Source organism: Helianthus annuus, chromosome 17 (assembly GCF_002127325.2).
Source record: "Helianthus annuus cultivar XRQ/B chromosome 17, HanXRQr2.0-SUNRISE, whole genome shotgun sequence".
Taxonomy (NCBI): domain Eukaryota; kingdom Viridiplantae; phylum Streptophyta; class Magnoliopsida; order Asterales; family Asteraceae; genus Helianthus; species Helianthus annuus.
Genome location: NC_035449.2, coordinates 6342173 through 6414261, shown reverse-complemented (window position 1 = coordinate 6414261; position 72089 = coordinate 6342173). Strand labels below are relative to the sequence as shown.

General features: G+C 36.2%; 2 long non-coding RNA genes across 2 annotated transcripts; both read right to left on the bottom strand.

The window, feature by feature from the left end:
- Nucleotides 1-57199: 57199 nt before the first annotated feature.
- On the bottom strand, nt 57200-61713 carry LOC110921233. The gene is made up of 2 exons (XR_002582269.2): nt 60226-61713; nt 57200-58507 (listed from the first exon to the last, which is right to left on the bottom strand). It is a non-coding gene; the product is annotated as an uncharacterized LOC110921233 (long non-coding RNA).
- Nucleotides 61714-63143: 1430 nt separating this feature from the next.
- On the bottom strand, nt 63144-66342 carry LOC110921232. Its single transcript, XR_002582268.2, has 2 exons — nt 66012-66342; nt 63144-64293 (listed from the first exon to the last, which is right to left on the bottom strand). It is a non-coding gene; the product is annotated as an uncharacterized LOC110921232 (long non-coding RNA).
- Between the last annotated feature and the right edge of the window lie 5747 nt (nt 66343-72089).

Below are 72089 nucleotides of genomic sequence, written 5' to 3'. Positions count from 1 at the left end.
GTCACTTTTAGTCCCTCTAAAGTTTGTTTTCACAAACCGGAACCTTATGACACGTGTCAAGACATTATTGGACGAAATTTTTCGAGGTGTTACAGCTGCTGCGGCTGAGGCTGGAGAGGTGGTGGGTATTGATACCCATAAGCTGGGTATCCAGTCTGGTAGGAAGCTTTGTAGGGCCCTTCAGGATGAAGAGCATTGTAATTTGCCGCTACGAGATACGGGTCAACATCAGGGGCATTGTAGTAATTGTAGCCAGAATGGCCTAGCTGCTTAAAAGGGTTATACGTTGCTGCACCAGCGTAAGAAGGTATTGGGTTATCAAAACCCACATGTGGTGGTGGTGGTGTGACTGGCGCAGAGTCCACCTCAGAAACCGGGTTTGAAGGCCCTCCCATCTGCGGGTCTTCATACAGTGGCGGGTAGTGACTGCCACTAGAGGGTTGGGGGTGCTGAAACGGAATCCCCCTTGCACGGACATTCGTGTGTTTTATTTTCTCCGCCTCGGTGGTTCTGGAGGCGGCTGCTGCTCTGGCGGCAGTGGCGGTGGTGTAACAGCCTCAAAATGTGGGTTCTCAGAGGGGACCTGCTGGTGTGGTGAAGAATGGTGGGAAGGTGTAAACTCCCAGGGGTAGGTGGTCCATCTTTCTGCAAAGCTGTCTGGACCTCTGTATGGAGAACCGTGAAAGGACGATCCATATGAAATCTCTATGGGATGCGTGGGCGTCCCAGTAGGTGGCTCGGCAGGTTCTGGATCTGGATCCTCATCCATATCCATACCCTGGGCTTCAGGGAAGTGGTCCTCTGGTCCCAATGGGTTGTGGCCCATTGGTTCTTCAATCATGTTTGCCGGATTAAACCGGCTCTGAAAGTACGGGGTCGGGTCCTGAAAGGCGCAGTGAGAACCCGACCGCTGCAACAGCAAGTAGGAATGGTGGGAATGATCGGACTCATTGCCTTGATGGAGCCCAAAAGAATCGTGGTACGAAGGTGACGAGCTAAGCGAGACAGAACGCCTCGCAGGCTCAAAGTAGGTCCTCCAATCTTCTTGGGGACTAGTGCTCATCGTCACTGAATGAGTTCGCCGGTGTGATGGCCCGGCCTCATGGTCATTGTAGGACCGGTTTTGACACCGTCCGATTGCGTAACGAACGTTCAGCGGAATCCGTGAACGTACTTGATCGAACACACAATAACGTACAAGAAAACGTGATTCTATTAAAGAGACGTCGTGTACAATGCCGGGAATCACGTAGAGAGACTTTCTCTCTCTAGACTTTCTCACTCTAAGCTCTAAGCTCCTAAATCTCCAAATGAGCTCCAAGTCTTCCAAAAAGTCTTAACCTTTACAACTAAATGAGCTATTTATAGGCACAAGGGATATAATGAGAAATCTCATTATTTACAAAATCGCCACCTTGCCTTTCTAACTAGTTGTAACCTAAAAGCTTAAAATCCTTCGGTTTCTGCTGCGGAATAGATTGACGGAGGCGATAGACAGATATTGCACTAACAGACTCCCCCTTGGATATTGCCGTAGTCAATCTCGTAGCGCCTTGTCTTTCTTTATCTCGAACAAAATCCCCGTGGATCTGTCTTCGAACTTTCGTTGCTCTGCCTCTCTTTAGACTCTTACTTCAGGCTCCCCCTTTCGTCAAGCTTCCGTGCTTTTGGGATCGACACCTGAATTTCCGTATACAAGCTCCTCCAAAATATTTATCTGGCGCTTTGAATCCACGCTTCCTCTTGCATTGAGCTCGTCTTCAGACTCCCCCTTAGACTCAGCTGTCGGGATCGTAGTCTGGCTTTCATCTTTTCACAAGTTCAGGATCAATTCCTGGCTTTGTTCTGCATCTGCTCAGGACTTGAAACCTGGTTAACCTGCATATCCTCTACCTCACCATAAGTTTCACAAATTTATAACAATTGAATTTAAGAAACTTACTAGTAGAAATCATTTTCAACAAACACATTAGTTACACCAAGTTCAAATGAATGACCTTGATTAACCAAAAACACAATCTTTCAAACCATTTATATATGTCATTCAAAGATTTCAACATATTCTCCCAAACCTGTTCATCATGTTTAGCACTCGAATTTTGAATATCAGCTCTTCAACATCAGCTGTCGAAAATCTTTTTGACTTTTTCAAAAAATTTTATGCTAAAACACTCCGAAAATCTTTTTGGATTTTTGTTTTTGAATAAAATGCAGTAAACAAATATATACAGATAATATTTTTGTGAGTTTGTGTAAGAGGATCATATCAGATCATGAGACAAATCACTAGCACCGTTAAGCTTTAATCATTTTAAGTTCTAAACGATTCACGTAGATTGACGATATAGTTGTCCTCTTAAATTTTCACACAATTTTCAATCAATTCAGGATACGATTTAGATATTTTAGAAACTTAGCTCAATTCATGTGTCCCACCTCTTGAATATACTCCCGTATCCAGAATCTCAATATTCAGTCTTACAGGTGATTGTACTAAAATGATGTCTGTACATAAATTAGGACATGCGAGAACTGAGGGATCTCAGGTCGATACTTCCATATGCGCAGAGAGATATCAGTTTCGACTTTGGTATGTCCCCTTTAGAGGATCTTTTAGCTACAACAGATGATTATCAATTTTATTGTCTAATCAATCTGAGGGCTATAATGCTATGTTTCAAGCATTTCAGGCAAAGCATTATCCAAGGACTAGGTTAGAACTTCCGTTCAGCAGAAGTCCCGGAATAATACCCCAGACACCAAATAGTATAAACACCTAGTATATCAGAATACAAAACCTTTCAAACGAGATTTCAGGGGTTACCTATATATCCAAGTAGTGTTCCCCACAAATTTCACAAGTTTGAAATTTTAGGTTTATATCCCGAATAAATCTACTAAATGTACGAAAACCTATCGTCACATCATCAGTGAGACCGTTTATAACTTTTGACAATTCATTTCCTTAGCATGCTGTGATAGTCCACTGACGTACTATCATTTCCTCTTTTCTCAACAAAACTCATTTTTGTTTTTTCAATGTTTTTGGTATTTTCAAATTTTCTAATTTTTTTTTTTAAATTTTTCTCCCCCTAAAATCAAAATATGTTTCAATTTTGATTTTCAAGGAAAATTTGAAAACAAACTGAACAAATAAAATGACAAACTGATATCGAATTACTTCAATTCGCCATCTTTGTAACATAAACAATCAGAACTCCCCCTGACAACAAACTATTTTCCCATTTAGATTTCAAAACACTTAAGTTTTTTTAATCAAAATGGTTTTTCCGGAAAATTAGTTTTGTGTGTCATTTCACAAATTCAGGGTTCTTTCATCATATTGTTTTTCCTTTAATCACTTGTCGGAAAGAGAAATCAAGTACAACTTAATGTCCTTGATTAGTCTTTTATAATTCGAAATATCACAGTTACCAACCTGTGAATTTCTCAAGAAAGATGCCGATACCTGTTCCACACTTACCAACCTGGGAACTCCGGCAAGTCAGGATTTTTCATTTGAAAAGATCCACCCAAGCCTGACCAGCCTTGGGTTTGACAGTTTTTACCTCAACAAAAGGCTCTTCTGGTTTTGACGAACCAGAATCATTGCCTGAATGTGGCTCCTTTGTTTCCGAAGAAACAGAGTCATTGCCACCAAATTTTACCTTCTTCTTTATCTCCTCTTTTGTCCTCAGATTTGCATCTGACGGATTCGGCTTGCTTGACTTTCCAGTCGAGGGAAGCGATTCATCAGTACTCTTATTCGATCTGTCCGGTGAACCCGAGGACAAAATCTTCTCGAGATACTCTCGTGCTTTCTTCCTCTTCTTCCTCAGTTTGTCTTTCTGCCCTTGTGAAAGCTTTACTTTCTTTTCTTGAACTTTCTGTTCTTGAACTTTTGGTTCTTGAACTTTCTGTCCTTTGGGCTTGACACTGATGTATTTCTTTGCCATTCTTTGAGATTCAACCCTTGATCTTCCCATCGATCTCCTCGGGCAGTCTCTGGCAATGTGACCTCGAATTTGGCATTCATAACACCTTCTCGTTTCAAATCTCTGACTTTGGCAGTTAACAGCTATGTGCCCTTGATAGCCACAAGAGTAACACACTCTGTTATCATACCTCTTCTTTCTTTCATATCGTACACCATTTTCATACCACACACTTAAATCATAGCATTGAGTTGCCTTGTGGTAGTCATTTCTCTTCTTGTATCCTTGATTTGGCATTTGAGCACTGTGGTCAGACCTGCACCACTTATTACCAACATTTTGTGAGTTTTCATTTTTAAATTTTTGTGATTTTTGAAAATGATTGGATGACTTATCTGATGAGCTTTTATTTTCTTTTTTAGGATTTTTCAATTTTTTATCTTTTTGTTTCTGTTCCACACTCTTCTTTACAGGTTTTTGCGTTGAGCATTCACCTTTCTCAGTAGAATGTAAAACAGTATTTTTAAACATTTCATTTAATTTCAAAAATGTTTTTCTTTTTTCTTCTTTTACGTTTTCATCATCAGATATTTCATCACAATCTTTAATTTTGACTTTGTCAAAATTTGTGACATTGTCACTTATTGGAACAGAATTGATTGGTTTTGGACAGGGAAAATTCAAACTATCTGATGCAGTCACAAAACCTTTCAATTTCTTTTCAAGTTCATCAATCTTGTTTCTTGAATTCTCAGCTTCATTTTCAAGCTGAGATATTCTTTCAAGATGAGACTTAATAGAATTTTCATTTTCAATTTTAAGATTTTCAAGAACAGATTTTTCATTTTCCAAACCTTTTAACTGTTCTTGAAATCTTGTTTCATTTTCTTTCAGATTTTTGTTTTCCAGTTTTATCCAGAAATCTTCATCTTCTGAAGATTTTCTTTTGCTTTCAAAATCTTTTTCTTTTTCTTTCAAAATTTTGTTTTCAGATGTTAAACTGTTCAAATCATTTAACAGTTTATCATTCTCAGATTTCAGTTTTTCACAGTTCAAGCGTAACTCCAGAATCTGTTCATTATCAGCCTTTTTCTCGTTCTTCAGAGTATTGTTTTCCAATGTCAAACTCTCCAAATCCTTCAAGAGTTTCACACTGTCTGCTTCTGATTTTTTGCATTTCGAGCATACAACTTCACATTTTGAAGTTTCATCCTTCTTAGATTCTTCAATCTTTGTTATTCCTTCTCTAACCCTTTTGATTAATTCAATAAACTCATCCAAACTTATATTTTCTAACACTTGTAGGACCGGTTTTGACACCGTTCGATTGCGTAACGAACGTTCAACGTGCGGAATCCGTGAACGTACTTGATCGAACACACAATAACGTACAAGAAAACGTGATTCTATTAAAGAGACGTCGTGTACAATGCCGGGAATCACGTAGAGAGACTTTCTCTCTCTAGACTTTCTCACTCTAAGCTCTAAGCTCCTAAATCTCCAAATGAGCTCCAAGTCTTCCAAAAAGTCTTAACCTTTACAACTAAATGAGCTATTTATAGGCACAAGGGATATAATGAGAAATCTCATTATTTACAAAATCGCCACCTTGCCTTTCTAACTAGTTGTAACCTAAAAGCTTAAAATCCTTCGGTTTCTGCTACGGAATAGATTGACGGAGGCGATAGACAGATATTGCACTAACAGTCATGACTGGTGAAGATTGGGACTTTACCGCCTCTTCCTCTTCCTCTAATACGCGGTGGCATCTTCTGTTCCTGTCAAAACAAACAAAAGAAACAACCAAGAAAACAATAAAGGACTAAATGAAAGATTAGGATTAGTCCTAAGTCCTTTGCCTAGACTCGGAAGTCAAGGAATGTGCAACTGTGTTATTGAGATTAAACGCAAAAGGCTAGTGTTTAATTCACTCAATGTTGGCTCTGATACCAACCTATCACACCCCGATATTTTCACGTATTACCGGTGGGCCCGGTGGGGAGTATCGTGACGTAGTTGATATCATCATAGTCAATTTATCACATTTCAATGCACAGCGAAAGTCTAAAGTAATAATATTACAAACCGAATGAAAGTAACATGAGTATTATAAACGGAATGCAAAGGATCCACAGGCGGATCAAAACAATAGAGGTATTGTTCAACAGATTTAAAGTGATAAAGCTTGCAAGACTTTTTATTTTCACTCAGGAGTTCCAGCCCATTACGCTTAGTACCTGCACTTAACCTTTTTGAAAAATACGTCAGTTTATACTGGTAAATACAATTAACCCACTCTTTTGAAAAGTGTTTAAGAAAATCGATTTAAATGCACAGTCACAAATAATCTTTTATAACTTGGTATAATTATTTAAAAATAATCTTGTAAAAAGAATTATATGTTTGTTATATGTTCAGTAGCCCGGGTTAAAAATACCAGGTTATAAATTAATAGACACACCACATAATATAACCCACGGCGAGTTATTCTCGAACAAGCGAGTACATTATTTTATATACGCATCAGCAGGTGTAACACCTCGAATTTTTGTGTCCAATGATGTGTTAACACGTGTCATTTGTTTACACGTGGCATCTATAATAAATAAAGGACTAATTTTGACAAACCTTGAAAGTATATAAATTCGAGGGTTATAAATGTCAACAAGGGTAAATATACTGTATAGTATCCCTAAATAATGCTTAAACCTTCAAACGAATAAATTATAGATCGTACAAAAACAAAACGCGGAAGAAAGTGAGAGATTACAAACTACAGGGGTTAACTGTGTCAACATGTTTAATAATACCTCTGAGTGACCCTTTTAACGTTCCAAAGACTTTGTAACGGTATTATGCACTCACTAAAATAATATATATGAATTTCGCGAAGTTTCGATATGAAACGAGAAAGTTACGATCGAATTCGTAGAAGAAGGGTTAAAAGCGTCAACAGTGAAAGTTAAGGCTTTCCAATATAATTAATAAATAAACCGGGGACTTAATAATGCGGGTAAATAACACGAGGCCCCTATCGGTAAATAACCGAGGGCCAAACCGCAAAGTTACCCCTTCAAAACCGAAAGGTCAGGTAAATCATTACGAAAGATTTTGTTATTAATTATAAGATTCTGGTAATCATTTCAAAAGAATTAAAAAATCAGGAAAATAAGCCTCTCGCGACCCGCGTTGAATAACTGGTTAAGTGTAGGCGGGCCGCGAGCCTCCTGTAAATTCGTTTCTGACATTTAGATTTAGGCGACCCGCGTAAAGGGAAGCCTGAGTCCCCATGCGGGCCGCGTCAGGCGCCCAGATGCAGAAACATGCTTAAGTTGGCTGTTCAGCCTTCCAAGAGCCATGATCTGCATTTAAACACCTCCAAATGACCCCTAAACGACCCCTAACACTAAGGACAAGTGTTGATCAGTTGTGGTGTGTGCTAGACTTTGTTGTCAATCAATTGTGGTGCTTGAAACCACTATATAAAGCCTAAGTTGCAACCATAAGTTCACACCCCATCATCTGCATCATTTGGTCATTTCTGGAGCTCCAACTTCCTCTCAAGTGGTCACATTTGGTGCATAGGACCTCAGTAAGTGTTCCACTCCTTTCCCATTTGAGCTTTAACTTAGTTTTAGCTTAAAAGTCGATCCGTCGTAACTAACGGTCGACTTAGCGATAACTCACAATTGATTCAGTGAATTATCGAATCAAAAGTGGTTATGAGTTGGTATTTATGTGGGTAATAAACCCCTAAAATGGTTCCCCCTGATCACCACTCTAACTATGTCAAATGTCGAGTCAAACGTGCGGTTAAAAAGTCAACAGAAAGCTATTTTAGCGATTTATGCATAATCTGTAATGTATATGTTATGGAACCTGTTTTGACAATCATAAAATATGATAATAAGTAAATAAACCTGTTTGCGCTCGTTTGAATCGATCATTTGCTATATTGACCCGGCTCGGAGCCGAATGTCGCAAAAGTTTGACTTTTGCTTTGACTTCAGTTCTGACCCGTTTTAGTGAGGTATAAATATACCTTAGGACTCTCTTAGGACCAGGTCACATGTTGGTATAAACCTCTGTGGTCGGTTCATGAGTTAGCCGAGTCTTTTGCGCAATTCCGTCATTCGCCTAAAAGTTGACCGTAACGGCCTTTCAAAATTAAAACGAGTATTTCGGACGCGTGAACGGACCAAAACCTTGCTTATTAAATTATAAGCATGTCCTTAAAGTTTCACGTCAATCCGAGGTCTAGAATGAGAGTTATGCTAAAAGGCGCACTTTTAAGAAAGTTTTGTAATTAACGGCGCGATTAGCATAACGCCCATCTAACCCAAGTTTTCGTCACCAAACTTTTACCCACTGTGGTAAAATAATATTTTGGGAATTTTAAAGATTTTTAATAATTTTTACCTTGCTCATAACCTGCGGTTATGGCTATGGTTCGGTAAATACCGAATACGCCCTTTTTGGCAAAACGGGAGTTCTACAAGGTCTTTTGACCCGATTCCAGTTGCCACTGATTTTAAATAATAAATAAAGTATTTTAAGCTTTATAAGCTGGTCGGGAAACTCAGATTTCCTGTAGAACTCGAAAAAGCCCTTTTAAAGTCTTTAAAATGACCGAAAAGCCCCTACGGGGCATAATATAAACATAAACTCGTTACGGGCATTACGGAAGGTATCCTACTGATACCAAAATACTTTTAAGGCATATTGACGAAGGAAATAAGCGTAGGACACTTATGGCTAACCGTTTCGCCTATTTGCGCACACGGTACGGCTCATGAAACTAGTTTTCGTGCAATAGCCGATATGGGTCAAATTATATTATTTGAACCCCAAAATCCAGAGTATGAACTATAAACCCATATAAAACAAGTCACTGAACTTGTTGGGTCCAAATCATACTCCATTCTCGGTTTTCGCCTTTTCGAGCGAATTAACCATATCTATGTATCGGAATCAACCGGTTTAAGCTACGGCTAATATAAGGACCGTTAGGATTCTAAGAGGTTAATTAAAACCTTCGTTCCAGATTAGGAGCCCCAGTAAAAGCTATCGGTGACTTGATCTAAATTAAGGATTTATACTTGCAAAGGTAAATACTTTAACTTATTTCCCCTATATGGGCTTGGGTTACGGTATATTAATACCGCTTGATTGAGCATTATATAATTCCATCGCTTAGGTGGTTAATTGATTAAATATGATCAGCTCATTTAAACAGTTTTGTTGCTTATAAGCCTTTGGGGGGTTTAATGACCGTTGTCCCGGATATCCTTGGCATCATTTTACGAAATGGCCACGACCATCGACATCCCGGTGTAGGCGTACACCCGGTATAAAGTGTCGACATTAAAATTAAAAGACATAGCCGTTGGTTTTTATACTACGGTTTTACGCAAACGTGGTGTGTCTATAAATCTTTAACCCGGCACGACCCGTGCTACTGAACGCATAAAAGAACATGTAAAACGTTCACAAGATCATTATGAATTTTCCCAAGTTATAAAAGAGTTTGTGCCTTGTGCAATCAAATCAATTTTAATAAACATTTTCAAATGTGTCAGTTGAATGTATTTACCAGTGTAAACTGACGTATTTTCCCCAAAAGATTAAGTGCAGGTACCTAAACGTAAATTGGCTGGTATTAGCTCCCTAGCGTCGTGATAAGTCTCGCAAGCTTGATTGCAGTATCTGATGGAACAATACTTTATCTGTATTTACGATCCACTGTGGATATTCAACTTCTGTAATACATTGATATTATCACCAGAGGTTGAAATATATATTTATCTTATGCTTCCGCTGTGCATTATATAATTGTGTGGTTTGACTATATTGTTGCCAACATCGTCACGGTAATCCCCCACCGGGCCCACCGGTGAGATACGTGGAAATCGGGGTGTGACAGGTTGGTATCAGAGCCAACATTGAGTGAATTAAACACTATCCTATTGTGTTTAATCTCAATGACACAATTGCACATATTCGAGTCTAGACTTAACATAGGAATAATCTCAATCCCAATCTGGAAAAGTACTGCTTCCAATTATTTTTATATTGGATACGTCGCCAAGCGAAGAAGCCATAATAGGAGTTCTCCACACCGGAGCCTGAGATGCTGAGCTTCGTACCGCGACTAGAATGAAACGAACATCCGAGGAGAAGGCAGTCAGAAATAAAATAAAGAAGAAACTCCTTTTTCTGAAGATCGTTTCCTTATTAGTCCTTATAAGGACATAATTATCTTTCAGTCCTTACGAGGACAACATTATTCCTTTCAAGTCCCGCTTAGGGCAACTTTATACTTTCACTTTTATATAATGGAATGATTAAGTCAGACTTTCATTCTGAATAAGAAATATTAAATAAATCAAAACCATTCCTTTTTATTGATCTGCCTAAATAAAGAATCTTAAGGGGGTGAAACCTAGCTTGGGGTCTCTTAAGATCTAGTCAAGATGGTACGACCTAACTGAAAAGATTCCGATTCCCGGTTAACCTCTGTACGCATGTTAACATTCATGGCAGATGTGATTCGTTAAAATCACGCACGTCATTCTTATACAATAATCCTTTAAGGATTTCAAAACCCAACTAAATGATATATAAATCGTGGGTTAAATCACCAATGAAGGTGATCAATATTATAAAGACATCCATTAGTGATGCAATGCCTACGGGCCAGTATTATAAAGACATCCATTAGTGATGCAATGCCTACGGGCCAGTATTATTAAAACATCCATTAGTGATGCAGTGCCTACGGGCCAGAATTATTAAAACATCCATTAGTGATGCAGTGCCTACAGGCCAGAATTATTAAAACATCCATTAGTGATGTAGTGCCTACGGGCCAAACTTATTAAACATCCATTAGTGATGTAGTGCCTACGGGCCAAACTTATTAAACATCCATTGGTGATGTAGTGCCTACGGGCCAAACTTATTAAACATCCATTAGTGATGTAGTGCCTACGGGCCAAACTTATTAAAACATCCATTAGTGATGTGGTGCCTACGGGCCAAACTTATTAAAACATCCATTAGTGGTGTAGAGCCTACAGGCCATACAAATTGTCATATAAAACAAAAAGGGCAGTGGTAGTCTATGACTCCCTGTCAGAAAAAGGTAATGAACTAAGTTCAAACCTCAAGGCTTTGATTCTCTGAAATCCTAGCTTATAAATTATAAATGTCCTAGTGACTAGGCCTATTGTGCCAGAATACCTTCATGCTGTGATTCTCTGAAATCATAGCTTATAAATTAAACTTGTCCACGTGACTAAGCCTTTTGTGCTATTACTAAATGCCTCGATCCCAGACGATCATGGCTTATAAATTAAACTTGTCTACGCGACTAGGCCAATTGTGCTATTATTAACTTATAAATTAGGATTTATGATAAGATCCTAAATAAAATAAATATCCTTCCTTCCCTGCCAGTAGGCATTTTTAAAAAGAAATCTCAAGGGTAAACCTAGCCTATATGACGAGGCCAAGATGGTAAGACCTATTCAAGAGATTCAAATCCTTGTTAACATCCGTAAAATGTTAACACTCCTGGCAAACGTGGTTCGATAAAAATCACGTAAGTCATCCCTAGATTGGGTTATTCCAAACCTTCCTTATTAAAATAATCATCCCTTAAGGAGGAAGTGCCGTGGGCTATAATACACTGTCCGATTGCGACATCGACAATTGTGATCTTTTGAGATTCCCCATCCTAAGGGGATGAGCTATGCTCAAAGCCCTCTAGACGATAATCCTGTCGTCATGTCATTATTATGACCACTGAATGACAATTGATTTAAATTAAAGTACTAATCCTGTCGTCATGTCATTATTATGACCACTGAACGACAGTTGATCAAATTAAGTGTTAATCTTGTCGTCATGTCATTATTATGACCACTGAACGACAGTTGATCAAATTAAGTGCTAATCCTGTCGTCATGTCATTATTATGACCACTGAATGACAATTGATTTAAATTAAAGTACTAATCCTGTCGTCATGTCATTATTATGACCACTGAACGACAGTTGATCAAATTAAGTGTTAATCCTGTCGTCATGTCATTATTATGACCACTGAACGACAGTTGATCAAATTAAGTGCTAATCCTGTCGTCATGTCATTATTATGACCACTGAACGTCAGTTGATTAAATTAAGTGCTAATCCTGCCGTCATGTCATTATTATGACCACTGAACGACAGTTGATTAAATTAATGGCACTGATCATGTCGTCATGTCATTACTGTGACCGCTGAACGTATCATCAGTGCAATGACTATATGTCTTAACATCTTACGAGATGTTAATTGATAGGCCCCCAGGCCAGAAATTTTAATAAAGACAGTCGTAACTTACAACTCCCTGTCAAGAAAAGGCGAGAACACGTTCAGGCCTAAATACCTTAATTCTACAAAATCAAGGTTGATAATATAAAGTTGTCCCTGTGACTTGGTCTCTTGTGCCATAATTATATTTTATTAAATTAGGATTTATGATAAAAATCCTGAATAAAATAAACATCCCTCTTTTCCCTGCCAGTATGCAGTTTAAAAAGAATCTTGAAGGTGAGACCTAGCCTACACGGCCAAGATGGTGAAACCTACTCAAGGGATTCAGATCCTTGTTAACACCTAAGCACGTGTTAACACTATTGACAAATGTGATTCGGGAAAATCACAAAAGTCATCCTTATATATTGGATTCTTCCAATTCCCTTATCTAGGCTAATGATTTAGAAATCATGGCTTATATGGGATGATCATATCGTTAGTGATGAAATGCCTGCGAGCTAAGCTTGTTGTCCAATAAGACAATGACAGTGATGGTTTTTGACCGCCTGTCTAAGATATTGGACTATGTCCAAACATAATAGTCTATATGATCAATGCGATCATGACTAATATCATCTAATATGATGATAATAATATTTAACATCCTTAGAAATGTTTTGCCTACGGGCTATAATATATTATCCATTTAGGACATAGACATTGTTATCTTTATAATTCCTTGTCTAAGGTGGTGAGCTATGCTCAAGCCAGAAATAGTCAATATGATTAACGCAATCATGACTTAAATCACCTAATAGGATAAACCTATTATAAACAGCCATTAGTGATGTTTTGCCTAAAGGGCCATATTATATTATCCAATTGAGACAAGGCAATCGTAATCTTTTGTGATTCTTTGCCCAAGGGAGTGAGCTATACTCAAATCCTATACTCTATACTATCATTGCAATCCTGACTAGTAGCATCAATATGATGATCATAAACTCATGATATTGACATCCCTAGTGATGAAATCCCTACGGGCTATACTTTACTCTATTTCGATAAGACAAAATAGGGGTGATCCTTATGATCCCCTATTCAAAATGGTAGAATGATACCTAAAACCTAATAGTCCATGCGATCTAAATGATCATGATTAATATCGGTAGATACGGTAATATAGATAGACATCCACGAGTGATGTTAATTGGTATTGCCTTCCTGTCAAGAAAATCGCCTGTCTAGACGATGAAGGTGGTAGTCTATGACTCCCTGTCCAAAAGGTGAAGAACTGTGTTCAAGCCTTAAGACTCTTGATCTAATGAAGTTGCAACCTACAAATTGATGTCCTTGTGACAAACCCACAATTTATACTACAAGTCACCTATGACTAGCCTCCATGCTTTAATACGTCGTTCGTGACAAGTTAACATATTAAATGTTAACATCACTGGTGACAGGTGTTAGTGCCATATCCTATAGACATCCTAGAGACAAGGCCATTTGTGCCACACCTAAATGACATTACGACAAGGCCTTCGTGCCATATGATTACCTATATTCTTCAAGACTGGGCTTATTGCCATATCCTTCTACGTCCCTCGCGACAGTTTTCTGTGCCATTTATGTATATACCTATATATAGCCAAGGCCATGTAAGGATAGCCTTTGAGCTATTTATGATCGTCCTTGTGGCAAAGACAGTTGTGATGTTAGGGTCCCCTGTTAAGCAGGTATTGGACACGCTCCAAACCTGGAGTGCTATTAATAAGTCCTTTATGACCTAAGTTAAATATAATAGGTATGCATTCAAACAACATTCACTAAGAATGTTCAGAACAAAATGACCCATACGGCTCATGAATGCCGTGGCTAATCTAAGTCAGGTCATCAAAATGATGACTAATAATTGTTAATTCTTAGTGATTAGTACCAAGTTTCGAGTATGAAAGACTCGGATGAGGTAGACAATAGTCGCAATACTATTAATGCGACGAAAGTTAATAAAAACTACAAACATAAACCTCAATATTAATGGAGTTAATCTCCTGGATATGGTTGACGCAGCAGTTGAAAGGACCATGGAAAGTTCATGAAACAATCCAAGGGCCGAATGCTCCTCGCTCTGAATTTCATTCAAAACCATGTCCAATTGCTCATGAAAAGAGTTTGGTTCACACTTCGTATATGAAAGACGAACCAAAGGAGGAAGATAACTCCCATAAATCTAAGAAAGAGAGCGAATACAGACTTAATAAAAAGCAACAAAGGTTCGGTAAGAGCCTGTATGTAAGAATTGCTAGCAAAGACATTAGGGGCAGTGTCGAATAAAACCAAAACCCAGGCAGTGTGACATCTGCTAAGGAACAGGTCATCATTTCCTCGGAATGTAGAGACCTGGAGAATACATTCTATCATGACTGTGATGAGTAAGACCGTATTAGGGATAGATACCATAAAGCTACCAAGAAGGTGCAGCTAAGCCTGGAAAGGGCTAAAAGAAGAAATGCCTGAACTCACCTAATGAACGCCAAAAGGCAGTCTACGATGTCATCAAGTATGTTCATCATCTTTTACCATTAATAAATTCTGCTAAGTGTCCTGATTTAATACAGGCAATCATAAATCTTCATAAACCATAAGCTTAGCAAACTTTTATATTATCCGCAAGGTATAATTTACCAAGGGAACATTAGTAACCGATTTTTTTTTTCTCTTTTCGTATCGGCAAGAAATCCTTTCAAAAAAAAAAAAAAATCTAAAAGTACTCTTCCTTCGCATAGAGTACAACAACATATGTTATTTTAATTATTTTCTTCTTTCATTGTTTTTCTATCGCCTGCGAATGCCAAACTATGTTGATAAAAGTACCATATGAGAATTGGCGTATCCTAATGTGTCCCATAGCTTATTTCCATGCCTGATCAGTATGGAGGTTTAATACATGGAACCCATGAGATATCCCAATGGTCATATTGTACTAAAGTCGACTAGTAGTATTCAAAGAAGATATCCAGAATAGAATTGCCCAAGTAAATGTTCCCGAATTAGAAATTCGTGGACTTATATGTGTCACTAGTTTGGCACAAACAATAATGAATGAACTGGAGCCTGAGATATGAAAAATCTCGGTAGTCTCCCTGTATCTAGATTATCTTCTCTTAAGTTTTCCCTGCTTACCTCCTGGAAGGCAGGTAGAATTAATTTTAACATCCCGCTGTGGGCTGGAGTATTACGAAAACTCCATATTGCTTACAGAACAATCGAAACCTTGATTAAGTAGAGTTTAAGATATAGGCTCATATAGCCTGACTCAATATTCTGAAAGTTTTATATTATTAAATAAGAAAGACGGTTCATATTGCTTATATATTAGTGACCGCAACCCTAATTAAGCAACAACTGAGAATTGCCATAAGATGCCCAGGATCTAAAGGCAATTTGTTGGTGGATAGGCTTGAAAAAGTCTGTAGCCGCTTATGTAGCCAAATGCTTGACTTGTGCGCAAGTCAAAGCTGAGCATCAAAAGCCGTCTGGCATGCTACAACAACTTGAACTTCCCAAGTGGAAGTAAGAGATGGTAACTATGGATTTTATTGCCATGCTAACCAGGATGAGGAAAGGAAATGACAAAATATGGGTTATGGTCGATAGACTGACTAAATCAGCTCATCCTTACCCATCAAAGAGACAAATAGCTCCGATATGTTAGCCCAACTTTATGTTGATAAGATTGTAGCCTTACACGGCATACCTGTGTCTATTATCTCCGACAGGGATACTAGATACACGTCTCATTTCTGGAAAAGTTTCCAGCAATCTTTGGGCACGCGTTTAAACTTTAGTACGGCTTACCATCCACAGACAGACGGTCAAAGTGAGCGTACTATCCAAACGCTAGAAGACATGCTTCGTGCATGTGCGATCGATTTAGGTGGTAACTGGGATAAAAACCTACCCCTGATCAAATTCTCCTACAATAATAGCTACCACACCAGCATAAAGGCTGCGCCTTTTGAGGCATTATATGGTAGGAAATGCAGATCGCCTGTTTGTTGGGCGGAAGTAGGAGAGGTCCAATTATCGGGACCAGAGATTGTTTTCCAGACGACGGACAAGATTGTCCAGATCCGGGAACGTCTCAAGGTTGCCCGCGATAGGCAGAAGAGCTACGCTGATCCAAAGCGTAAGGATTTTCACTTCGAAGTGGGTGAAAAAGTATTACTTAAGGTGTCACCCTGGAAGGGGGTGATGCGCTTCGGCAAGAAGGGCAAACTGAGTCCGAGATACATAGGACCTTTTGAGGTCATTGAACGGGTCGGATCAGTTGCCTATAAGTTGAACTTGCCTGAAGAGCTCAATGGAATTCACAATGTGTTCCACATCTGCAATCTCAAAAAGTGCTTCGCCGACGAATCGTTGGTGATTCCACACACAGATGTGCATATAGATGAGAGCTTAAAGTTCATAGAAAAACCTTTGTCGATTGAAGATCGACAGGTGAAGAAGCTTCGCAGAAAGCACGTACCGATTGTAAAAGTCAAATGGGATGCTCGTAGAGGTCCTGAATATACGTGGGAAGTCGAAGCTACAATGAAAGAAAAATACCCCTATTTATTTGAGTAAATCTCGGGTCGAGATTTATTTTAAGGGGGTGAGGATGTAACACCTCGAATTTTTGTGTCCAATGATGTGTTAACACGTGTCATTTGTTTACACGTGGCATCTATAATAAATAAAGGACTAATTTTGACAAACCTTGAAAGTATATAAATTCGAGGGTTATAAATGTCAACAAGGGTAAATATACTGTATAGTATCCCTAAATAATGCTTAAACCTTCAAACGAATAAATTATAGATCGTACAAAAACAAAACGCGGAAGAAAGTGAGAGATTACAAACTACAGGGGTTAACTGTGTCAACATGTTTAATAATACCTCTGAGTGACCCTTTAACGTTCCAAAGACTTTGTAACGGTATTATACACTCACTAAAATAATATATATGAATTTCGCGAAGTTTCGATATGAAACGAGAAAGTTACGATCGAATTCGTAGAAGAAGGGTTAAAAGCGTCAACAGTGAAAGTTAAGGCTTTCCAATATAATTAATAAATAAACCGGGGACTTAATAATGCGGGTAAATAACACGAGGCCCCTATCGGTAAATAACCGAGGGCCAAACCGCAAAGTTACCCCTTCAAAACCGAAAGGTCAGGTAAATCATTACGAAAGATTTTGTTATTAATTATAAGATTCTGGTAATCATTTCAAAAGAATTAAAAAATCAGGAAAATAAGCCTCTCGCGACCCGCGTTGAATAACCGGTTAAGTGTAGGCGGGCCGCGAGCCTCCTGTAAATTCGTTTCTGACATTTAGATTTAGGCGACCCGCGTAAAGGGAAGCCTGAGTCCCCATGCGGGCCGCGTCAGGCGCCCAGATGCAGAAACATGCTTAAGTTGGCTGTTCAGCCTTCCAAGAGCCATGATCTGCATTTAAACACCTCCAAATGACCCCTAAACGACCCCTAACACTAAGGACAAGTGTTGATCAGTTGTGGTGTGTGCTAGACTTTGTTGTCAATCAATTGTGGTGCTTGAAACCACTATATAAAGCCTAAGTTGCAACCATAAGTTCACACCCCATCATCTGCATCATTTGGTCATTTCTGGAGCTCCAACTTCCTCTCAAGTGGTCACATTTGGTGCATAGGACCTCAGTAAGTGTTCCACTCCTTTCCCATTTGAGCTTTAACTTAGTTTTAGCTTAAAAGTCGATCCGTCGTAACTAACGGTCGACTTAGCGATAACTCACAAATGATTCAGTGAATTATCGAATCAAAAGTGGTTATGAGTTGGTATTTATGTGGGTAATAAACCCCTAAAATGGTTCCCCCTGATCACCACTCTAACTATGTCAAATGTCGAGTCAAACGTGCGGTTAAAAAGTCAACAGAAAGCTATTTTAGCGATTTATGCATAATCTGTAATGTATATGTTATGGAACCTGTTTTGACAATCATAAAATATGATAATAAGTAAATAAACCTGTTTGCGCTCGTTTGAATCGATCATTTGCTATATTGACCCGGCTCGGAGCCGAATGTCGCAAAAGTTTGACTTTTGCTTTGACTTCAGTTCTGACCCGTTTTAGTGAGGTATAAATATACCTTAGGACTCTCTTAGGACCAGGTCACATGTTGGTATAAACCTCTGTGGTCGGTTCATGAGTTAGCCGAGTCTTTTGCGCAATTCCGTCATTCGCCTAAAAGTTGACCGTAACGGCCTTTCAAAATTAAAACGAGTATTTCGGACGCGTGAACGGACCAAAACCTTGCTTATTAAATTATAAGCATGTCCTTAAAGTTTCACGTCAATCCGAGGTCTAGAATGAGAGTTATGCTAAAAGGCGCACTTTTAAGAAAGTTTTGTAATTAACGGCGCGATTAGCATAACGCCCATCTAACCCAAGTTTTCGTCACCAAAACTTTTACCCACTGTGGTAAAATAATATTTTGGGAATTTTAAAGATTTTTAATAATTTTTACCTTGCTCATAACCTGCGGTTATGGCTATGGTTCGGTAAATACCGAATACGCCCTTTTTGGCAAAACGGGAGTTCTACAAGGTCTTTTGACCCGATTCCAGTTGCCACTGATTTTAAATAATAAATAAAGTATTTTAAGCTTTATAAGCTGGCCGGGAAACTCAGATTTCCTGTAGAACTCGAAAAAGCCCTTTTAAAGTCTTTAAAATGACCGAAAAGCCCCTACGGGGCATAATATAAACATAAACTCGTTACGGGCATTACGGAAGGTATCCTACTGATACCAAAATACTTTTAAGGCATATTGACGAAGGAAATAAGCGTAGGACACTTATGGCTAACCGTTTCGCCTATTTGCGCACACGGTACGGCTCATGAAACTAGTTTTCGTGCAATAGCCGATATGGGTCAAATTATATTATTTGAACCCCAAAATCCAGAGTATGAACTATAAACCCATATAAAACAAGTCACTGAACTTGTTGGGTCCAAATCATACTCCATTCTCGGTTTTCGCCTTTTCGAGCGAATTAACCATATCTATGTATCGGAATCAACCGGTTTAAGCTACGGCTAATATAAGGACCGTTAGGATTCTAAGAGGTTAATTAAAACCTTCGTTCCAGATTAGGAGCCCCAGTAAAAGCTATCGGTGACTTGATCTAAATTAAGGATTTATACTTGCAAAGGTAAATACTTTAACTTATTTCCCCTATATGGGCTTGGGTTACGGTATATTAATACCGCTTGATTGAGCATTATATAATTCCATCGCTTAGGTGGTTAATTGATTAAATATGATCGGCTCATTTAAACAGTTTTGTTGCTTATAAGCCTTTGGGGGGTTTAATGACCGTTGTCCCGGATATCCTTGGCATCATTTTACGAAATGGCCACGACCATCGACATCCCAGTGTAGGCGTACACCCGGTATAAAGTGTCGACATTAAAATTAAAAGACGTAGCCGTTGGTTTTTATACTACGGTTTTACGCAAACGTGGTGTGTCTATAAATCTTTAACCCGGCACGACCCGGGCTACTGAACGCATAAAAGAACATGTAAAACGTTCACAAGATCATTATGAATTTTCCCAAGTTATAAAAGAGTTTGTGCCTTGTGCAATCAAATCAATTTTAATAAACATTTTCAAATGTGTCAGTTGAATGTATTTACCAGTGTAAACTGACGTATTTTCCCCAAAAGATTAAGTGCAGGTACCTAAACGTAAATTGGCTGGTATTAGCTCCCTAGCGTCGTGATAAGTCTCGCAAGCTTGATTGCAGTATCTGATGGAACAATACTTTATCTGTATTTACGATCCACTGTGGATATTCAACTTCTGTAATACATTGATATTATCACCAGAGGTTGAAATATATATTTATCTTATGCTTCCGCTGTGCATTATATAATTGTGTGGTTTGACTATATTGTTGCCAACATCGTCACGGTAATCCCCCACCGGGCCCACCGGTGAGACACGTGGAAATCGGGGTGTGACAGCAGGTGTATGCCTACACCCTGTGCTTAAGTCGTGGCCATTTCAATGAATGAGCCGATGATATCCAGGACATGGTCATTAACCCCCCAAAGGTTTAAAACAAGCAAAACAGATTAAACGAGTTATCTCAATGATTTAACCTTCATATGATTAAAGATTCAATACCCGACCAAGCGGTATTTTATATACCATACCCCAAGCCCGTATAAGGGAAAATAAGTTAAAAGTATTTACCTGAGCAAAATACACAAATTTATCTCAGTCGTATACAACCAGCAAGTGCAAATATTTTTTACTGGGCTCCTAAATCTGGAACGAAGGTTTTAATAACCTATTAGATTCCTAATGGGTCTTATTTAAGTTTAAACTTAGACCGGTTAGTTTTAAAGAAAGGTATACGGTTCAAAACGCAAGATTAAGCGAAGACCGGATTAGAATGTGATTTAGACCCGACAAGTATGAAGACTTGTATAATATGGGTAAACTAAACACATTCTGGATTTTGAAACAAAAATGATAAGGTTTGACCCGTTTCGGTCAATTTATGCAAACTAGTTACATAAACCGTACCGAACGCGAATAATGCATAACGGGTAACCAAAAGAGTCATATACAGGTTTCACAAGTTAATATGCCTTAATTATGTTGTGATATCAGTAGGATACCTTCCATTATGCCCAAAATGGATTTAAAACCAATTTAAGCCCTGTAGGGGTATTTTGGTCATTTTACAGGGTAGCAGTTAGGCCAGCTATGCTGGTGTAGATGGAGGGCAGCCAGTGGAGTATTGTGCGATAGGAGGTTCCCAACTAAACTAAAGGGGAAATTTTACAGGGTAGCAGTTAGGCCAGCTATGCTTTATGGAACAGACTGTTGGGCTATCAAGAAGACACAAGCGCGCAAGATGGAGGTAGCAGAGATGAGGATGCTGAGGTGGATGTGTGGACACACGAGGTTGGGTCGGATAAGAAATGAGGTTTTTAGGTAGAGATTAGGAGTGGCTAGTATATCAGATAAGATTAAGGAGGGGAGATTGAGATGGTTTGGGCATGTGAAGCGGAGGCAAACGACAGCACCAGTTAGAGTAGTGGAAACTCTTACTGTGGAGGGGAGGAGAGGAAGAGGCCGACCCTAACTGACATGGGAAGAGCAGATTAGGCATGATTTACTAGAGTTGCATCTTTCTGAGGACATGGTCCAAGATAGGACTTAGTGGAGGCGTAGGATTAGGGTTAAGGACTTCTAGAGGATATTGCAGGAAGGTCTTAGGTGTATTTTAGGGACGTAAGTTTTTCTTATTCTTTAAGTGACTTAACCGGTGATTGACTTCTTGTGTACATGCCCAAATGATTTTCTATGCTATTATACACGATTTACATTATACTGTGTCAATCTGATCACTAGCTTGGTGTAGGTGGCTTCTTTTTTCTATATTTTTTGACTTGATGTGTTGGTTTGCTGTTCGTTTTGGTGCCGGGGGTCTCTTCTGGAAGCAGCCTCTCTATCCCCAGGGATAGAGGCAAGGTCTGTCTACATCCCACCCTCCCCAGACCCTTTGAGTAGCATTGCTATTTGTGAGATTTACTGGGTATGGTTGTTATTGTTGTTGTAGGGGTATTTTGGTCATTTTAAAGATTATAAAAGAGATTAAATACCAATCTGAGGTTCTGGTCTAAACTGTTCAGTAAAAATATTTATTTTAGTAGGTTATATCCATAAGATATTGCATATATGTGAAATATATTATTTATGGCCAAACTATGCACCGTAGGGGCATTTTGGTCATTTCACATAAGCTTTAAAGGTCAAATTTGGAAATCTGAGTTCAAAACTTTTACTTACTGTTAAAGTATAAAAACTTACTTATAATATCAGTAGGTAATGGGTCTTAAATGTTAAATATAGTTTTAACCCATACTATGTACTTAAAACACGTAAAAAGTCGGTTTTTGGCGATTTTCAGGTCATATAAGGAAAGATGAGATTTTTATCAGTCCAGAAGGCTTAAGATATTTTATTTAACATTTGAAATCAGTAGAAAAAGATTTGGTATCAAAATGTTATGTAAAACTCATTTTATTAGTAAAAAGGGTATAACCGTCAATTACCGGGTGAAAGCAAGAACCCCATGTTATGATCAGTTTAACAATTTATAAAAATCTCCAAAAATCCCAAAATATTATATTACATCAGTGGGTAAAAGGTTTGGTGTCAAAATTTGGATTTAAATAGGTTTTATGCCAAAAATGCCGTTTAATTAATAAAAAGGCTTATATTTACGATATTGAGCATAACTCCTAATTTAGACCTCAAACTGATGTCAAATTTTTAGGACAAGTTTATAAATCAGTAATAAAGGTTTTTTTCCTCTCATATTTTCAAAAATCTCGTTTTAATATCAAAAGGGCATAATGGTCAACATTTAAGCAATTAACGGAAACATGCAAATGAATCGGATTAATAAGGAACCATGTAGTATAACCTCAGAGGGTTTTACTAACTTATAATATGGTCCTAAAGGAACCTTAAGGCATATCTAAAACAAACTAAATCGGGTCAGAACTGAAAGTCAAAGCAAAAGTCTTCTTTTGCGACTTTCGGTTCCGAACCGAGCGTAAACTCAGAATTGTCGGGTTGAACATGCTTAGACATGTTCTTACATTATTTACCAAGTTATTTTAGTGTTAAACATGTTCCATAACCTCTACATTATCAGTTATGAGTTTATTTGCAAAAATAGCTTTCTGTTGACTTTTTAATATTAAGTTTGACCCGACAATTGACCAAGTTAGAGTGATAATCAGGGGGTGCCCTTTTAAGGACTTATTACCCACATAATTACCAAGTCATAGCCACTTTCAATTCGACTAATGGGTGGACCATTAGTGATTAATCACTAAGTCAAAGCTTAATTACGACGGCTTTGACTTTTGGTCATTAGACTAATAAAACTTGAACTAGAGAAGCTAAGAATGCTTACAAGGACTCTTAGCACGAATTTGGAGCTGAGGGAAACTTGCTTGTACTCCAGAAAGCTCCAGAGAGTGAGTTGAGAATGAATTTTGAGAATGTGCAAATGAACTAGCAAACAACAAGTGCTTATATAGCCAAATATACTTCACAAGATCACTCCACACAAGTCTACAACTTATTTCTGATGATTCCAGGTGTCCCTATGCATGAAATACTGTTGGCTCAGTCCCTGGAATCGAAAACAAGGCATGCAAAGGCGGTGCAATAGGCTGACCTGCAGCTGTGCGGAGTTTTCTGCATCTGTCAGTCGGACGCGGGCCGCGTAAGACTTAACAGAAGTCTACGCAGGCCGCGTGATGGCTAATTCTGGTAAACAGTTTGCTGATTTTGTAGTTTTGGTCCCTGGTCCATATAAACTTTATATAACTTTCATTTATTGCACTTTGGACCCCCATAGTTAACTTTTAAGGGCCTTGGGTCATAAACTAACTTCGTTAAGCTCCCGGTTAGTTGTACGATCACCCGAAAAGTCTTGTTTTCTTCAAAACTCCACAAAATTAATATGTAATATTCTTGTGAGCGAAATATTAGATCATTTACAATGTTTTTGGGTTCGTTATAGGTCACTCAGAGGTAACTTTAACATGTTGACACTTTTAACCCCTATGTTTCGTAAGATCCTTATTTAAACACAAACGACTTCTAATGTTTGATAAATTATTCATTAAAGAATACGAACGTCGTGTGAGGTCAATCAGAGGCACAAGAATGGCATGTTGACACTTTGGATCCCTTTATTCATATATTTACATTGTTTAACAATTTCAGTCCCTCCAGATCAATCCGTTACACGTTTAAAGTCCATGACACGTGTCTTCATTATATTCGTCGCGTTTTTACGAGGTGTTAAATCCTTACCCCCTTAGAAGAAATCTCGACCTCTAGATTTAGTGAAATAAATGAGGGTACTTCTGTTTCATTGTGGATTCAACCTCCCACATGTATTCGGGACCTCTACGGGCATCCCATTTAACTTTCACAATCGGTATGTGCTTCTTTCGAAGCTTCTTAACCTGTCGATCCTCAATCGACAAAGGTTTTTCAGCAAACTTTAAGCTCTCATCTATATGCACATCCTTATGTGACATGGCTACTGATTCATCTGCTAGACATTTCTTCAAGTTACAGATGTAAAATACGTTATGGATTCCACTGAGCTCTTCAGGCAGGTTGAGCTTGTAAGCCACTTTTCCGACACATTTGATGATCTCAAATGGTCCTATGTATCTGGGGCTTAGCTTGCCTTTCTTGCCAAATCGCATCACCCCTTTCCAGGGTGATACCTTAAGTAACACTTTGTCACCTACCTCGAATTTCAGGGGTTTACGCCTTTTATCTGCGTAGCTTTTCTGCCTATCCCTGGCAGCTTTGAGACGATCACGTATCTGCACGATCTTATCTGCCGTCTCTAGGACTATATCAGGTTATGTCAGTTGGACATCTCCAACTTCCACCCAACAAACCGGCGTCCTGCACTTTCTTCCATACAAAGCTTCAAAAGGTGCAGCTTGAATACTCGAATGATAGCTATTATTATACAAAAATTCAATCAATGGAAGATGAACATCCCAACTTCCACCTAAATCAATAACACAAGCCCTTAACATATCCTCCAGCGTTTGAATTGTACGCTCACATTGACCATCCGTCTGAGGATGATATGCAGTGCTGAACTTTAATCGAGTGCCTAGGGATTACTGAAAGCTTTTCCAAAAATGAGATGTATATCTCATATCCCTATCAGAGATGACAGACACTGGCACTCCGTGAAGAGATACAATCTCGTCCACGTACAGCTGAGCTAACTTATCTGAGCTGTGTGTTTCCTTAATAGGTAAGAAGTGGGCTGACTTAGTCAGTCTATCTATTATAACCAAATAGTATCATTTCCTCGCTTTGTTTTCGGTAACTTAGTGATAAAATCCATAGTTACCATTTCCCACTTCCAGGTGGGAAGTTCAGGCTGTTGTAGCAAACCTGACGGCTTCTGGTGTTCTGCTTTAACTTGAGCACACGTCAGACATTTGGCCACATAAGTGGCTATAGATTTCTTCAAACCTATCCACCAGTAATTTGCCTTTAAATCCTGATACATCTTATCACTACCAGGATGAACAAAATACTTGGAGCTATGGGCTTTTTGAAGGATAACGTCCCTGAGTCCTCCATAAATTGGAACCCATATCCGTCCATTCAATCTTATGATTCCATCCTTGCCATATGCTAACTGTTCAGCAGTGACTCCCAACTTTTCATTCGGATAGTTAGCTTCTAACACAGCTTCCTTTTGAGCGGCTAACAACCTTTCATTTAAATTGTTCTTCAATTCAATGCTCTTGGCATTGATTCTAATGGGCTTAATCCGTTCCTTTCTGCTCAAAGCATCGGCGACTACATTCGCCTTTCCTGGATGGTATCGGATTTCACAATCATAATCATTCAATGTCTCCATCCATCGACGCTGTCTCATGTTCAGATCCTTCTGATTAAACAGATGCTGAAGGCTCTTGTGATCAGAAAGGATCACACATTTGGTACCATATAAATAATGCCTCCAAAGTTTTAGTGCAAACACAACGGCACCCAATTCTAAGTCGTGGGTGGTGTAATTCGTTTCGTGTACCTTTAATTGTCGCGAGGCATAGGCAATGACCTCGCCTCTTTGCATGAGTACACAACCCATTCCAGTGTGCGATGCGTCGCAGTATACCACAAATTCTTCAATTCCTTCAGGTAATGTCAACACATGTGCATTGCTTAACTTCTATTTAAGAATATCAAAGGATTCTTGTTGCTTAGGACCCCAATCAAACTTGATATTCTTGCGAGTTAATGAGGTTAGGGGTGCAGCAATCCTTGAAAAATTTTCAATAAAACACCTGTAATATCCTGCCAGACCCAAGAAGCTACGAATCTCTATGGGCGTTTTCGGCTCTTTCCAATTAATGATAGCTTCTATCTTAGTGGGATCCACCTGGATACCACGCTCACTCACAATATGTCCAAGAAATTGGACTTCACGAAGTCAAAACTCACATTTTGAAAACTTGGCGTAGAGCTTCTCTTGCTGAAGAAGTTTAAGGATACATCGAAGGTGCTTTTCATGATCAGCCTGGTTCCTTGAATAAATAAGAATGTCATCAATGAAGACATGACAAACTTGTCCAAGTAGGGTTTACAAACGCGATTCATGAGATCCATGAACGCTGTTGGTGCATTAGTGAGCCCGAAAGGCATCACCAAGAACTCGTAGTGACCATAACGAGTTCTGAATGCAGTCTTATGCACATCTTCAGCTCTAACCTTCAGTTGATGGTAACCTGACCTCAAATCAATCTTGGAGAAGTAACTTTCCCCTTGCAGTTGATCGAACAGATCGTCGATCCTGGGCAATGGATATCTATTCTTTGAGCATCCAATGTTAAAAAAAATACGCTAAGTGTATGAATAATGATTATTTCTTTGAGCATCCAATGTTAATATATATATATATATATATATATATATATATATATATATATATATATATAACGTGTCAATCGTGTTATTTTGATGATATGAGTTGTAAATGCGTTTATCAGCCTATCATGTTGATTATAGTTGTAAGTTTTTAATTAATCATTAAAACAAACATGATCTTATAAAATGTTCCTTTTATAATTATTCTAGGTGTAAAAGGTTAGTGGTCAACCTGTTTAATCAAATAGGCCCGCTCAAATACAACCCATATAATTAACCAAACATGCTGTAACAAATATAACGGTAACAGCCTATCATAAACTAATTAACAAATATAAAACAACTAAACCTAATTTACACTATTAAACAAATAAGTCTGTTTTAAACAAAAGCTATTTAACTATCAAACCCGCATACCCAATAACCATTTTATACAAGACCGACATGTTTTTCCATCCACCCCATCCACGTACTCGTCAATTGATGATTCTATCAAGATGCGTACGAGCGCCGATTGTATGGGTGTGCATGGGTCGATTTTGGTTGGCTTGGGCTCACACTGAACTAAATTAACGAAAATGGTTTTTGGGTTTTTTAGAAACGTTTGATTTCAGTTTTGGTCTTAATGATGGGTTCAATTAGGTTTCGTTTTTTTCGGCTTTGCCAAAAATTTTTGGGGCTTAAAATTTGTTTTTTCTTTTTATTATTTGATACGATCGACGATCTAGAAAGAAAATATTTAGCGATATACAACTGACACCCATCAATTTTTGACCTTCTTGAAAAAAATTATTAGGTCCATGTTGCTTATCCTTTTCCATCATTGCAATATGCTCACGGGGTGCCCCTTGCTTAAATAAGTTTCATAATATTTTTTTTAATATTGTACATATGTATGTTTACTTGGGTCTGCCATGTGTTGCTTGACGGTTTATGTGCTAGAAGTGTCATTTTTAAGATTAAGATTTATAGTTATAATATTACATCTACGGTTGGTACAAGTACACATGCCATACAAGATACTTATGAAGATGCTGAAGATGAAGATGATAAATTTCTTGCAAGGATCACAACTGATAAATGAGAAATGGTAGAAAAAGCGTTATGGGGACCACTCATTTCATCAATCTCATCTAGATCTACTATGATAACATATAACATCGGTATATTTTTCTTAAATATTATGTACACTGTCTATTAGTCACAAATTATTCTATACTTAGCGGCCAACTATTTGGGTTTTTATGTTTAGCGTGTTGGATTATTCGGGTATGTTTACGAGTCACGGGTTCTAAACTGGGTTTATCCGATACGGAAAACGGTTTGTTTACGAATCACGGGTTATGGGTCAGCATGTAAACGGGTCAATAATAGGTTGCACGTTTTAAAGGGATTTTACCCATGTTTTAGAAGATGCTGCAAGTAATTGAGAAATGGTCAGATTTGACCGAGATTAGAGGGAACGGTGTTGACCGAATTTAATGCATGTGGACGTTGATGGAAATGAGTGTGGAGTTCTATTTTTGCATGTGTTTTTTTATTAGTTTTGTATTATAAATAGGGAGTAGCAGCAATGTTTATATGTAACCCTTTTCTTTTATCAAATACAGAGTAGCCATTTCGTTTAGCTTTGCAACTTTACATTCATATACGTATACATATTAGTTAAAGACTCGGTACAATATTAGTTATTGACGTTATCTCCAATTGTTTGATGAGTTCACATTCATATACGTATACATATTAGTTAAAAACTTTTGTCATACAACACTAAAAACTTTTACATTCATATATGAGTTCCAATGTTTGATGAGTTCCAATTATTTGATGAGTTCACATTCATATACGTATACGTATACATATTAGTGAAATATTAGTGAAATAAAAACTTTTGTCACAAAAGTTCCAATTACTTGATTATGAGTTCCAATTATTTGATGAGTTCACATTCATATACGTATACATATTAGTGAAATAAAAACTTTTGTCATACAACACTAAAAACTTTTGTCATATACGTATACATATTAGTTAAAAACTTTTTTTTATTAGTTTTGTATTGTAAATAGGGAGTAGCAGCAATGTTATATGTAACCCTTTTCTTTTATCAAATACAGAGTAGCCATTCTCGTTTAGCTTTGCAACTTTACATTCATATACGTATACATATTAGTTAAAGACTCGGTACAATATTAGTTATTGACGTTATCTCCAATTATTTGATGAGTTCACATTCATATACGTATATATATTTGATGAGTTCACATTCATTGAAGAGACGCCAACTTTACATTCATATACGTATACATATTAGTGAAATAAAAACTTTTGTCATACAACACTAAAAAACCATCGATGAATCTGAGTATGCTATCAACTCTTTTAATCTATTTGTACTCAAACATCTGATCTACAGTAATAAATCCTTTGCTACACCCCCAATAAAACAATTAACCAGTACTAACAAAAGTTAATATATGCCAAACATTTAGCAAAGACGAAAAAATTATCTTCTCATGAACATTCAGAATTAGTATGTTGTGCTGAAACATTAACAAGCCATGAGAAGTCCAAGGTGTGTGTGTATATATATATATATATATATATATATATATATATATATATATATATATATATATATATATATATGCATTTTCAACCCAAGATCAACGAGTACAATCACGAGCAACAAAACAGTGCAATCATTTTATATTTTCGAAACTGGTAAAGCATCACATTACATGAGAGCCCATCTAGTTATAAAAGAAAAAACACCCTAGTTAAGTTCACTGCTCCACACAGCAGATACCTAATAAAATAAGCTTTTACCAACAGCAATGAGGCATTTGGAAGGCTAATTAAAGTAACATATTAAGCCTACTTATAAGGTCCTTCATCCCAAACAAATTTGTCAATACTTCAACAAATATATATATATATAGGCCAGTTAACGTACAATAGGGCTTATCGTACATTACGCACGCGATAACCTCATAACCCTAGCCGTCAGATCTTCATCTCCCATGCAATTTCATACCTCCATGCGAACTGTACGAACTGTGCGAATTCAATCTTCCACATGCGATTTTGTCCATCTACACACCCCATGTCATTTTTCACATTACCCCATGCTAACCATTTTTTCACATATTCAATCTTCCACATGCGATTCTACACACCCCATGCCATTTTTCACATTACCCCATGCTAGCCATTTTTTTCACATGAGATATTCAATCTTCCACATGCGATTCTACACACCCCATGCCATTTTTCACATTACCCCATGCTAGCCATTTTTTCACATGCGACATTCAGTCTTCCACATGCGATTTTGTCCATCTACACACCCCATGCCATTTTTCACATTACCAAATGCTAACCATTTTTTCACATTACCCAATGCTAACCATTTTTTCACATGCGATTTCATTTGCACGGGATTTCAAACATGCGATTTCATTGCATTTTCAAGCCATGCGATTTCATTTGCCTTTTTATAATATGCGAAGATTGAATTCAAACCAGATCCGCACCAGATCGAACGGCTGGGATGATCGCGTACTTATCGTACGATAAGCCCTATTATACGTTACACTTTTTCTATCTATCTATCTATATATATATATATATATATATATATATATATATATATATATATAAGATGTCTAGTTCCTTAGACCATGTGTAGTGGGGCGTTTTTTTTTTTTAAATCAAAAAAACTCCTAAAAACGCCCCCAAACCATTACATGGGGCGTTTTTTTTTAAATTCAAAAAAAGCCCCCTTGGCGTGGTTTGAAAAACGCTGAAGGGGGGAATGCTTGTCCAATCATTTTCAGTTTGCATTAATTGGCCAATAAAAATTTTAAGTTCTTTTTTTTTAATTTTATTTTATTACAAAACATAATGCCCAATGCCCCATCCCCACTACACCCAATTTAGAAAACGCCCAATAACGCCCCTTTGCTGACTGGACCGCCATATAGCGTAAAATGCCCTAGGATAGGGGCATTATCTTCTCCTTCCACTACACATGTTCTTAGTCAAGTTGATGACAGGTTCACTTTCTTGAGTCACGGATGGTGAAAAATAAATTAACTCAAAAGACCAACCAATCTTGAGTTAACAGATGGTGAAATAGATCAACTCAAAAGGCGAACCAAAATAACTAGACCATATATTCCTTAAATGGTAAGAAGTATATTAAAAAGAATGGAATTGGAATTAGAATTAGGTATAGTGTTCATTTCACATATGAGAATGAAACTGGAATGTAGATTATACTTCTTATGCGGTTCGTTTTAATAAAAGAAGAAATTGAAATTAAATCTAAATCACTTGAAATCACCACTTGAAGGATTTCAAGGGATTTAGATTCAATTCCAATTCCTTCTTTTGTTTAAACAAACGATATAAAGAATGATATCTGTATTTCAATTCTATCCAGATTCCTTTTTATTATGCGAAACAAATACTACCTACTCGTATAAAGCAAATAGTAGGCACTAGGTAATAGGCTTTATACATAAGTAAAAATAGCAAGCACATATATATAGGATCAAGATTAAGGGAAACCCCTACGAGTTGTGAGAATTTAAAGAACTCGAACTTTCCGTGCGAGTTTCGACCCCATTTTTTTACACACTAGTTTAAGATGTTCTAAAGCCGGCTGTAAAAAATTCGAAGCGGTGTTTACAGCCCCTTACAGCAGATGTTAAAAAATTGATTGCATAAGCATGACATCACCTTTAAAGTATTTACGGATGCTGTAAATTAAAAAAAAAAAAACAATTTTTTTAGAAAATTTGATTTTTTTAGGAGTTTTGGTAAAAAAAAATTGAAAAAACCTTTAGTCAGGCCAAGTTCTCTAAGTCCTCACAACTCGTATGAGTTTTCATTTTACCCTAAGACTGGAGGGTGTGGTATAAAGCCCCTACGAGCTTTATCACGCCACGTCAGATCCACCTAGACGCCACGTCATATGGGGGGCTTTAAAGTCCCTCCCTTTACTTGCATGGTGTGGTATAAAGCCCCCTATTCAACAAAATTTAAAAAAAAAATTATTGGTTGAAATTAGGTGGACCCACCAGCACACACCGTTAAAGCTCGTTAACATGCTGGCGAGACATGGATGGCGCCCCCTTTGAAATCGATGGTGTGGCGGGGTGGCGCCCCGGGGGCGCTATGGAGGGTGATGTGGCGGGGTGGCGCCATGCCACACCCACCGGCCAGAGAGAGAGATGTATAGATAGAGAGATAAAATCATAACATAGAGAGAAAGAGAGAGAGAGATAATTATAGATAGAGAGATAAGGCTGGACGGTATGAGGACGGTCCAGCATCGTCGACGTGCCCACTCTCTGTGCCTGCTTCGTCCAGATCGTCGGAGGTGAGACGAATTGGACGGGCCTCCCCATCTCACACACATATATACATACAACATATACATACATATACATATATATTTTAGACACATCCTCCATTTCCTTACCTCCATCCCTCTTTGCCCCATCCTCACACCCGATCTACGTGACACTTACGTGGCGAGTCATCCTCCATCAACCATACCCTACAGCCTAAAATCATAAAATAGTGAACGTTGCAATCATCCAAAAAGACGTCATGGTATATTAAAAGAATATTGACCGGAATCAAGGAACACATGTACCACATATTTAGGAGCAACTAATTCAATAATTAATAAATAGGTAATAAAAGATGGAACCCACAAATAAAATAACATGTGATATATTATCTATATAAAGTCCCACTAAACTAAGATATTTGTTTGATTATTCAGATGGAACATTACCTTAAACATCAAAATGTTTCTAGTGCAGCCATAAGATCTTAAATGTACTGTAGCACCAGCAAGATTCAAGAAATTAATATTTGGACATGTATAGAGTTGGCCTTGTTCTAGGAAATCATTTTATTTAGGAAAAAACTTATTTAACTGGAAGAGGTTGGTAAAATTTCTACTTCTATGTTCCCAAAAAGTGAATAAATATTTGGCTTACCCACTCGTGTGAGCATAGCCTCAAAAGGGATTGATGTTCCCTCAAGCGGTTGCCTGTGTAACAAGGATCAAGAGAGTAACACTCACATTTTCTTAAATTGTGACGCTGAGGTCGCGAATTGGCACGTATAGAAACTTTTTTGGCCTTCACTTCCCTTAATCCTCACATTTGCAGAGAAGTTTCAAAGGCCTGGACACGCTAAAAGGTGCTTAGACATGGTGATCAGAACATTAGTTCGAGTGTTGCTCGAGTGGGTCTGTAATATCTCATTCTAAATCTTTTGCAAATTATCCATTTGCTAGTTAAAAAGATTAGGATAAGATGATGTCTTTTTTACATTAACAGCTTAACTTCAAATCCAAAATGATAGTACTCTTTTTGGATTAGGTGACTATGCAATCAAATGTTATCATAAACAACAAAATATCAGAAGTTATGTGATAGAGAATAAATTACCTAAAAACTGTCCAGAAACTCACTAAAAGGTCCTCAACAGCAAACAATAGCATACTTACTCCCTTCTTAATATAGGTATATATCTTACTACAGATCGACAAACAAATAAAATAACTTGGCCAAAACTAATTGAAATCACTCTTCATAATCAGCAGACAAAATTTGAAAATATATCTGTAAAAGTAAAGAAAATAGCTTATAATGTCTCAAGAAAATATATCACAAGCAAATAAAAAAAAACACAATAGTGATTATAGAATCCCAACCACTAAGCTCAAAGACAGTTTCTGGCTGGACCAAAGCTTACCCCAATGCTTTGGTTCCTTAAAAAGAATAGTTTCACCGCATGAAGTAATCATAATATTAAGAGAAGTAGGAGATGAATCATGAATGTGATATGTATAGTGGTGAAGTCATTAGTATTAAAAAGAAGAAAATAATAATTGGAAGAAGAAAGAACAGCAACAAGATCAAACACAAGTGTTACTCTCACAAAACCAAATGAAGTGTGATCATGTAATGCAAATGTAGGATGTCATGTCACAATAAAGCAAATTTCAATGGAGTCAATAACATTACTTGAAGTCATGTTTGGTTAGATGTTAAAACTAAAGAGACATACCCCCGATTCCGATTACGGTTGGTATTCTTGCAAACTTTGATTCAAAAGTTACTATCTGCAAGTAAGAAAAATTAAACAAACAGGCAGATGAATAGAAATGTGAAATGACATAATATATATCTAACTCAAGATGCTAAAATGAACACATAAACTAAAAGCCAAAGGATTTCCCAAGTTATGCCCAAATAGTATAACAAACAAACAAACGTACTCAATAAGATCTCACTTAGGTTGTAGATAGACCCGGAGACCCGCAGCTCATATAGGTATATACCCAAATAGTATGAAAAACCCAAATTAAGAACAAAAAAATACAGTCAAACCCCATATTTTCTTGGCAATTTGCATGCGCAAAGAAAAATAAAAATAGAGAGGACCATTCTAACATAAAGTGCAATTGTCACATAAACTAATGTCAGTTTTCCTGTGAACCATGAAAAGTCACGCGTTCATCATAGTAATTCAAAACCTATCCCTAATTAAGAAATATATATTATATTGTCTGAGTAAAATATTATTTTTCTCAATTGGGATTCATCAAATTCGAATTTATTATACTATGATTAGTAATAATAAAAACCATCTCCTCCATCTTGTCATCATGTTTCTTCAACCACCTACTTGTTTCACTGTTCCAAAAAACACAAGCAAAGCAAATCATATATATGCTAACAACACCAAACACTTATTTAATTTTGATAAAACAGCAAAAATAAAAAATAAAAATAAATACAGCAGACTACTCAGAATCAAAGAGAACAATAGCAACATATCCAGTTTCAAGTCTAGTGAGAGAAACAAAAGGAAGTACAAAAATAGAGTGAGAAGTACTAAAGAAGAAGCTGACAGATAGATCATGAGCACCCAAAACAATCATACAACACAATTTGGTACAATTTGCCTTTGTGTGCTCACTCTCTTCTGTCAGCTCTACCTCTATCACCCCCATATGTACTTCCAATACACACCTACAGACCCTAAAACAAAACAAAACCAAAAAAAAAGAAGAAAATAACTGTTTTTTTTTTTACTTTTTTAGTCAGATCTAAGAACATGCAACCACATACCCATGAAAAAAAACATCTAAGTGTTCTTTCAGTACTTAAAAAAACATAGTTATCTCTCTCTCTCTCTCTCTCTCTCTCTAAAAAGAACTGTATTTATGGGATGATGGGTGATATTTATATATATATATATATATATATATATATATATATATATATATATGTGTGTGATATATATATTCTTAGAGAGAACATATATGACTCAGTGAACGGAAATCTTATCGGAAAAGATTGAACCGACGACAACCACAAGATTATAAAGATGGTGTCTGACAGAGGGTGGCGGTCAGGGTTTGAGGATTGGGTGTGACTTTACATTTTACAATAATAAATTGAGTGTTTATTTCAAGTGGATTGATTTCTTATCGATATTTTACAGGCCCAATAAATTAACAAACATTATCTTTTAATATTCTCTGTGATCGAATGGGAGACGAGTGAATTGGTCTCCTATGTTGGGCTTTGAAGCAGCCCGGTCTAAAAATGTCTTTGTACAATTAACTCATTCTGTATTTTATTATTATATAGTGTCTTATCCTATTAGGTTGGCAGAAAAAACAATATTATTGTTATTATTTTAAAAATTAACAATATGTTTATATTAGATCAAAATGATCCATGTGAAACACTTGGAAGGGTTGCAAGAATATGTCAACCAAAATGCTACATTGAAATTGCTTTGGTCCTAACGTATTGAATACAATGAATAAAGCATTGTAAGTGAGATGTATACTATGCATCTAAGCATAAAAAAATCATGTCTCCATTCTCTAGGCCATGAACTTCATCCTTGAAAGAGAATATGCTTGCCAAGTTGCCAGCCTTAAACTTGGGACCGGAAGATGAATGCGAGAAGGTTAATTGGCAGAATAAGATTTTTGCTTCTAGGGTTGAGCTGTTAACACCAATTAATGGCATATAAAAAATAAAATGTCTAGCATATGAGGACAAATACAGCCGAGATAAATTTAAGGGTTGTTGATTGAGTGCTAAACTAGTAAGATGTTTGAATCATCCAGTGTTGAACTAGTAAGAAGTCTAAACTATTAAAAGCCAGTATAATGTTTAACCGTTCATAGGCAAATCTCTGACAAAATCAGATTAGAGGTCTTAACCATTCAGACTCAATATAATGCTTAACCATTCGGAGGAAATATTTGAATCATTCAGACATCTGCTTGCGAAATAAACAGTCTGAAACGTTAAGTGTTAAACCAGTAAGAGGTGTGAAATATTAAGAGTCACATTAAGAACTAAACAAACTGCCCCTTAGTTAATCTATACCTAATAAGTAATAAGTAAGTAAATATTAACATCACATGTCATAATTCTATAGTCCTAAGGATTTTTCCCTGCTTCTCTATTTTCATCTCTTCGTGTTATATTTGTTAATTTATAAAAGTTAATTAAAAATGTATTTATACGTAATTTCAATCATATCCAATCTCGATATATAGTTTATAAAACCTAAATCTTCATTATTGACTATTTAATATTCCATTCATTCAACTCATGTAATACATAAGTTTCTGTTTAAAATAACAAATCTCATAAAAAATCTAAGAGAAAGATACAATTGTTATGTAGGGTTAGGATCATATTCAAACTTCAAAATAAATAAGAAAGTTGAGAATGATTCTAGTCCACTGATCTTAGATATGAAGGGTTAAGATTAGTAATGGAGTAAAAAAGTTAGAGTTTTTTTCCCAAACTAGTGTAGATACAAAAAATATTTACCTATTTGGGTATTTTGAAAAATATTTACCCATTTGGGTACTTTTCTATATCCCTTTATTTTTTTACCTAATTTATACACTTTTTTTTATTTTTCTACCCAAAGTTAAATTAGATTACTCACAGAATTAGAATCAGCAATAATATGAGTAATTATTTTTTGTAAAAAAATAAAAAATTCTGCAAATATTCAAAAAAAATTTGCAAAAATTCTACAAATAAATCTGTGAAAAATACACAAAAAATCTACAAAAATATATTAAAAATTTCTATAATAATTCTGCAAAGTTATATGGTTTTTTTATAATATTTTTTGCAAATCTTTTAGAATTGTTGCAGATTTTTTGCAAACTACACAATGTGGACCATCAAATCCACCCACTATTACCCTATAAAATATATGGTTTTTTTCATAACATTCTTTGCAGATATTTTTTTTTTTTACTTTGCAGAATTATTGTAGAAATTTTTAATATATTTTTGCAGATTTTTTGTGGATTTTTTCGTAGATTTTTTTATAATTGTTTCAGATTTTTTTAAATATTTGCAGAATTTTTTATTTTTTTTACAAAAAATAATTACTCATATTTTTGTTGATTCTAATTCTATGAGTAATCTAATTTAACTTTGGGTAGAAAAATAAAAAGAAATATATAAATTAGGTAAAAAATTAAAGGGATATAGAAAAGTAACCAAATAGGTAAATATTTTTCAAAGTACCCAAATAGATAAATACTTTTTGTATCTACACTAGTTTGGGAAAAAAAAACTCAAAAAAATTAGGGGAAGACATAAATGGAATGTCCTACATTTGTTGATTTTCTCTCTCCATATGCACGACACATGTCAAATCCCTCATCATTTTAAAACGTCCTGAATTTTTTCATACAATATTATTTTTTACAAAAAAATCACCATACTAACGAGTGTTTTGTATCTTTAATGCGAGTATAATGTTTCTATAAAAAATAAAATAAATACATTTTTACTGGGTTTCTATGCATTGTGTTAAAAGTTATAATCATTGTGTTTTTCAACTGGGTTTTGGTTATTACATTTTTTACTAGGGTTTCTATACATTGTGCTATCGCCAGAACCTATAACAAAATGTTATAATGGGTTCTTTTCATTGTGTTTTTATTATCAGAATCTATAAAACAATGAAAAAGAGTTTTCTTTTCATTGTATTAAAGGTTGTAGTCATTGTGTTTTTCATCTGAGTTTTGGTCTTATGTTTTTATTAGGGTTTCTATACATTGTGTTATTATCAGAACCTATAACACAATGTACAACACAATGAAGATGAGTTTTCTATGCATTATGTTTAATTTTTGGGTCATTGTGTTTTTCAACTAACTGAGTTTTGGTCATTACGTTTTTACTAAACTTCTACACGTTGTTTTATTATCAGAACTTATAACACAATTTATTTTGGGTTCTGTCCATTGTGTATTATTATCAGAACTTATAACATAATGTATGACACAATGAATATGGTGTTATATTTGTTTTTTTACATTGTGTCATTAGCTTTGATTATTGCGTTTTTCAATTGGGTGGGTAGTCTGTAACGCCCCAAAACGGAATTATTAGTTTGCTAGTTTGTTATCATGTTTAACAAAATGAGGTATAATAACTAGGTTAGTGAACCTAGTTAAATGTCTAGCAAATTAAGTAAAGGAATGAAACTTGTGGCAACTATGATGGGTGATAAACTTGAGGGACTAGGATTGCCAATTAAAACAAAAATCTCACACACACAAGGTGTGTGTGTGCGTGAGAACGATCAGGAGAAGGGAGTGAGGGGTGTAAACCCTAACCCTCAAGAAACCATCAAATTGAAGAAGGATTTCAGCCTAAACTAATGCATGAACTCGTTTTCTTGATGATCTAGCCCTATTAAACACGTGGTAGTTGAAATTTATGATTTGATGATCTTGCTATGAAGTGGGTTATGAACAATCCATGAATTTGTATGAAATTGATCATGTACATGTGTTAGAATCACCATATAGGACATGAACTATGCAAGATTCTAAGTAATTTGATGATTTTGGATGAAATCCACTTGTAGTAGTGAAGATGATGATAAGGATAACCATACATGTTCAATTGTTGTGTAAAATTCATGTATGATGTTGTATGTAATGAGTAATTGTTAGTTAATTTGGGTATATTATGAGAATTATATGATTCTAGTGGAACTTGATGATCTTGATATGAACTTGTAATATTATGCATGAAATACTTGTACTATGTGCATAGGAGGTAGTATGCACTCCAAGTGTATGATGAAATGCCTAAGTGAAGTTAGGATGTGAAATTGTAGGAAATGGCTTGACATATATGATGAAATTAGAGATAATTGAGTTTAGATCACTAGTAAGTGATTAACAATGTAGTTATGAAGTGGGTTTTAGATAATGTGATGCAAATTGATGATTTACTTATGTTAATGATGTTTGGAATCATACATGTGTGTGAATGTTTAAAGAAATCGGATAAGAAATGATAGATTAGCATGTTATAAGGTTGAATGATAAATTCCATATAAGATCCGTGTAATGAAAGGGTGTGACGAATTATGAATAAACTAACTATCATAAGATGATATATGATAGTTGATGTTTGGTAAGCGGCAAGGAAGCTTGGGAAAGAAGCGGGTCAAACGGGACTTATCTGCACGGGAAGCATATTTGGATGAGAGGTAAGTAGAGCTTACATCCCTTTTTGTAAAATATCTATTCAATGCATTGATTACGAACATGGTAAGTAATTATGCGAATTATAATGTTCCGACAAGCTTTGATATGGGTCGGAACATGTGAGGATGTTAAGAAACTAAGTTTGATGGTCAAAAAGGGTTGAAAGAGTATTATAGTGATTTTGGTTACGAGTTAACGGAGGAATAAGTTATATGGATGGGATAATAAATAACTAAAATCCCACAAGAATAAAATGGGCATTTAGACTTAACAGGTCAAATGGTGAAGATATCACCATTTGGCGATATTGACTAATGAATTGTTTTGTCAAGTGTTATGCTTTCACAGGATGAATAGCGAAAGGAATTATGTTGTTATTAACTAGCTACTTAGTGCACAAAGTATTAAAACGGGTCATAGCTTTGATCCGAGCCAGGTATGTGTGATTAGAGTTGTAGTTAAGTAGTAGGATTGGTTAATTATGCAATGAAGTCCTTTGTTGTAAAGGATGGAGCGAAGTTGACAAAAACGCCCCTGATAGGTATATCGGGCAAATGACCTTAAAAGTCGTTTGGAAACAAGCTACTCGATTTGAGTAATGTCTTGGTCGAGCATGAAAGCGAAGAATAGGGTTTTGTATGTCATAGACCCCATTTTATGCACAAATACCTATAACGGGTAGAAATAAGCTTTTGAGCGAAAATGGGTTAAGAGGATGCAAGGCATTCGAGAATTTACTCTCTTATGACAGTCGTCGTTGAAATTATTGAGTTAATATGAAGTTGAGGTCAAATCAACAGATTGTTTTGATAAATGCATGACGGGTCAAATAATTCGTAAAGGAATAATAAGCCGAAAACGTATAAGTCAAGAATTTTCTTAACCCGGATGTTGGATTTCAAGTGCACATGATAGAATGTTAATTTACAATCATGTAGGAAGAAACGGGAGGTTAAAAAACGGTTCAAAAGTTATGCGGGTTTTAGTGCGTTCGAACGACGAAAACAACACAGTATGAAAACTGATTTTCGAGAGGCCGTAGCCGACGCCCATATGGGCCGTCGGTGATGTGTGTAAAATGCAACATATAAAATACATCAAATAAGGCATAAAACTAACCCTTTTTAAGTACTAATATTGGAAAAAGAGTGCTTTTGTCTTCCTTTTGTATTTTCAGGATTAAATGAGCTCAAATTCACAAAAGAAGCAAAAAGACAGCTAAATCTAACATAAATACAAGAAAAGGAACACAAGTGGATTGCCCGACCCCACAACGGCATCCTCCCAAGCAAAATAGAGAAGACGGAAAACTGAACACGCCCCGTGCTCAGCCAGCACGGGGCCGTGCCTAAGAAGCAGCAGAAAAGACAAACCTATAGAAGCTTCTATTGCCCACCACGGGGCCGTGTCCAACGGACACGGGGGCGTGGCGAAAGTACAGCAGGCGCATTAATTGTAATTGCGAATTACAATTAATGAAGAGAGAGAGTGTCAGACAGGCACGGGGGCGTGTCCAGCGGACACGGGGCCGTGCCCAGCCTTCTGTTCAGCCTATAAATAGGAGTGCTTGGTATCATTGCAACTCATCCCTTGGCACACCACCTCTCTCACACTTCATCCACCACCCACCACCACCATAACACCATCATCCACCACCATCATCCATTGTCCATCATAGAGTATGTGAGTCGTCTCGGGATCCAAGATTGATCGTAAGAGTTCTTGACAATCAAGGCCATGTTTGCCTAAGTCTCTTACATCACTTGGTGAAGACAAGTGTTTAGTATAATACTTTTTATTTTTAATCTTTTGCACTTTTTATTTGGTTTTGTATTAATGACTTTAATAACTAGTTGCTTATGTTGAAGGTGATCTTTCCTTATCGTTTGTCCGTGGTGTCTTGGCATTATTTTACTGTCTATATAAAATAAAAGATTTTCACCATTCATATCTCCACGGTCTATATGGAGGTATGTTGGCTACCTGGTCGGGGGTTAAGGGAACGGTTTGGTAAGGGTCTTGCCCTTGTTCAGCGTTTAGAGGTCCTGCAAGGGACCTGGGTCAAATTTAGTACGATCTCCTTCAATGCCCATAGGTATTGGATGGCGGGGATCCAAACTCTTTGACCCCCTCATAAGTTAAGTACTATTAATACTATAACCCGGCTATTTAGGACTGTATCCCTGCTGACTCAGACTACTTAGTCGAGGGTAACGTCACCGCCAAAAGCGGGGCCTACCATAATTTGAATTAATAACTTAATTCATTATCTTCCAATAATCCAACCCTTTAGGATTGTATCCTTGCTGACTCAAACTACTGGTTTGAGGGTAACGTCGCCTTCAAAAGAGGGGCCTACTACAATAACTAAGATAATCTCTTAAACAAGTGCAAAAGTGCGAAAATAATCAAAGGTTATACTAATACACAAGTCGGATCCAAGTGATTCATCTTGTCTATCTGTTTTTATTTTATTTTTATTTTTCAGCATTTAGTTAGTTTTTATTTTCTTAGTTAAAAACCTTTTCTAACATTTTGATTTGATTAGACGTCGAGGATAAACCGGTACTAAAAGCTCTTGTGTCCTTGGACGACCTCGGTATCTTACCAACACTATACTACGTCCACGATGGGTGCACTTGCCCATATGTGTGTTTAGTGTTAGTAAATATCGTGTTTTATAAATTTAAAACTTGGCTAAAAGTGTAAAAAGGGCTTAAAATATACATCAAAAATATATTACACTACACGCACATCAGTCGGCGACGCCCCCTGGAAAGTCAGTTTTTGCTGACGGGTTATTTTACTGCCTACGAAGGTTTTTGGCTACGTGTAAATGCAAGGGCCGTCGCCGACGCCCCCTAGGGCCGTCGCCGACGCCCTCCCCATGTCCTAAAATCTGAAATGTCGTTAATTATGTAATTTATGCATCGTAGGATTTGGTATATTATCCGTGGACTATGGTGGGTCTTCCAAACATGATTTTTAACGTTCCTTTGATGTATATGGATTGTAAATCTAAATCTAAGTCTCATGTGATTAATGTATGAGTATGCAAAACATGGAAAGTGTACGTTGGAGTGTATGTACTTATGTAGGTGAGTATTTATGTATATACGAAGATAAGTAGGAGTATATGCATGTATTGTAGAGATGTAGAAATGTAGGCACGTATCTAAATGTGTTTGTATGTATACATGAAGGTGCGTATGAGAGTATGCAAATATGTAGAAGTATAGGAAGGTTTGTACGTATGTACATACGTTAGAAGGATAACGAAATGAGGAGTGTACAGGCATAAATTTTGTTTATGTATGGTATGCTAATACTATGATTGTATGTGGTGAGTGCAGGCTATGCGAGATCGCGGGCTATAATCATGAGGAATAGAGATCGAAGACCGAGTCACAAGAGAGATTGTACGGAATTAATTGAGTTTGTACATTAGCAAACGAATGTTATGCTTTTGTTTTGTAAAACAGATATTTTTAAAATGAACTTTCAAGTAAGTCAAGACGTGTGTAATGAAAGAAATTTTACGGCAAGAATTTCCGCTGCGACTTTTGTCAAATAAGAACTAGGGTGTTACAAGTTGGTATCAGAGCCATGGTTTGAGAGAATTAAGTACGGGAGTATAGGTACTTGAACTCAAACCTGTGTGCTCTTGAGATAAGGAACCCGTACAATCCATGACTCGGTCAAGATCTGAAGGTAGAAATGGAATGAAAATGTGTATGTATGCATTCATATGAAGAAACTAACGGTTATATTATGTGTAAGGTAAGCATGACTGCTTGGAGAGGACGATCCGTGAATGCGGTCTAGAAACGACATTAAGGCAAGTGATAGGACGAATTGACCCCAGGTATGTAAACTTAACATGTGGACGTATGAATGGTATAATTAAGCAAGTGAAAGAAAATTTTAAATGAATATAATAATGACATGGTAAAGAAGTTTTAAAAATGTTACACGTGCCGAAACTTAATTCTTCGGACATAATGTGGCGATTACGCGAAGACACGAAACTAGTATGTGGATTGTGTGCCTGGCCAGTACACAAGAAACGTATGACGTTCGTGAGACCGCGATAATTGGGTATGTCCGTTAGAATTGGGTAGCAGGTGGGCATATGGGTGAAATGGGTAGTAAGACTCTCGGGAGATTGAGAGTACTGCGTAAGAGTGAAAAGTGAGAATGATAAGAATGAAGAATGTTGAATCCGTAAGAAAGTACGGATCAACAATGTATGAATGAAGTGTTCGAATCCACGAGACGGATTCAAAGAATGAAAGATGTTAATGCAATGTTTGAAGGAAAATTGGCCTGTAATAATTCCACCTAGACCTTATTGGCCATTAATAATCCCACCTCAGAATATTCCCCACATCAGTCCCACCTTTCACCTATTTTTCCTACAATGGTCCCCCGTTAAAAAAACTTAACGGATTTAAGCTTTTTTCCAAATTACAAACAAATTTTTTAGGGCCTTTGATTAGAACGACGATACGAGTCCATTAATGTAAAACTTGCCTTGAAACGGTGCTCCAAACGATGAAAACGGAGCTTCAATTCGGGTGTTTAAATTTCCAATTAACCAAAATCAAGTCACTTGGAGCACCATTTCGAAGTAAGTTTTACATCAATGGACTCGTATTATCGTTCTGATCAAAAGCCCTAAAAAATGTGTTTGTAGTTTGGAAAAAAACTTAACTCCGTTAAGTTTTTTTAACTGGGGACCATTGTAGGAAAAATAGGTGAAAGGTGGGACTGATGTGGGGAATATTCTGAGGTGGGATTATTAATGGCCAATAAGGTCTAGGTTAGATTATTACAGGCCAATTCCCCATGTTTGAATCCGCGAGACGGATTCAAAACATAGAAGGTACGAAAGGTATGAATAATGTGTTCGAATCCGCGAAACAGATTTAGGATATAAAAGGCGAAACTAGTCTACATAAGAAGAAGTCGACAGCTTGACCATGTTTGCGTCAAACAAGTCACATAAGTAAATGTAAAGCAAATGAACGAAAGAATGATAAAAATGAAAATATTCGAATATTTAAGTAATTACGGACCAAACAAGTAAATATTCCTTAAGTGGTATGATCCAAATTACATTTAAACTTTCATATATATGTATGAATATATTTATGCGAATGTGTTGCATACAGGAATGGTCGAAAGGATAATGGGTCATACGGGTCCGATGGTGATCGCCATTTGAACTCGATAGTTAATGTGTTGATTTGTTAAGTTTATACTCATAGGTGAAATTGATGAATGGACACGCAAAGTCACTAATCGGAAAGGAATGATCATCGTAAGGTATGGATAACAAATCAATGGAATCTACTTCCGTCAGGTATGTATAAAAAGGGTTGTAGCTTTAATAGGAGGTTATGACTCGACTAGAGATGGATGTGTCATAATCGAATACATATATACAAAACTGTAATGCAAAATGTGGAATGAATTTCAAAATGTCCGTAATGATCGTCGGGTGGTACTGAACTTGAATGCTTGTAACTGTGGAAATTCTGATAGAATATACGAGACAGCAAGTATCGTTAAGAAATGCTAACCTTGATGCTCGGCTTGTTGGCCATGTTCATTTGAACAAGACCTTGTACAAAAGATACGCATAGCATAATTAACAATAGTAACCATGGAAATAATGCTTAGTCTTCGTGATAAGTACGGATAAGTAAGTTTGAGAAGGGTGATTTTGGTTGTAATAATAAGTCTTTGAATGATATAGTATGTGTATGATAATATATCGACCCCTCCTAAGACCTTAAAGGTAATCAGAAGTAATGATAGTAATGGAATGTTTAGGATGGCTCATAGTGAACAAAATGAAAGATAGCATATGATGTATGAGTAGTATAAAATAAATCGATTTATTTCGATTAGCAAATATATGAATGTAATATGCTTATATAGGAAGTTAGAAACAAGCCGCAGACTTAGGTTTGTACGATTAATAATTGTATACAATTGGAATAAATTCGATCAATGAAACGCTAGTGATGATATGTGCTAAGAGCTAGTATTATAAAGTAAAAGACAATAATAAGAGCTCTGGAGCAGAATCTAACATAAGTATAATTGTGAAAGTAATTTACTTAATTTAAGGGCATAGGAACGATGTGTACAATTACCTTCATGCATGAATAAAACATTTGCCAAGATCCCGAATGCATTTATGTTGTAGTAAGTATTGTGGATGAACAACTTTAAAGGGGTAAGAGTAGAATTGGTTTGGTTTGAATGAGAAAGGTTTTGGGGACGAAACCTCATTTAAGGGGGGTAGACTTGTAACGCCCCAAAACGGAATTATTAGTTTGCTAGTTTGTTATCATGTTTAACAAAATGAGGTATAATAACTAGGTTAGTGAACCTAGTTAAATGTCTAGCAAATTAAGTAAAGGAATGAAACTTGTGGCAACTATGATGGGTGATAAACTTGAGGGACTAGGATTGCCAATTAAAACAAAAATCTCACACACACAAGGTGTGTGTGTGCATGAGAACGATCAGGAAAAGGGAGTGAGGGGTGTAAACCCTAACCCTCAAGAAACCATCAAATTGAAGAAGGATTTCAGCCTAAACTAATGCATGAACTCGTTTTCTTGATGATCTAGCCCTATTAAACACGTGGTAAGTTGAAATTTATGATTTGATGATCTTGCTATGAAGTGGGTTATGAACAATCCATGAATTTGTATGAAATTGATCATGTACATGTGTTAGAATCACCATATAGGACATGAACTATGCAAGATTCTAAGTAATTTGATGATTTTGGATGAAACCCACTTGTAGTAGTGAAGATGATGATAAGGATAACCATACATGTTCAATTGTTGTGTAAAATTCATGTATGATGTTGTATGTAATGAGTAATTGTTAGTTCATTTGGGTATATTATGAGAATTATATGATTCTAGTGGAACTTGATGATCTTGATATGAACTTGTAATATTATGCATGAAATACTTGTACTATGTGCATAGGAGGTAGTATGCACTCCAAGTGAATGATGAAATGCCTAAGTGAAGTTAGGATGTGAAATTGTAGGAAATGGCTTGACATATATGATGAAATTAGAGATAATTGAGTTTAGATCACTAGTAAGTGATTAACAATGTAGTTATGAAGTGGGTTTTAGATAATGTGATGCAAATTGATGATTTACTTATGTTAATGATGTTTGGAATCATACATGTGTGTGAATGTTTAAAGAAATCGGATAGGAAATGATAGATTAGCATGTTATAAGGTTGAATGATAAATTCCATATAAGATCCGTGTAATGAAAGGGTGTGACGAATTATGAATAAACTAACTATCATAAGATGATATATGATAGTTGATGCTTGGTAAGCGGCAAGGAAGCTTGGGAAAGAAGCGGGTCAAACGGGACTTATCTGCACGGGAAGCATATTTGGATGAGAGGTAAGTAGAGCTTACATCCCTTTTTGTAAAATATCTATTCAATGCATTGATTACGAACATGGTAAGTAATTATGCGAATTATAATGTTCCGACAAGCTTTGATATGGGTCGGAACATGTGAGGATGTTAAGAAACTAAGTTTGATGGTCAAAAAGGGTTGAAAGAGTATTATAGTGATTTTGGTTACGAGTTAACGGAGGAATAAGTTATATGGATGGGATAATAAATAACTAAAATCCCACAAGAATAAAATGGGCATTTAGACTTAACAGGTCAAATGGTGAAGATATCACCATTTGGCGATATTGACTAATGAATTGTTTTGTCAAGTGTTATGCTTTCACAGGATGAATAGCGAAAGAAATTATGTTGTTATTAACTAGCTACTTAGTGCACAAAGTATTAAAACGGGTCATAGCTTTGATCCGAGCCAGGTATGTGTGATTAGAGTTGTAGTTAAGTAGTAGGATTGGTTAATTATGCAATGAAGTCCTTTGTTGTAAAGGATGGAGCGAAGTTGACAAAAACGCCCCTGATAGGTATATCGGGCAAATGACCTTAAAAGTCGTTTGGAAACAAGCTACTCGATTTGAGTAATGTCTTGGTCGAGCATGAAAGCGAAGAATAGGGTTTTGTATGTCATAGACCCCTTTTTATGCACAAATACCTATAACGGGTAGAAATAAGCTTTTGAGCGAAAATGGGTTAAGAGGATGCAAGGCATTCGAGAATTTAATCTCTTATGACAGTCGTCGTTGAAATTATTGAGTTAATATGAAGTTGAGGTCAAATCAACAGATTGTTTTGATAAATGCATGACGGGTCAAATAATTCGTAAAGGAATAATAAGCCGAAAACGTATAAGTCAAGAATTTTCTTAACCCGGATGTTGGATTTCAAGTGCACATGATAGAATGTTAATTTACAATCATGTAGGAAGAAACGGGAGGTTAAAAAACGGTTCAAAAGTTATGCGGGTTTTAGTGCGTTCGAACGACGAAAACAACACAGTATGAAAACTGATTTTCGAGAGGCCGTAGCCGACGCCCATATGGGCCGTCGGTGATGTGTGTAAAATGCAACATATAAAATACATCAAATAAGGCATAAAACTAACCCTTTTTAAGTACTAATATTGGACAAAGAGTGCTTTTGTCTTCCTTTTGTATTTTCAGGATTAAATGAGCTCAAATTCACAAAAGAAGCAAAAAGACAGCTAAATCTAACATAAATACAAGAAAAGGAACACAAGTGGATTGCCCGACCCCACAACGGCATCCTCCCAAGCAAAATAGAGAAGACGGAAGACTGAACACGCCCCGTGCTCAGCCAGCACGGGGCCGTGCCTAAGAAGCAGCAGAAAAGACAAACCTATAGAAGCTTCTATTGCCCACCACGGGGCCGTGTCCAACGGACACGGGGGCGTGGCGAAAGTACAGCAGGCGCATTAATTGTAATTGCGAATTACAATTAATGAAGAGAGAGAGTGTCAGACAGGCACGGGGGCGTGTCCAGCGGACATGGGGCCATGCCCAGCCTTCTGTTCAGCCTATAAATAGGAGTGCTTGGTATCATTGCAACTCATCCCTTGGCACACCACCTCTCTCACACTTCATCCACCACCCACCACCACCATAACACCATCATCTACCACCATCATCCATTGTCCATCATAGAGTATGTGAGTCGTCTCGGGATCCAAGATTGATCGTAAGAGTTCTTGACAATCAAGGCCATGTTTGCCTAAGTCTCTTACATCACTTGGTGAAGACAAGTGTTTAGTATAATACTTTTTATTTTTAATCTTTTGCACTTTTTATTTGGTTTTGTATTAATGACTTTAATAACTAGTTGCTTATGTTGAAGGTGATCTTTCCTTATCGTTTGTCCGTGGTGTCTTGGCATTATTTTACTGTCTATATAAAATAAAAGATTTTCACCATTCATATCTCCACGGTCTATATGGAGGTATGTTGGCTACCTGGTCGGGGGTTAAGGGAACGGTTTGGTAAGGGTGTTGCCCTTGTTCAGCGTTTAGAGGTCCTGCAAGGGACCTGGGTCAAATTTAGTACGATCTCCTTCAATGCCCATAGGTATTGGATGGCGGGGATCCAAACTCTTTGACCCCCTCATAAGTTAAGTACTATTAATACTATAACCCGGCTATTTAGGACTGTATCCCTGCTGACTCAGACTACTTAGTCGAGGGTAACGTCACCGCCAAAAGCGGGGCCTACCATAATTTGCATTAATAACTTAATTCATTATCTTCCAATAATCCAACCCTTTAGGATTGTATCCTTGCTGACTCAAACTACTGGTTTGAGGGTAACGTCGCCTTCAAAAGAGGGGCCTACTACAATAACTAAGATAATCTCTTAAACAAGTGCAAAAGTGCGAAAATAATCAAAGGTTATACTAATACACAAGTCGGATCCAAGTGATTCATCTTGTCTATCTGTTTTTATTTTATTTTTATTTTTCAGCATTTAGTTAGTTTTTATTTTCTTAGTTAAAAACCTTTTCTAACATTTTGATTTGATTAGACGTTGAGGATAAACCGGTACTAAAAGCTCTTGTGTCCTTGGACGACCTCGGTATCTTACCAACACTATACTACGTCCACGATGGGTGCACTTGCCCATATGTGTGTTTAGTGTTAGTAAATATCGTGTTTTATAAATTTAAAACTTGGCTAAAAGTGTAAAAAGGGCTTAAAATATACATCAAAAATATATTACACTACACGCACATCAGTCGGCGACGCCCCCTGGAAAGTCAGTTTTTGCTGACGGGTTATTTTACTGCCTACGGAGGTTTTTGGCTACGTGTAAATGCAAGGGCCGTCGCCGACGCCCCCTAGGGCCGTCGCCGTCGCCGACGCCCTCCCCATGTCCTAAAATCTGAAATGTCGTTAATTATGTAATTTATGCATCGTAGGATTTGGTATATTATCCGTGGACTATGGTGGGTCTTCCAAACATGATTTTTAACGTTCCTTTGATGTATATGGATTGTAAATCTAAATCTAAGTCTCATGTGATTAATGTATGAGTATGCAAAACATGGAAAGTGTACGTTGGAGTGTATGTACTTATGTAGGTGAGTATTTATGTATATACGAAGATAAGTAGGAGTATATGCATGTATTGTAGAGATGTAGAAATGTAGGCACGTATCTAAATGTGTTTGTATGTATACATGAAGGTGCGTATGAGAGTATGCAAATATGTAGAAGTATAGGAAGGTTTGTACGTATGTACATACGTTAGAAGGATAACGAAATGAGGAGTGTACAGGCATAAATTTTGTTTATGTATGGTATGCTAATACTATGATTGTATGTGGTGAGTGCAGGCTATGCAAGATCGCGGGCTATAATCATGAGGAATAGAGATCGAAGACGGAGTCACAAGAGAGATTGTACGGAATTAATTGAGTTTGTACATTAGCAAACGAATGTTATGCTTTTGTTTTGTAAAACAGATATTTTTAAAATGAACTTTCAAGTAAGTCAAGACGTGTGTAATGAAAGAAATTTTACGGCAAGAATTTCCGCTGCGACTTTTGTCAAATAAGAACTAGGGTGTTACAAGTTGGTATCAGAGCCATGGTTTGAGAGAATTAAGTACGGGAGTATAGGTACTTGAACTCAAACCTGTGTGCTCTTGAGATAAGGAACCCGTACAATCCATGACTCGGTCAAGATCTGAAGGTAGAAATGGAATGAAAATGTGTATGTATGCATTCATATGAAGAAACTAACGGTTATATTATGTGTAAGGTAAGCATGACTGCTTTGAGAGGACGATCCGTGAATGCGGTCTAGAAACGACATTAAGGCAAGTGATAGGACGAATTGACCCCAGGTATGTAAACTTAACATGTGGACGTATGAATGGTATAATTAAGCAAGTGAAAGAAAATTTTAAATGAATATAATAACGACATGGTAAAGAAGTTTTAAAAATGTTACACGTGCCGAAACTTAATTCTTCGGACATAATGTGGCGATTACGCGAAGACACGAAACTAGTATGTGGATTGTGTACCTGGCCAGTACACAAGAAACGTATGACGTTCGTGAGACCGCGATAATTGGGTATGTCCGTTAGAATTGGGTAGCAGGTGGGCATATGGGTGAAATGGGTAGTAAGACTCTCGGGAGATTGAGAGTACTGCGTAAGAGTGAAAAGTGAGAATGATAAGAATGAAGAATGTTGAATCCGTAAGAAAGTACGGATCAACAATGTATGAATGAAGTGTTCGAATCCACGAGACGGATTCAAAGAATGAAAGATGTTAATGCAATGTTTGAAGGAAAATTGGCCTTTAATAATTCCACCTAGACCTTATTGGCCATTAATAATCCCACCTCAGAATATTCCCCACATCAGTCCCACCTTTCACCTATTTTTCCTACAATGGTCCCCCGTTAAAAAAACTTAACGGATTTAAGCTTTTTTCCAAATTACAAACAAATTTTTTAGGGCCTTTGATTAGAACGACGATACGAGTCCATTAATGTAAAACTTGCCTTGAAACGGTGCTCCAAACGATGAAAACGGAGCTTCAATTCGGGTGTTTAAATTTCCAATTAACCAAAATCAAGTCACTTGGAGCACCATTTCGAAGTAAGTTTTACATCAATGGACTCGTATTATCGTTCTGATCAAAAGCCCTAAAAAATGTGTTTGTAGTTTGGAAAAAAACTTAACTCCGTTAAGTTTTTTTAACTGGGGACCATTGTAGGAAAAATAGGTGAAAGGTGGGACTGATGTGGGGAATATTCTGAGGTGGGATTATTAATGGCCAATAAGGTCTAGGTTAGATTATTACAGGCCAATTCCCCATGTTTGAATCCGCGAGACGGATTCAAAACATAGAAGGTACGAAAGGTATGAATAATGTGTTCGAATCCGCGAAACAGATTTAGGATATAAAAGGCGAAACTAGTCTACATAAGAAGAAGTCGACAGCTTGACCATGTTTGCGTCAAACAAGTCACATAAGTAAATGTAAAGCAAATGAACGAAAGAATGATAAAAATGAAAATATTCGAATATTTAAGTAATTACGGACCAAACAAGTAAATATTCCTTAAGTGGTATGATCCAAATTACATTTAAACTTTCATATATATGTATGAATATATTTATGCGAATGTGTTGCATACAGGAATGGTCGAAAGGATAATGGGTTATACGGGTCCGATGGTGATCGCCATTTGAACTCGATAGTTAATGTGTTGATTTGTTAAGTTTATACTCATAGGTGAAATTGATGAATGGACACGCAAAGTCACTAATCGGAAAGGAATGATCATCGTAAGGTATGGATAACAAATCAATGGAATCTACTTCCGTCAGGTATGTATAAAAAGGGTTGTAGCTTTAATAGGAGGTTATGACTCGACTAGAGATGGATGTGTCATAATCGAATACATATATACAAAACTGTAATGCAAAATGTGGAATGAATTTCAAAATGTCCGTAATGATCGTCGGGTGGTACTGAACTTGAATGCTTGTAACTGTGGAAATTCTGATAGAATATACGAGACAGCAAGTATCGTTAAGAAATGCTAACCTTGATGCTCGGCTTGTTGGCCATGTTCATTTGAACAAGACCTTGTACAAAAGATACGCATAGCATAATTAACAATAGTAACCATGGAAATAATGCTTAGTCTTCGTGATAAGTACGGATAAGTAAGTTTGAGAAGGGTGATTTTGGTTGTAATAATAAGTCTTTGAATGATATAGTATGTGTATGATAATATATCGACCCCTCCTAAGACCTTAAAGGTAATCAGAAGTAATGATAGTAATGGAATGTTTAGGATGGCTCATAGTGAACAAAATGAAAGATAGCATATGATGTATGAGTAGTATAAAATAAATCGATTTATTTCGATTAGCAAATATATGAATGTAATATGCTTATATAGGAAGTTAGAAACAAGCCGCAGACTTAGGTTTGTACGATTAATAATTGTATACAATTGGAATAAATTCGATCAATGAAACGCTAGTGATGATATGTGCTAAGAGCTAGTATTATAAAGTAAAAGACAATAATAAGAGCTCTGGAGCAGAATCTAACATAAGTATAATTGTGAAAGTAATTTACTTAATTTAAAGGCATAGGAACGATGTGTACAATTACCTTCATGCATGAATAAAACATTTGCCAAGATCCCGAATGCATTTATGTTGTAGTAAGTATTGTGGATGAACAACTTTAAAGGGGTAAGAGTAGAATTGGTTTGGTTTGAATGAGAAAGGTTTTGGGGACGAAACCTCATTTAAGGGGGGTAGACTTGTAACGCCCCAAAACGGAATTATTAGTTTGCTAGTTTGTTATCATGTTTAACAAAATGAGGTATAATAACTAGGTTAGTGAACCTAGTTAAATGTCTAGCAAATTAAGTAAAGGAATGAAACTTGTGGCAACTATGATGGGTGATAAACTTGAGGGACTAGGATTGCCAATTAAAACAAAAATCTCACACACACAAGGTGTGTGTGTGCATGAGAACGATCAGGAAAAGGGAGTGAGGGGTGTAAACCCTAACCCTCAAGAAACCATCAAATTGAAGAAGGATTTCAGCCTAAACTAATGCATGAACTCGTTTTCTTGATGATCTAGCCCTATTAAACACGTGGTAAGTTGAAATTTATGATTTGATGATCTTGCTATGAAGTGGGTTATGAACAATCCATGAATTTGTATGAAATTGATCATGTACATGTGTTAGAATCACCATATAGGACATGAACTATGCAAGATTCTAAGTAATTTGATGATTTTGGATGAAACCCACTTGTAGTAGTGAAGATGATGATAAGGATAACCATACATGTTCAATTGTTGTGTAAAATTCATGTATGATGTTGTATGTAATGAGTAATTGTTAGTTCATTTGGGTATATTATGAGAATTATATGATTCTAGTGGAACTTGATGATCTTGATATGAACTTGTAATATTATGCATGAAATACTTGTACTATGTGCATAGGAGGTAGTATGCACTCCAAGTGTATGATGAAATGCCTAAGTGAAGTTAGGATGTGAAATTGTAGGAAATGGCTTGACATATATGATGAAATTAGAGATAATTGAGTTTAGATCACTAGTAAGTGATTAACAATGTAGTTATGAAGTGGGTTTTAGATAATGTGATGCAAATTGATGATTTACTTATGTTAATGATGTTTGGAATCATACATGTGTGTGAATGTTTAAAGAAATCGGATAGGAAATGATAGATTAGCATGTTATAAGGTTGAATGATAAATTCCATATAAGATCCGTGTAATGAAAGGGTGTGACGAATTATGAATAAACTAACTATCATAAGATGATATATGATAGTTGATGCTTGGTAAGCGGCAAGGAAGCTTGGGAAAGAAGCGGGTCAAACGGGACTTATCTGCACGGGAAGCATATTTGGATGAGAAGTAAGTAGAGCTTACATCCCTTTTTGTAAAATATCTATTCAATGCATTGATTACGAACATGGTAAGTAATTATGCGAATTATAATGTTCCGACAAGCTTTGATATGGGTCGGAACATGTGAGGATGTTAAGAAACTAAGTTTGATGGTCAAAAAGGGTAAAAAGAGTATTATAGTGATTTTGGTTACGAGTTAACGGAGGAATAAGTTATATGGATGGGATAATAAATAACTAAAATCCCACAAGAATAAAATGGACATTTAGACTTAACGGGTCAAATGGTGAAGATATCACCATTTGGCCATATTGACTAATGAATTGTTTTGTCAAGTGTTATGCTTTCACAGGATGAATAGCGAAAGGAATTATGTTGTTATTAACTAGCTACTTAGTGCACAAAGTATTAAAACGGGTCATAGCTTTGATCCAAGCCAGGTATGTGTGATTAGAGTTGTAGTTAAGTAGTAGGATTGGTTAATTATGCAATGAAGTCCTTTGTTGTAAAGGATGGAGCGAAGTTGACAAAAACGCCCCTGATAAGTATATCGGGCAAATGACCTTAAAAGTCGTTTGGAAACAAGCTACTCGATTTGAGTATGTCTTGGTCGAGCATGAAAGAGAAGAATAGGGTTTTGTATGTCATAGACCCCTTTTTATGCACAAATACCTATAACGGGTCGAAATAAGCTTTTGAGCGAAAAAGGGTTAAGAGGATGCAAGGCATTCGAGAATTTAATCTCTTATGACAGTCGTCGTTGAAATTATTGAGTTCATATGAAGTTGAGGTCAAATCAACAGATTGTTTTGATAAATGCATGACGGGTTAAATAATTCGTAAAGGAATAATAAGCCGAAAACGTATAAGTTAAGAATTTTCTTAACCCGGATGTTGGATTTCAAGTGCACATGATAGAATGTTAATTTACAATCATGTAGGAAGAAACGGGAGGTTAAACGGGTAAACGGTTCAAAAGTTATGCGAGTTTTAGTGCGTTCGAATGACGAAAACAACACAGCATGAAAACTGATTTTCAAGAGGCCGCAGCCGACGCCCATATGGGTCGTCGGCGACGCCCCCTGGAAAGTCAGTTTTTGCTGACGGGTTATTTTACTGCCTACGGAGGTTTTTGGCTACGTGTAAATGCAAGGGCCGTCGCCGACGCCCCCTAGGGTCGTCGCCGACGCCCTCCCCATGTCCTAAAAGCTCAAATTTCGTTAATTATGTAATTTATGCATCGTAGGCTTTGGTATATTATCTGTGGACTACGGTGGGTCTTCCAAACATGATTTTTAACGTTCCTTTGATGTATATGGATTATGGATTGTAAATCTAAATCTAAGTCTCATGTGATTAATGTATGAGTATGCAAGACATGGAAAGTGTACGTTGGAGTGTATGTACTTATGTAGGTGAGTATTTATGTATATATGAAGATAAGTAGGTGTATATGCATGTATTGTAGAGATGTAGAAATGTAGGCACGTATGTAAATGTGTTTGTATGTATACATGAAGGTGCGTATGAGAGTATGCAAATATGTAGAAGTATAGGAAGGTATGTACGTATGTACATACGTTAGAAGGATAACGAAATGGGGAGTGTACAGGCATAAATTTTGTTTATGTATGGTATGCTAATACTATGATTGTATGTGGTGAGTGCAGGCTATGCAAGATCGCGGGCTATAATCATGAGGAATAGAGACCGAAGACCGAGTCACAAGAGAGATTGTACGGAATTAATTGAGTTTGTACATTAGCAAACGAATGTTATGCTTTTGTTTTGTAAAACATATATTTTTAAAATGAACTTTCAAGTAAGTCAAGACGTGTGTAATGAAAGAAATTTTACGGCAAGAATTTCCGCTGCGACTTTTGTCAAATAAGAACTAGGGTGTTACATAGTCTATACATTGTGTTTTAGGTTCTGGTCATTGTTTTAGTCTGTTATATCCATTGTCTTTTAGTCTGTTTGTTCATTGTGTTTTTTGTTATGTTGTCCATTGTGCTTTAGTTTATTTGTATATTGTGTTTTAGACTGTTGTTCATTGTGTTTTTAGTCTGTTGTCCATTGTGTTTAATTAATTGTCTGTTGTGTTTTAGTATGTTATTCATTGTGTTTTTGGTCTGTTGTCTATTGTGTTTTAGTTTGTTATCCATTATGTTTTTTATTCGATGTCAATTGTGTTTTTAGTCTACTTTCCATATTGTGTTTTACGTTATGTTCTTTGTGTTTTATGTAACTGCATTTTCAATTTTTTCTTTCCAAAAGTATAACAACAGGTTACTCATATTAAAGATAAAAAGATGCTCGATTTTATGTTATAATTTTTTTTAAACAAATGATGTATAGAAAAGTTACGGACATTTATAAAAATGAGAAAGTATATCGTACATTACGGCTTAACGTATTTCACGTACGACAACGTGCGTGATTTGTTCTATAACATGCGTGATTAATGTTTTCAATATGCGTGATTATTGTGTTTCAATATGCGTGATTTTGGATTTTTGAGTTATAAGGTGCGTGATTTTATAATGAACGTGCGTAATTACCTGTTGTACGTGATGTACGTTAAGCCGTAATGTACGTTAACCTTCCTCTATAAAAATAGGGGTTAGCATGTGACTTGCATGTGCATGTTTCTATGCATGTGACTTGCATGTGCGTATTATTTTTTCTCTTAGACAAAACTACCGGCCATTCACACTTGATCCCTGTAACACCTTGAAAATTTATGTCCAATAATGTATGAACACATGTCATAAGCTCTGAACATGTGAAAGAATACTTTAGAGGGACTAAAGTTGACAAACGGGGAAACTATGTAAATATAAGGGTCCAAAGTGTCAACGATGGATAAATGTTACGCCCAAATTACACATTCCAAAATGTAATATTATCATACTATTATTTAACAAAATTCGGGCATGACCCGTTCGTAATAAGAACAATTCCCTGTAAGACTAACGCGTAATAACTTAAAATACGACGCAGCGGAAAACAAGAGCCCAAAAATTTCGTTCTTTAATAGACATATCAAACACATGAAAGTTCAAATGCGAAATTCCATATATTCATTAAAACGGATTTATAACGTTTTATAACATTAATACTTCAAAACCTATATGAGTTACACTATGTGACCATTCTACCCCGTACAATCCTTGCTCTCAACTCGAACTAAGTCCGCTTCACTTCAATAAAAGTAGAGAAAACCCAAGCGATACCTGTGGACACCACGTACAACCAAACCATTAGTTATTAACATACCATTCAACATTAAACTATATAATAAAATTTCGTAGAGCATTCTATAAAGTAGTCGTGGAATTGTCCAAGCGCTTTCTTAAATACTCTTATCCAAATCCAGCTCCATTTCTTCATGAAGCCAACGACCCCATACCTACATTACATTCCAACTCAACGCACATCATTAGTATCCATAAATACTCGAACCCTTTGATACGTTCATGCATATGTCTTAAGCATTGAACATTCATTCACACATACATTCACACCTACGTACTTATTATCATACATACATACATATATATATATATATATACACTTATATATATATGTGCGTACCTTCATTCATGCCAATGTTCCTTCCTTCGCACAATCAATTAATCACGAATATATACACAAGCTTCTTTTACATGTAGGTTTATGTCGGAATGTCACATTCAAAACTTTACATAGTATAGACAATCTACGATTCAACCCACGTGGCCTTTGGATTCCTATACACATATACTTATAAAATTTCCTACACTAAAACGAAACAATCCGTTCATTCATTGACCGACAACCGAATCATATAAAACTTGTACCTAATGGTCCGGGAAATGTTCCCCTTACATAATGACTAAAATTCTTACCCAAGGTCTTAACCATAACGAATTTCATTTCATTACGCAACATATGCACATAAAATTCGACCCGTTTAAACCCACCAATTTACTTTCGGCTTAAATACAACCTTCTTCAATAATGAGGCATTATTGGCTTTGTACTTCTGATTATTACATGTTCTTTCATGATGTTTCGTAAACATAAGTATTAAAATCTATTAAACCTACTAAAAAGTGAATCGAAATTCACTTACCTCGAGTACTCCAATAAGTGTATTTGTCATCTTGCCTTATCTTGACCCGTTATCCTCCTATGCTTGACCTCTCCTTGACACGTTCCTATTATCTCATTCCATTACATCCATTCAATAGTTAGTATACATAATCATACGCATCACTAATCACACTTCTATTCACGTGTCAATCGCTTAACGAGTTCAACATGTATCATAATACTACAATGCTAATCAATCTAACAATTTATCATTCCATCATCACAACAGTCATACATGAGCTTCTAGCATGCATAATTATGTATTTACATCATGTTCGTTATTCTTTCAAAATTCCATACTTAGAATGATAACCTTTTCTAATTTAGGCAACTTGCTTCATATGTTAAACATTTCATACCATTCTACTATTTTCTATCAACAACCCGTTTCGACCCGTTGGTGCAATTATATGCATAAACTAGTTGGTAAGTGTTTTAGACACTTAAAACAATCAAATAACTTACTAATAATTTATTAAAATCAGTAGTTCATGATTCATACAAGTATGCATAACAATACAACTATTTTTACTAAATGTTTATACTAAAATTTGTGCAGCAACTTTCTGCGCAGCAGCTGTTCACGGCACATTTTAACCCATTTATCTTCTGATTCAGTTCTTCATGTTCAAATATGATATGATCTACACTCAGAGATCTTTCTAAGCATATAAAGATCGTAACAATCGGACATTCCTATGATTTTATATGATTTTTACAAAATCAGCACAGAAGCTGAAATGCTTCCAAACAGCTTGCTGTCAAAACGAATTTACTAACTTTTCATGTTGTTTTGACCCACTAAATCTCATAACCAGCCTCTTATGACCAAATATGAAATGTAATATGCGAAACAACCTTTTCAACGATATATCATATGCCTTAAACCGAGCTACGGTTGATTTTATACGAATTTTTCAAAACAGGTGCGCAACAATAATTACTTCCAATCAGCTTTGTAAATCTTTGGAATTATGAACTAAATCTCGACTTTAAATCATCAATTCATGTTCACAATTTATGCTAAGCATCATAAACTTGTTAAAGACCATATGATACAATAATTCTCACAAATTCTTACATAGAACATGAACCACATTGAAACTACACATGCGTGAATGTATGTGTGCATTAGCTAATGATTCAAGCATTTCATCAAACGCTTGGTGTGCATACAACATTATAGACACATTGTACAAGCTCTTAATACATGAATTCAACCAATTCACATAATCATCTTCAACCAACATACATTCATACTTCAACTTCACATAAATTTCACTAACATAAAATTATTAGATTCCACCATACAACTAGCACAAATGGGTTTCACTATAATTCTTCATTATTACATTCTATACTTTTTCCCATCCATCATTATACATAATTCATCTAAAATCGTCACTTAGGCATTTCATCATACACTTGGTGGGCGTACCGTTAATTAAGCATAGTGTACAAGTATTTATAGCATAACTCTTCTTATTCACCTTCTAATCTAACAAGAATCAATCAAGTTCATAGCTTTCTTCCATCCTACACCATCTTAACTAATTTTTCTATCTCTATTCAAGATCATAGCATACATGCAAAACATTGGGTTTATGATTTCTTCACAACAATTGGGTAATATACTTAAATCATTCAATCAATCAGAAATCAAGCAAAGATTTCGAACCATTATGAAACCCTAACCCTCTATTACATATAATTTCCACATAATTTCATGATTGGGTGTAAACCCACTTCCTACAATTCATTCAAAACAGAAAATTCGACTTACCGCTTGTTGTACAAGCTTAGATGATTGAGGTTTCGAGTTCATGCATTAGTTTGGGCTCCTAATCTCTTTCAATTCTTGAGAATTTCATGAAGTTAGGGTTTGTCTTCTCCCCCCTTTGCTCTGATCGATCCACGCCATCACACCAGGGTGTGTGTTTTTATTTTTTTTTTCTTTTATTTATTAAACTTTCAACCTTTTAACAAGTTTAGTCCTCCTATTTACTTAGATATTTTATTTGTCATATAACCTTCCTTCTAATCAAGTTACTAACATATACATACTTAACTAGGTAAAATAATACATGACTAGACATCTTAAGTAACATAATTAATTTGCATAATTTTGGGGCGTTACAAGTCTACCCCCCTTAAAAGAGGTTTCGTCCCCGAAACCTTTCTCATTCAAACTAGACCATTCTACTCTTACCTCTTTCAAGTTGTTCATCCACTATACTTACTACAACCTAAACACATTTGGGATCTTGGCAAATGTTTAATTCATGTATGTACGTAATCGTACACATCGTTCCTATGCCCTTATAATAAGTAAGTTACTTTCATAACTATACTTATGTTAGATTCTGCTCCAGAGCTCTTATTAGTGTCCTTCATTTCATATTGCTAGTTTCTAGCACATATCATCCCTTGCATTTCATTCATTGAATCTATTCCAATTGTATACAATTATTATTCATACAAACTTAAGTCTACGGCTTGTTTCTAATTTCCTATTTAAGCATATTACATTCATACATTTACTAATCGAAATAAATCGATTTATTTCATTCTACTCATACATCATATATGTACTTACATACTCATATATTTATACATCTACATACGTACACACATTTCCTATATTTTTCGCATACATGCATACGCTCATACATATCATCATGCATACATACGTACACATTTTCATATTCATTCGCATGATGCTTGTGCTCTTATATAAATACTTGCGTACCTACATAAACCGATATCTATACATACACATTTATACATACATAACTAGTACTTGTTCCCACACTATAAACTTACATACTTTCGCGCATACCTACTTGCATAAGTTCTACGTACATATACGGTTACATATAAACATACTTACACGCTTATCTACTTATGTACATCCCTATATGCTCATAAGAAACTTTACGAATCATCGGAATGCGTTACGGATCATTTGGAAATGCAAAATTAAGCAAAACGGAGAAGTGGGCTAGACAGCCCGTCGGCGACGGGGTGGGCACCCGTCGGCGACGGCCTCTTAAAATGCCCGTCGTCCAATTTAACCCGTAACCAGTCGGTTAGGCCGTCGGCCTCTTTCACACTTTTGGGAGCCCGTCGGCGACGGGGTGGGAACCCGTCGGCGACGGCCTCTAGAAAAGTCCCTTTACTGCAGATCCGTTTCGTCGTCCGAACGCACTAAAACGCGCGTGTCTTTTGAACCGTTTACCCGTTTAACCTCCCGTTTCTTCCTACACGCTTGTAAATTCACATTATATCATATGAACTTAAAATCCCACATCCGCCTTAAGGAAAAATCTTAACTTACACACTATCGGCTTCAAACATATCATTCGTACCTTTTCTTTCTTACATGTGCTCTAGCAAAAACTTAAAGTTTTACCTACCTTCGGCAACAAGATTTTAAAGTTAGTCATCTCAGTTGTCGAATCATAATCACTTCATTTTAGTTCCATCCACATATGAGCTTTCTTCTTTCTTACACATTCGACTACCCAAGTAATTGGGTTTGGCATAAACACTCTCAAAGAGAGTTAAGCATACACATTCCACTACCCAAATAATTGGGTTTGGCATAAACACTCTCAACGAGAGTTAAGCATACACATTCCACTACCCAAATAATTGGGTTTGGCATAAACACTCTCAACGAGAGTTAAGCATACACATTTTCCACTACCCAAATAATTGGGTTTTTCACATTTAATCATAACTTCTTCTTTCAATCCGTATAACGGATTAAGCTTCTAGCATTCATTAGAGCATTCAAAATCACCCGTTCAAAACGGATGGTAGCTTATTCTTATTCGACTTGTTCGCTAGAACCGGTCGACTCGCATAACTTTTCATAACCTTCGTTAGCATAACCAAATCCGCAATGGATTTGCTATTTCGGATTCGCTACAACATAGCGCCCACCTGCTACCCAGTTCTACCGGACATACCTGCAATAATTGCCACGGTCTCACGAACGTCATATGCTTCTTGCGTACTGGCCAGGTGCGCAATTCACACACTAGTTTCGTGCCTTCGTGTAATCATCGCCTTATGCCCGAGAAATGGGTTTCAGTTTCGTGCACATTTCTAAAACTTCCCCAAGACCACATCATTGTCTTTCGTTTAATAATTTCCCTCCCAAGGAGACCCCTTCCTTTTTCTTTTGACATCGGTACTCATACATATTAGTAATGTGTACCTGGGGTTAATTTGCCTATTTGCACCTTTGCCCGCCTTAGCGTTCATCCCATTCTGTATTCACGGATCGTCCTCTTCAAGATCTTAAGCTTACCTTGCACATAACACACTATTAGTTTCTTTCAATACATAATCTAATACATACTTACACATTTTCGTTCCATTTCTACCTTTAGATCTTGATCGAGTCATGGATTGTACGGGTTCCTTATCACAAGAGCACACAGGTTTGAGTTCAAGTACTTATACTCTCGTACTTAATTCTCTCAAACCAGGGCTCTGATACCAACTTGTTAAGCCCAAATTACACATTCCAAAATGTAATATTATCATACTATTATTTAACAAAATTCGGGCATGACCCGTTCGTAATAAGAACAATTCCCTGTAAGACTAACGCGTAATAACTTAAAATACGACGCAGCGGAAAACAAGAGCCCAAAAATTTCGTTCTTTAATAGACATATCAAACACATGAAAGTTCAAATGCGAAATGCCATATATTCATTAAAACGGATTTATAACGTTTTATAACATTAATACTTCAAAACCTATATGAGTTACACTATGTGACCATTCTACCCCGTACAATCCTTGCTCTCAACTCGAACTAAGTCCGCTTCACTTCAATAAAAGTAGAGAAAACCCAAGCGATACCTGTGGACACCACGTACAACCAAACCATTAGTTATTAACATACCATTCAACATTAAACTATATAATAAAATTTCGTAGAGCATTCTATAAAGTAGTCGTGGAATTGTCCAAGCGCTTTCTTAAATACTCTTATCCAAATCCAGCTCCATTTCTTCATGAAGCCAACGACCCCATACCTACATTACATTCCAACTCAACGCACATCATTAGTATCCATAAATACTCGAACCCTTTGATACGTTCATGCATATGTCTTAAGCATTGAACATTCATTCACACATACATTCACACCTACGTACTTATTATCATACATACATACATATATATATATATATATATATACACTTATATATATATGTGCGTACCTTCATTCATGCCAATGTTCCTTCCTTCGCACAATCAATTAATCACGAATATATACACAAGCTTCTTTTACATGTAGGTTTATGTCGGAATGTCACATTCAAAACTTTACATAGTATAGACAATCTACGATTCAACCCACGTGGCCTTTGGATTCCTATACACATATACTTATAAAATTTCCTACACTAAAACGAAACAATCCGTTCATTCATTGACCGACAACCGAATCATATAAAACTTGTACCTAATGGTCCGGGAAATGTTCCCCTTACATAATGACTAAAATTCTTACCCAAGGTCTTAACCATAACGAATTTCATTTCATTACGCAACATATGCACATAAAATTCGACCCGTTTAAACCCACCAATTTACTTTCGGCTTAAATACAACCTTCTTCAATAATGAGGCATTATTGGCTTTGTACTTCTGATTATTACATGTTCTTTCATGATGTTTCGTAAACATAAGTATTAAAATCTATTAAACCTACTAAAAAGTGAATCGAAATTCACTTACCTCGAGTACTCCAATAAGTGTATTTGTCATCTTGCCTTATCTTGACCCGTTATCCTCCTATGCTTGACCTCTCCTTGACACGTTCCTATTATCTCATTCCATTACATCCATTCAATAGTTAGTATACATAATCATACGCATCACTAATCACACTTCTATTCACGTGTCAATCGCTTAACGAGTTCAACATGTATCATAATACTACAATGCTAATCAATCTAACAATTTATCATTCCATCATCACAACAGTCATACATGAGCTTCTAGCATGCATAATTATGTATTTACATCATGTTCGTTATTCTTTCAAAATTCCATACTTAGAATGATAACCTTTTCTAATTTAGGCAACTTGCTTCATATGTTAAACATTTCATACCATTCTACTATTTTCTATCAACAACCCGTTTCGACCCGTTGGTGCAATTATATGCATAAACTAGTTGGTAAGTGTTTTAGACACTTAAAACAATCAAATAACTTACTAATAATTTATTAAAATCAGTAGTTCATGATTCATACAAGTATGCATAACAATACAACTATTTTTACTAAATGTTTATACTAAAATTTGTGCAGCAACTTTCTGCGCAGCAGCTGTTCACGGCACATTTTAACCCATTTATCTTCTGATTCAGTTCTTCATGTTCAAATATGATATGATCTACACTCAGAGATCTTTCTAAGCATATAAAGATCGTAACAATCGGACATTCCTATGATTTTATATGATTTTTACAAAATCAGCACAGAAGCTGAAATGCTTCCAAACAGCTTGCTGTCAAAACGAATTTACTAACTTTTCATGCTGTTTTGACCCACTAAATCTCATAACCAGCCTCTTATGACCAAATATGAAATGTAATATGCGAAACAACCTTTTCAACGATATATCATATGCCTTAAACCGAGCTACGGTTGATTTTATACGAATTTTTCAAAACAGGTGCGCAACAATAATTACTTCCAATCAGCTTTGTAAATCTTTGGAATTATGAACTAAATCTCGACTTTAAATCATCAATTCATGTTCACAATTTATGCTAAGCATCATAAACTTGTTAAAGACCATATGATACAATAATTCTCACAAATTCTTACATAGAACATGAACCACATTGAAACTACACATGCGTGAATGTATGTGTGCATTAGCTAATGATTCAAGCATTTCATCAAACGCTTGGTGTGCATACAACATTATAAACACATTGTACAAGCTCTTAATACATGAATTCAACCAATTCACATAATCATCTTCAACCAACATACATTCATACTTCAACTTCACATAAATTTCACTAACATAAAATTATTAGATTCCACCATACAACTAGCACAAATGGGTTTCACTATAATTCTTCATTATTACATTCTATACTTTTTCCCATCCATCATTATACATAATTCATCTAAAATCGTCACTTAGGCATTTCATCATACACTTGGTGGGCGTACCGTTAATTAAGCATAGTGTACAAGTATTTATAGCATAACTCTTCTTATTCACCTTCTAATCTAACAAGAATCAATCAAGTTCATAGCTTTCTTCCATCCTACACCATCTTAACTAATTTTTCTATCTCTATTCAAGATCATAGCATACATGCAAAACATTGGGTTTATGATTTCTTCACAACAATTGGGTAATATACTTAAATCATTCAATCAATCAGAAATCAAGCAAAGATTTCGAACCATTATGAAACCCTAACCCTCTATTACATATAATTTCCACATAATTTCATGATTGGGTGTAAACCCACTTCCTACAATTCATTCAAAACAGAAAATTCGACTTACCGCTTGTTGTACAAGCTTAGATGATTGAGGTTTCGAGTTCATGCATTAGTTTGGGCTCCTAATCTCTTTCAATTCTTGAGAATTTCATGAAGTTAGGGTTTGTCTTCTCCCCCCTTTGCTCTGATCGATCCACGCCATCACACCAGGGTGTGTGTTTTTATTTTTTTTTTCTTTTATTTATTAAACTTTCAACCTTTTAACAAGTTTAGTCCTCCTATTTACTTAGATATTTTATTTGTCATATAACCTTCCTTCTAATCAAGTTACTAACATATACATACTTAACTAGGTAAAATAATACATGACTAGACATCTTAAGTAACATAATTAATTTGCATAATTTTGGGGCGTTACAATAAATATATTTAAAAATAGCCCCACAAGATGTTTATACCTTCAAACGAATAAATCATGGATCATACGAAGCTAAATATGAAAGAAAGTGAGAAATTACAAACCACAGGGGCTAAATGTGTCAACATGTGTAAAGTATACCTCTGAGTGACCTTTTAGCAGACCCGAAGCTTTGTAACGGTAAATTATACTCACTAGAATATGTGGTAAAAATTTCATAAAGTTTCGTTATCGTATGAGAAAGTTATGATCAAATTCGTGTACAAGGGGTTAAAAGCGTCAACGATGAAATTCTAGGCCTTTCGGGTGTTCACAAAGTTATCAAGGGACTTAACTAAGTTGGTAAAGGTCCTTAAGCCCTTAAAAATAAAGTTAGAGGGCTGAAATAGCAAATTTGGGACTTAAAACCACGTTACAAAGGACCAGGGACCAAAAATGCAAAGTTTGAAACTTGTTTGGCTGGTTCAGGAGGTCCAGGCGGCCCGCATAAGAATCCCCTATGGGCTTACGCGGCCCGCGAGAGAGTGCCAGCGACAGAAAACCTGCAGATGCCAGTTGCAGGGCTGTTAACCGACTTAAGGGCCTGTAAACTGATACCAGGGGCTGAACAAATGGATTTTCATGCACTAGGGACAGTTGTAATGATCAGGAATCGTTCATAGACCCTTGTGTTCTAAGCTAAATTCGGCTAATGCCGGTTTTGTCCTTTTAGGCTATAAAATGAGTTTTATAAATCCTATTGACCCCAAACCTTTTTCTACTGATCTAATATGTTAAATAAAATATTTTGAGCCTTCTGGAATTTTAAAAATATCAGCTTTCTATACCAAACCCGGAAATGGCTGCGAATCGCTTTTTTTTAAGCGTTTTTAACGCATAAGTATGTACTAGAACCTTTTTAAGCATAAGGGGTTGAAACCTACTGATGTACTCAGTAAATTTTTATATTCTAACAGTAGGCAAATATTTTAAACTCAGAATTCCAGTTTTGACCTTTTAGGCCTATGTGAAATTACCAAAATGCCCCGACGGAGCATAGTATGGTTATAAGTAATAAATTTCACATATATATGATACCTTACTGTTATAACTTATTTAATTAAGTATATTTACTGATTTATTCAGACCTGTAAATCAGAATATTATTTAAACTCTTTTACTCCCTTTAAAATGACCAAAATGCCCATATGAGGCATAGTTTGGGTTTAAAACCATTTGAGGCATAATGGAAGGTATCTTACTGATATCACACCATGTTTAAGACATATTAACTTAGGAAACTTGTATATGACTCTTATGGTTACTCGTTACGCACTTTACGCGTTCAGATCGGCTTATGTAACTAGTTTACCCATTTTAGCCGAAACGGGTCAAACCATATCATCTCTGTCTCAAAATCCAGAATGTGATTAAGTTACCCATATTAAACAAGTATGCAAGCTTGTCGGGTCAAAACCACATTCTAAGACGGTCTTCGCCTTATCGTGCGTTTAAACCGTACTCTTCATTTAAATCTAACCGGTCTAAGCTTAGGCTGAATTAAAAGACCCGTTATGATTTTAATAGGTTATTAAAAACCTTCATTCCAGATATAGGAGCCCAGTAAAAGCTATCTGTACTTGCTGATTTGATACGGCTGGGATTAAATTTATATTTAGCTCAGGTAAATACTTTTAACTTATTTTCCCTTATACGGGCTTGGGGTACGGTATATAAAATACCGCTTGGTCGGGTAATTGACCTTAACCGGTCGGTGGTTAAGTGTTGTCAAAATGACCCGTTTGAAAATGTTGTTTTGTTTGTTCGCCTTTGGGGGTTTAATGACCATGTCCCGGATATCCTTGGCATCATTCAAAGAATGGCCACGACCTTAGCACACGGGTGTAGGCGTACACCCGTAGTGCATTCAAATCAATAAAGTATAATCGTCAATACGAGAGAAGTCTCGCGGCAGAATTATACTAAGTGGTGTGTCTATTAATCTTTAACCCGGCACGACCCGGACAACTGAACGCATAACAAACATGTAATTCTTTTACAAGATTATAAGCAAATAATTATCCCAAGTTATAAAAAGTTTTGTGCCGCGGGCATTCAAATCAATTTTTAAACCTTTTCAAAATGAGTCAGTTAAATTGTATTTACCAGTGTAAACTGACGTATTTTCCAAAAAGGCTGAGTGCAGGTACTATGCGTTATAGGCTGGCCACTCCTTAGCATCAATAAAAGTCTCGCAAGCTTAGGATGCATGAAGTCTGTTGAATAAAAGTTTCCTCTTTGTTTTGATCCACCTATGGATCTATTTCAACTGTTGTGATACTTGATATTACAATTTTATTTGGTTGAAATAAATCTATCTTTTGCTTCCGCTGTGCATTTATATTTTGTATTGTTTGACTATGACGATACCAACTACGTCACGAAACCCCCACCGGGCCCACCGGTGACACGTGGAAAATAGGGGTGTCAGGGGCGGACCTAATGTAGGTTGGGGTGTAGCACGGGCTACGGCTCAACTTTTTTCCGGTAGTGTAAAATTTTATTTTATTTTTCGATTTTTATATTAAGGACACCCCTCAACAAGTACTAGGACACCCCTGAAAAAAAAAATTACAAACTGAAATCAAGCCCAAATAATACTGATTATATTAGCCCAAAAAAAACAAATGATAGCCCAATAGTAATTAGCCCAAATAACCAAATAATAACCCAATAGTGTATTAGATTGTCGTGCTAATTGTGATTGTGAGTATTCTTTATTTCTTTTCTTCTTGAGTTCTTGAATTGTTTAATTTTGATCTAAAAATTAAAAATAAACCTAGCCCAATCTAATATCTAAAAACTTATTGCCAATATTAATTCATAAAGCCTAGCCCAAATGTGATATGCTCAATATTGATTCGTTAACCTAAATACTAATAACTTAAAAAAAAACTAGTTTATAAAATTTAATTCGGTAAGGCCTAAGGGCCTTTTTTTTGGCTCACCCAGGGCACTTGAATTTTCAGGATCGGCCCCGCCCTGTAATGTAGGTAAAAAAAAATTATGTTCTATAAATGTATCGTAAAAAAATTTGGGATACCCCTGAATATTTCTTCTAGTTCCGCCACTAAGGGGTATGACAATCCCTTTTTCTACACTTTTCACTCTATGATGTATTCTTACCCATCTTATTTATCTTATGCTTTGTAGAATATATTGTTAAATAAGAATATATTAGGGTTTATTTTAATTATCTATACATACAGAATTTGTTAGTTTTTTTTTTTTTTTTTTTTTTTTTTTTTTTGAGATTATCGTCACTGTATCTTTATATATACAATCGAATACATAATTTCTTATGAGATTGGGCACTATATTCATGACCTCGGGATTTTTGTCTACTTTTCAAGTTGAAGTTAAATATTTGTTTTGCGAACAATCATTTATCAAATAAATTAATCTCGACAGAGAAAGGGTGTGAGTCCGATTTGTAATGAAGATCAAGAATATGTTAGCCATATCTTAATGGATTGTAAAGTCACTATGGACCTTATAAACAAAGCATATATAGACTTATTCAGGCAACACTTTGGCATCCGTTGATTGGTTTTATGATCAATCGGACAGGGTATCGTACAGGTGGTCAAGGATATTTTTCCTAACTACGACCCTGATGAATTTTTCTGCTGTGAATTTAATAAACACTGGTACCACCGTTGTAGCTACTCACGACTCCCAACCTGGGTGGGGTCAGAGGTTGTGACAGGAAACCCCTATTAGATCCACACATATGTTTGTTTCCCTCCTATTCATCCAAAAACCAAAATGTCAGGTGGTCTGAGTGTTCACATTTGGATATTCATTAGTGTTTGGTGGAGTATTTGTTCGAATAGGCTAGATTGGTCGTATGCTGAATACATGTGTTAAATGAATAAACATGGGTCAATTCGCTAGGGGATGTTGGCGAATGGGGTCTATTCGCTTAATATGGTTAGCGAATGAGTCATTCGCTGACAAGTGTTTAATAAATAAGCTCATTCGCATGTAGTTATTAACGAATGACTCCCATTCGCTAGGATGATATTAGCGAATAGAATAAGGCATGTAAATACCATGTTCATTCGTGTGTTTCGGTATGAGTGTGTAAGTTTGAGGGGGAGATCACACTTGATTTCCTAATCCCTCATGATGTAAACTTTTTAGGTATAATAAATCCGTGTCGATTATCTAAACGTTTATGTACCGATTGTAGTGTTTATCTCAAACTTTGTTTGTTTCAAATTTAATCTTTCTATGCGTGTTTTTCGATCCTACAAGTTGTGTCAGAGCCACGATACCCGAGCTAATCAACCTAACAATCGATTAGTTCATCGTGCTCTGGAATTGTGATTGATTTTGAAGTATTTTGGTGAAAAAATTGATTGAAATTGGTTATAGTGGATTTTGAAGTGTCGAATTGTTTAAAGTATCAAGTTGAATCAAATAGTGTTTGAAAGTTGAAATTGATTGAATAGTATTATTAGAATTGTGATTATGAATCGTCTAATAGGAATTTCATGTGAAAAATCGTAGAAACAAAGCTTTTACTCTTTTCCGGTGAAAAGGGTCGCCCGAATGACCACCAAAACTGTAATCGTCACTAGAGATCTTAGGTGTCATTTGCTAAAAGCCTTTAGCAAATAGGTTCGTTCGCTTAGAAATTTGCAACAAATAGGGACATTCGCTAGTAGAATGGTAGCGAATATGACATTCGTTAGGTCTCATTCGTCAAATATCTTTAGCGAATCATGTCTTATTCGTTTAATGTCTTTAGCAAATAGGGTTCATTCATCAGAAATTCTTAGCAAATCAGCAAGTCATTCACTGAAAAGTATCTCATTCACTAAAGGATACTCATTCATTAAAATAAACCCTCTTTCGCTACATGATGTTTCATTCGCTAACATGTGTTCATTCGTATCAAGTGTTTAGGCTGAGGATGTTAATTTCAAACTGATTCGTCTTGATGTATTGAGTCCTGATGTGACCAAGATACAATCATCTTAAAAAAATATATATATTTGAAAAACTTTCATGAACAAAATTTTTTCTGGAAATTCATAACAATGGGATGATTGTTGTGGTAAATTTTGGCAACATGTTTTTCTGGATTATATGTATTCGGTTTTCAACGTCAAATATGGGTGTTCGGGAATCTGTTAGATCAGTTCGTGATGTTGGAAATGTGTTTTGTTTAAGACTGTGGGGATGGTATTCTTGGATCATTCTAGTTGTCTGATGATCTGACGTTCTTGATATGTGACTATTATGGACCAAAATGTTAAATTTCCGCATTTTGAAGATGTTGTGAATTTACTAAGAATTAGGGGGAATTAAAATTTCTGAATTTGAATAATTCTTGGAAATTCAGGTGATACTGCAATTCAGGTGGAACTGACATGCCTCATGAATCCTCATAGACAAAACATGAAAATTATTTTTGGTTTTGTGAAAGCACAAAAACGAAGTTGTATTTAACAATATCAAACCGAGATCAAGTTTCTTTAGGGACGATGGAAATGTCCTATATGTGGATTAATAATAGGGGTGATGGTTGTCGTCAAGTCATGCAAAAACCTATTAACCTATACAACTAAGGTAAATAGGGTATGGTATCACAAGAAGCATGTACTTAGTGTTATGTATATTGTTTGATTATAAAAATTAAACTGCAAAATGTACTCGACCAACACTGTTTGATAA